This window comes from Indicator indicator, chromosome 20 (genome assembly GCF_027791375.1).
Source record: "Indicator indicator isolate 239-I01 chromosome 20, UM_Iind_1.1, whole genome shotgun sequence".
NCBI lineage: Eukaryota > Metazoa > Chordata > Aves > Piciformes > Indicatoridae > Indicator > Indicator indicator.
In genome coordinates, this window is record NC_072029.1 from 19,389,527 (window position 1) to 19,461,057 (window position 71,531).

The 71,531-nt window shown below is 46.6% G+C and overlaps 1 protein-coding gene across 1 annotated transcript; it reads left to right on the plus strand.

The window, feature by feature from the left end:
- Positions 1–31,716: 31,716 nt before the first annotated feature.
- On the plus strand, positions 31,717–52,056 carry HACD1 (3-hydroxyacyl-CoA dehydratase 1). Its single transcript, XM_054390065.1, has 7 exons — positions 31,717–31,844; positions 39,281–39,398; positions 42,102–42,120; positions 42,202–42,290; positions 44,056–44,177; positions 49,964–50,142; positions 51,949–52,056. The coding sequence occupies exons 1-7, from the start codon at positions 31,717–31,719 to the stop codon at positions 52,029–52,031; spliced, it is 738 nt and encodes a 245-aa protein (XP_054246040.1). The 3' UTR covers positions 52,032–52,056.
- Positions 52,057–71,531: the final 19,475 nt, after the last annotated feature.

Genomic DNA, 71,531 nt, shown 5'->3' on the forward strand with positions numbered 1-71,531 from the left:
GGCAGAAGGCAGGGCACCCCTAATGGTGGGGATTACCTCCACATGTACAGCTGGCACAACGTCCAGCACCAGAATTAGGATCACTGTTGGAGCTATCAGAGTTGTTCTAGGAAACTGAGGAAGTGACAGCTACCCTCCTGGTATTGCTACCTCGGGATCTGCCCCTCTGCAGCTCCCGTAACCTCTTGAAAAGATCAGAAGTTGGTTGACCATCCCATCTGTTCATGTTCTCACCAAACTGATCACGCAGAGTTATCCAGATACTGCCACGTGATTGCCTCTGCTGTCTGTTTTGGTTTGACCTGTTCTGGAATGGCCTTCTTGGAGCACGTCTGTTTCTAACAGCTGAAACTTGTATCCATCTGGAGGAAGAGGAATCAGAATCATCCCCCTTCATCAAGTTGGATATGGAGGTTTTAAGTTCCTCCTTCAGCTCTTTCATGCAATTCTTCATTTCTCCAGACAAAGTTTCAATGGCTGAAACCAAAGAAGTACGTGCACGACTATCCTTCAGTTGCCTCATTTGGTCAGTGAAATGGCCAACAGTAGGAGGTGCTCCACCATAATTTCTTGCCACAATCCTGCTTGCCAGAATAGTAGCATAATTAGGAGGAGCAAGCTTAATGAACTTTTTGGCAAGGCCTGTTCCAACAGGAATTTCATCAGGATTCAGAGTCTTATGACCTCCATACATTACTTCTCTGACAGCAAACTCTCTCAGACGCTTGATTCCCTCAGCTATTGTGGTCCAAGGCTTAGGGTTCCATGGTAAATCATCTCTGCTGGGGTACCTCAGCGAGACTGCCAGTAGGAGGCGTGCCCACAGAGAAACTTTACCAATGCACTTGCCTAGGTGCCTGTCTATGCCTGTATCCTTTGAGAGCATCCCCAACTGAGAGGCTGACTTGTCACCTACCACCAATGCTGGGGCTCCCATATCAAAACACCTGGCTAGCCAAGACAGGACTGGCTCATTATCTCCTCTGATGTAATCCTTCCTCACATGTCTAATTTCCTGTCTGGGTGCATTAGCTGACTGTATGTCATCCTCATCATCATCATCATCATCATCATCCTGAGGTTGCTGTCCCCATAATCCTGTTGTAATCCTCCATTGAATTTCCTTGAGTTCAGAGGCTCTGCCAGCAGTTGCTAATCTACCAGGGTCTACATCATGACCTACATCTCCATCATCCATGTGGGGTCTCAAGAGGTCTACCAGAGTTTTAAGGCTAACCCTCTCTTCCTCATCAGAAGGATCTTTCTTAACAGAGGGACCCTGAGTAGAAGGACCCTCATCTCCATCTGCACCATCTCCTGCAGCATCTGCATCTCCTTTACGCTTTCTGGTTACAGTGGCCACCAAATTTACTGGCTTGGTTTTCACATTCACAGCAGAGTTGGAAGAGCAAGTAGCCTTATGTCTTTCTTGACACAGTGCTATCAGTAGCCATATGATTATTCCAAGAAGCAACAAAATTAAGGCTAGTACAAGATATCTAGGGTACCACTGGTTCCAAAGACCCTCTGTAGTTGTAAGAGGAGTAACAAACTCAAATGTGTCTGCTAGCACATCCATAGTTGAGTTACCATAGCTTCTTAGCCCAATAAGACCACAACAGAATTCACCAACATTCAGTAGCTTATTCTTAACCCAAAGAAACGACTTATATGCCACATATCTCACAATCTTGTCTATCATGCAGGAAACAGCCCATCTGTAGACAATTGCACCGATAATAGATGAAATAAAATTACTCAAAATCCAAAACAGCTTCATTTTGCTTCCTAATCTGAGCAGAAATAAATCACAAGCAATCGAGCCCCACGTTGGGCGCAAAAAATAAAAAGTGTGTCGGTGTGAGCTGAAATTCCCCCCCCACCAACAATAACCAGGCTAGCTCAGTCTGGAAGCAAATGGAAAGCTGTATTTACAAGCAGAGTCTAAAATCTACAATGAAATGCAATGAATATGTACAAATATACAAAATTCACAACATTCACAAATATATACAATCAACAGAAAAAGCACAACCGATCTCCCTTTGCTTCCCCCCAAGGGGACCCTCCCAAAGGGGCCTCTCTCTCTCCCAAGAGCTTCCCCCCACACCCCCCTGGACAGAGAAGCAGAGTTAGTTAAGCAGAAAGTTGTTAACTTAGCTGCCAAGGTCAGTACGTGTTATCTTCAGCCAGAAGAGAAGAAGAAACAGCAACCAGACAGCCCAGCAACTGCCCCCACTGCCGAACACAGAATGTGCAGAGTGCCTACTTTGTTTTGGGTAATAGTTCTTAAACATTTCTATCTATCCAATGGAAGTGTTTAGAACAATCAGTATTTTGCTTTCTTACACCCAATAGTGACTTATTTACATTCTTTCACTTTCTCTGTTCTGAACTTTGCAAGGAAAAATTAAAAAGACAGTTTCAAACCACCACAGGAGCATACTCTGTTGGCTTCCATCTGCCCAGCTGAACTCAATCAGGTGAGGCATTTTCAGAAAGATACTGTAAAAGATTCCTTGTGGGCTGCTGTCAGAGTTGCCATTTTTCCATAAAAATATCCACCAAAGGTGTCTTTAGTGTGTGGCTCTTTTTTTCCACCTAGAAATAACTGCAAAGGAGGGTGGCTACAGTTCCTTTCCCATACATTTCCTACTCAGCCTCTCTGGTAGCTAACAGTCAATATCCTTCTCCCTAGAACGATGCTGAAAAAAGCAGTAGGTCAATTCAGGCAAACAAGTGGCAGCCTCATGACAAGCTGAACCAATGCTTGGAATTCATCTTCCTTTGCAGACAGAAGTCTGCAGTTTCCATAACTACCTGGGGTCAAGAATCTTTTCTGCAACAATTTTCATAGATTCTAGAATCATGGAATGGGTTGAAAGGGACCTTAAAGGCCATCCAGTTCCAACCCCCTGCCATGGGCAGGGACCCGTCTCAACTAGACTCAGCTGCTCAAGGCCTCATCCAACCTGGCCTTCAACACCTCCAGGGAGGGGTCATCCACAACCTCCCTGGGCAACCTGTTCCAGTGTCTCACTACCCTCACTGGAAAGAATTTCTTCTAATCTCCAATCTCCCCTCCTCAAGTTTCAACCTACTGTCCCTTGTCCTGTCACTCCCAGCCCTTGTCCAAAGTCCCTCCCCAGCTCTCCTGTAGCCCTATTCATGTTTTGGAAGGCTGCTCTAAGGTCTCCCTGGAGCCTTCTCTTCTCCAGGCTGAAGAGCCCCAACTCTCTCAGTCTGTCTCCACAGGGGAGGCTTTCCAGCCCTCTGATCATCTTTGTGGTCTCATCTGGACCAGCTCTAACAGTTCCATGTCCCTCTTATGCTGGGGACACCAGAACTCCACACAGTACTCCAGGTGGCATCTCATGAGAGCAGAGGAGGAAGATGGGAGAATCCCTTCCCTCGTCCTGATGGTCATTTTCCCTCCTTTTGGCAAACCTGGACTAAACAGAGAGAAGTCCATGTCAGAAAGACATGGAATTGGATGATTTTGAACATGTTGATTAACAAAGGGGTTAAATCTCAAGAATAATGACTTTAAACAGCAGGACTATTTTATCACAATAAATTGCACCATGGGAACTGCAGGCCAAGTATTTCTTCCATTCTAACAACATCCACAAGGATAAGTGCAGAGTCCTGCAGTTGGGAAGGAAGAATAAACTGCACCTCTAAAGGTTAGGAGATGATCTGCTGGAGAGCAGCCCCCTGGAGAAGGACCTGGGAGTCCTGCTGGACAGCAAGGTCTGCACAGGACAGCAATGTGCCTTGGGGGCCAAGAAGGCCAATGGGATCCTGGGGTGCATTCAGAGGAGTGTGTCCAGCAGATCCAGGGAGGTTCTTCTCCCCCTCTACTCTGCCCTAATGAGGCCTCACCTGGAATACTGCATCCAGTTCTGGGCACCCCAGTTCAAGAAGGAGAGGGATCTGCTGGAGAGAGTCCAAGGGAGGGCTACAAGCATGATGAAGGGACTGGAGCACTGCTTGATGAGGAGAGGCTGAGAGCACTGGGGCTGTTTAGTCTGGAGAGAAGACTGAGAGGGGATCTCATAAATGTTTATAAATATCTGAGGGCTGGGGGTCAGGAAAGAAGGGCCCCTCCCAGCTCATTGTGAAGAAAATTATCCTGTCCTAGGAGAAACCAGAGAACAGCTACACAGAGCACTAGGCCACATCCAAAGCCAACACAAGAAGTGCCTTCATTCAGCCCTCACTGTGCCTAAGGAAGATTTGTGCAAAACCACCTGTGGTTTGAAACATCTCCTCTTAATATCAGGCAATCTTCTGACAACTCCTACCAGAAACTGTATTTACAGAACCATAGAATTGCTTCATCTGGAAAAGAAAACTTCAGCAAGAATGAGTACAAAGTTTTTTCAGTTTGCCTCTTAGACACAGATGAAGCTTACGATGCCTGGCATCCTGTAGGACATAGCATGTGCTGTGCCAATTCAAGAGTCACAGATTTTATTCTTGAGATTCATAGAAAGGTTTAAGTGGAAGAGACCTTAAAGGTTATCCAGTTCCAACTCATCTGCCGTATGCAGGGACACTTCCTGGGGGGGACTGCAGCAGGTCTGCAGATTCCTTGCCTGGGAAAGAAGAACTTGACCTCGGGCAGATTACTATGTATCAGTAAAGATATGGGAGGCTCCAGAGATACAGGTGGTTTGCAAGAACAAAGAGTGTCTGGGAAAACCCTAAGAAAAGAGGTTTGAATCATCCCATGTGTAATTTAACAAGAATAGCTATTACCATAGTGAGATAGCAATAACCAATATGAGTATTAAAAACAACTTGTTAACCAATTAGAAGTAGCCACAGTAGCATAGAAAACACATAAATGTGTGTTGTTAATAACAATAAAGGCGCTCTATGCTTGATACTCTACTCGGTCTGTGTGTGCACATGTCACGCTAGCCCTCCACGAAAGCGACAACTTCCCACTAGACCAGATTGCTCAAGGCCTCATCCAACCTGGCCTTGAACACCTCCAGGGATCTCCCTGAGCAACCTGTTCCAGTGTCTCACCAACCTCATTGGAAAGAGAACACCTAAGCGACACTTTAGAACTACTTTAGCATTAAGTTCTTCATCGAACATAGCCTAACCACCACTACATTAATAATACTTTACTAATTAGCCCATCATGACAGATCAGCAGACAGTCTTCTGGCTCTTAAAGCACATTTCAGAAGTATTTTGTGGCATCAAATGTCTAGTCAAACCTGCACTTCTCAGAACAGTTTTCTGGGAGAAGTTTCACAATGAAGGTTATCATTGCTGTGTACCATGGCAGAAACAGACCTCCTGTCAAACTAAGGCCTTAAACATAATCACAGAATGTTAGGGACTGGAAGGGAGCTTTAGAGATCATCCAGTCCAACCCCCTGCCAGAGCAGGGTCATCCAGGGCAGGTCACACAGGAACACATCCAGGTGAGTTTGGAAAGCCCCCAAAGAAGGAGACTCCACAATCTCTCTGGGCAGCCTGCTCCAGGCCCCCAGCACCCCACAGGGACAAAGTTTTCCCTTCTGTTCTTGTGGTACCTCCTCTGCTCCAGCTTGCCCCCAATACCCTGTGGCCTGTCCTTGGACATCCCTGAGCAGAGCCTGGCTCCAGCCCTGCACATCTTTATCACCAGCATAGAGGACAAGCCTCAGGCTCCTCTGTTCCAAGCTCCAAGCCCCAGCTCCCTCAGCCTGGCCTCATAGGGAGATGTTCTATTGCCTGCAGCAGCTTTGTGGCTCTGTGCTGGACTCTCTCAAGCAGTTCCATGAGGTTCTTCTCGAACTGAGAGGCCCAGAACTGGACACAATATTCCAGATGTGGCCTCACCAGAGCAGGGTAAAGGGGGGGAGGAGAACCTCTCTGACCTACTAATTACCGCCCTTCTAATGCACCCCAGGATACCCTTGGGCTTCTTGGCCACAAGGGGACATTGCTAGCTCGTGGGCATCCTTCTGTCCACCAGGACCCCCAGGTCCCTCTCCTCTGGATTGTTCTCCAGAGAATTATTAACCTCAGCAGCTGTGATGGTTTACACTGATCAGGGTATCAGTGTATCACACTGATACAGCAGCCCAGTCCTTAAGGATTTTCTTTTGTTAAATTCCATAATTCTGTTCCTTCCTCCCACATACTGTCAAAGGTTCCGGAACTTAATCATGAAAATCCACACCACCCTGTGTTACCTGTGTCCCCTTCCTGTTGAAAAATCCCTAATACGGTAAAAAGAGGGTTTCAAAAATATAAATTATTTGGGCTTCATCCAGAGGTTTGGACTCTTTGCGGACGACAATGGCTTACCTCCACAGTGGCTTAGTTGGGCAGCTTAGAGCATTCTCTAGTATCTTAGTTTAACAGTGGTGATAAACATTCTTTTGCCAGCCACACCTAAAGCAGAGATGCACCCCTCAAATCTCTGCAAAGTCACTCCTAAATGGATGCCAAGGCTGCCCAGCAGAAGCACAGTCCAGGACTAGCCAAATGCTGATGACTGGCAGACAAACTGGAAGATACCTCCTTCTGAAGTCAGAGACATCGCTCTTTCTCCAAACAACTGAACACAATTCCGGCCCAGATGTGTTCTCTGCAATTCATCATCCTAAATGGTTCAAAAAAAATTTCCAACTACCTGAATAGCTGTCCAGCACATGAAAGCTCCCAGCTATCACAGCAGTGCTATCATACACATTTTTAAGAATTAAGAACAGCTTCTGACTGTCTTCCTGCTTCAGGAACACGGTTTTTCAAAGAAAACTTGCTTCTGGGCCAGAACAAAAGCAGAGCACTCAACTTTCATTCTGAGAAAAGAGCTGAAAACGAACACTACTGCTTGACAACTTTTGGAAGTTTCTCGAGAACAGGAGAGCTCCTTTACAGCTGACGGTATCTTACGAAGCCTGCCAAGAAGTTCATCCAGATAATAGCACATTCCCAAGGGGCCTCAGGGAAGAAGGGCCCAGGGACACTTTTCTGGAGACTTCACTCCCATCTTCCTGGCACAATCCAGTTAAGAGATGGATTAAGAAAGCAAGCAGCCTGCTGCTCCTTCAGGTCTCGCTCAGGACACCACAAAAGGGCTAACAGCAAGAGGCTGTTTCTGGTGAAAATTAGCCCAATGCATGCTACCAGCTTTCCCAAGAACAAATTAGGATTGAGTGGTTGTTTTCCTGTGCTCACCCTGAACAATACCTTCTGCTGCTGGTGCTAGGCAAGTGCAGTAAGGTGTTGGCACCCAAGTTAACAGTTGGGTGCATTATGAAACAGCACTGATGAGAACATCCATCAAATTTGGCTCAAGAGAAACCTACTCAAGCCATCAGACGTCCACTGTTAGAGAAAAGTAGCCTTAAGAAGTCAGAAAATGAATGCTTGTTAGAACCTCACCTATTGCTTTTTAATCTTACTAGTTCAAATCATTCTCTCAGATAATGGTACCAATATTTCCATCCTTTAGTGGTCCATGGAAAATTGGCAAGTAATACAAATTCCTCCTCATTTTCAACTACCAACTTACACTGGAAGACAACTGGGGGAAATAATTTAATGGTTTTCAAAACAAGTCACTGTCAACTTTGCCACCAAGAAAACTACAACTCGAAGATCAGTTTTCAGCAGTAAAAATACTCTCACCTGTTCAAAATGCTTTATTAAGATGTAACAGACTAAGAATTTCTGACAGCACAGATACACAATCTGCATAAATTCCTTACTTGAGGCATTAACCCTTCCCCCTGTTCAAACAGTCCAAGTGGGTTTTTGAAGAGTTGGAAGAATTAAACTGCAGTGCTGACTAGTTTTAAAGTTGGATAAATATCAGGAAACAAACAATGTATTTGGAGCTGAAAGCTACTGCAAGCATAAGGCTACTAAAGAAATTTGTTCCAAGAAACAAACACAGTACTCAACTGTTGTAAGAAAATGATGCAGAGATGGGGGGGGAGGGGGTTGTCTTATAAAAATATGAGAAAAAAGTCCCTTTTGTGTTACGCCACTCCCCAAAGTTTTTATTACTCACAGACATCAGCCGGTAGGTGACAAACCGCATTACACAATCACAAAACTAATTTGCAACTGCCGGTATGTTATTTTACCTTTAGTTTGCACACACCAACATTAAGCACAATTTCTCCATCTAGCTCTCCATCTAGCTTGTCTTGCATGGTGGGGATGAAACCTGGTCACAGGACATCACGTTTCCCTTGGATAGGATAAAGTAAGCTCCCCCAGGAATTCACTTTAAAGCACTGAACACAAAACGCTTTAACAATTTTCTCATGCCAGCCTGTGAAGCAATTGCAGACGGTGCTATTTCCATCCTTCCAGACCACACAAGCTCTGCCATGCTGCAGTTATTCCAAGCAGGCCAGACAGCCTCCCACAGCCCCGCTTTGCTAGTTAGGGCCTACAGCAGCCCCCGCCGCTCCGCGCTGTCACCGACCAGGCCGCAGCCATCGCCGCCAGCCCCCCGGAGGCGCCCCCGGCCCAGCCGCTCCCCGCCACACCACGGCCGCCAGCCTCACCTGCTCGCTGCGGCCGCCCCCGCCACACGCGAGGACGGCCGGGCGCCAGCGAGCCCCACAGCAGGAGGCTGTAAGCAGGAGGAGCGGGGTCGGAGAGAGGGCCGGCCGCGGGGTTACCCCAGGAAAAGGCAGGGGCGGAGGGCCAGGCCTGGCCGGACCGCTACGGGAGACACTCACCCACATCCTGGTCGAAGGGGTTGGTGGTGAAGAGCGGCATCGCGGGGCAGGGGGCGCGGCGCGGACAGCCCTCCCGGCAGCGCGGCGGCGGAGCCAGCAGACGACGGCGGGGGGCAGCAGTTCCTCCTCCCGCCCGGCCGGGTACCTCCGCCGCTTCCTCCCAGGCCGGCAGCCAGCCCCCCGCGCAGCATGCCGGGAGAGCGGGGCTGCGCCGCCGTGCCCCGCGCCCCGCCCGGCCGGCTCTGCCCGGGGCCGGCAGGTGGGCGCCCCGGGCTTGGCATCGCCGCGTCTCGCCTGTCCCAGCGCTCCAGGCCAGCCAGCCGAGCGCCGCAGGGCCGCTCCAAGCCGGGGTGGGTGTTACACTTGGTGCTGCTGAGCCCTGCCGTGCCCCCCTCGCTGGGAGGTGGGTGCTGCCCAGACGTGTGTGCTCCGTGTAGAAAACGCACAGAGCTTCCCTGCGCAGGGGGCTGCCCGAGGCCTGCCATCGCTGGCGCCACCATGCTGCTTCTGAAGCGGTGGCCTGGCAGGGTGCTGGTTACGGCAGTGGCTCACAGTGCGGGGTGGCTTCGGTCCTGCTGAGCTCAGTGGTTGTTGACAGGACGCTGAATGCTCCGTGACCTCTGGTTGCACAATCGCCTCTTGCTGCTTCCCTTTGTACAAGTGGTGGTGGTAGCGTCGATGGAGTGTATCCCACGATAACACTGACTCAGAGGACATGACACGTTCTGCTGTCACATACAAGTCGAGTAATTTTACTAAAGACTTCTAGTGCTGTGTTAGTCCTCTGAACCAGCTGGATCACAAGCAAAAAAAAACCCCAATGGGCACATGCACACGCATGAGAGAAGGTCGCAGAGACCTAAAGGAGCAATGTGGGCACCTCACAAGACCAAACAAGAAATGAAAAAGATTCTCCTGCTGTTTGCCATGCAGAGACAGCAGATGCAACTAATAGCACTAAGCAGGCTCAACAATGAATGTGATTGCATGCATCGGGCAGGCTTCTGAACCAGAGAACTGCACACCAAGCCTCTTCCCACAGGGATTTAGTCACAGAATCACAAAATGTTAGGGGTTGGTAGGGACGTCTGGGGATCAGAGTCCAACCCCCTTGCCAAAGTAGGATCACCTAGGTCACGCCACACAGGAACACATCCAGGCAGGTTTTGAAAGTCTCCAGAGATAGGAGACTCCACAAAGCACTTCCTTACTTTAATAAAACCGTGTACCAGAATCAGCTTGTGTTTTTTTTTCCCTTATCCACAACAACTGTTTTCAGGAGCTAACACAGACCAGCATTGATCAGCAACGCTGACTACTTCTAAGGAATTGCATGTTTTCTTTGGATTCTGCCTCAATTCAATGAGAGCTGTTAGATATTCTCAGAAGATGCTTTTACCTCCTCACCATTCATCCTCTCCCACTATGTTCACAAAAGACAAATGCTGGATGTTCTCAGAGCCTGTTTATCCCCTGCGTTTTCATCCCTCCCCTCCAGTGGGGTTCAAAATTAATTGTAATAATCCTTGCAAAACAGGCAGAGCTTTTATGCAATAGTCCTGCAGGAAGAGCAAACACACAGGATGAGGGGAGCTTGGGGTTTTAGACCACCTTCAGCCTGAAACTCCAACTCAACTGTACTTCCCAGGGAGCATTCTACTCAACACTTTGAATAAGTAGTCTGTAATCAGGGAGCATCTTGCTCTGTAGTCATGGCTCACATTGTTTTTCTGTAACAATTTTTTTCTGCTGAACACAGTATGAAGTACAAGAGTCCATTGAGTACCCTGTGTTATATCATTGCTCCTTCTTTTTCCCCATCACGTGGCTCCAGCATTCTTCCATGGCACAGCTACAGACAGTGGCTGTTCCACAGAGTGAGGTTTGCACTCTGACACCGATGGCTATAGAGCCAGCTTTTGCACTTGTGTGTAAGTAACTGTGGCAGTTTTAGGCTGAAGCCTAGGAAATTTTCCACAGATCTTGAGTAGAAGGTGGTAGAATGTAACTAAATTTCCCTTGGATGTAAAGGGAAAGTAATGGTGAGGTCTAACTAACCCCATTGGTCTGATAACTAACATAAAGTTAGTTGCACAAACTATTCTTTCTCTTGCTTTGCTCTGGCTCTAGCTGATACCAGCTGGTGGCTTTTGCTTGGCTGTTGCAGACCTTGGCTGTGTTCTTGTTGTGGCTAAGTAACTAACAGCTACTCTCTGCTCTTCTTTTTCCTCTTTTCCCTTGTACAGGGGGAAGGCAGAAGAAAGGGGGAAGCTGTTGGCAACCCCTGGATTTGTCCAGGGGGTCCTTGTGTTGTTTATAAATTGTAAATAGATGTAAATACTGTAGATTTTGTACATATTCATTGCATTTTCTATTTTTAGATTTTAGTTTGCTTGTAAAGACAGCTTCATTCTCTTCCATCCCAATCTGGGCTGGGCTGGCAATTGTATTTTGGGGAGTAGTTCTCCAAATTACTTGGGGGGGATAATTTCAACCCACCACAGTAGTGTAATGAATATGCTGCTAAAAAAAAAAGGTGTGTTAAGTTTCCTTTGTTGGATGTAGTTCAGAGTGTTTATATTATTTCTTGCAGCATTTGAAACATGACTTCTGCTGCCTAAGTTACCTATCTAAAATCAAGGGATTTAGTTCAAAGGTGCAGTCTCATATTGCATCTAATTTCAGGATGACTACAGCTGGCAGAGAGTGTAGCTGCAATGCACTCCCTGCGCACCCAGTAGCGTGCTGCCACCACATTTCTCACAGGTTTTGGTTTTGATCTAATTCAATTGAGGCTGCACAATCTGATCGAGAAATCTGAAGCAGGGGGAAATAGAAAGTGGAGGAGGGGCAGGAGGGTAGGCTCGTTCACATGTCTCTGCGGGAGAGTAACGCAGGATGGGCGTGCCAGGGAACCTGTGCGAGATTCAAACACAGACAAAGAGAAACCAGCACACAACAGTGACTTGCGGTGCAGCGAGGCCTTGGAGTGAGTGGCAGGGAGGCCTTGATGTGAGTGGCAGGGAGGCCTTCTCACAGGTGACATGCAAGCAGCACGCGAGGCTGCATGGCAGAGTGAACAAAACATAGACAGCAGTCTGGATTGAAGAGATCCAGCCATGGTTACAACTCTGCTGAAGGCTGTTAGAAAAACTGTGGGTACCCAAACTGAAGCTGCACACAAATATGCAGGTGTCCAAGCAACTGGATGCAGAGCCTGGTACTTGAATCGGAGGGTGGTGGAGACAACACCTCTCTTTGGTGTGAGCAGGTAAATTATCTGCTTAACCTGGTGGCTGAAAAGAAGGAAGAGCTGATAAGGCTGAGGACTGTAAGGGAATGTGAAAGGGATTTAGATTTGTGGTACCAGGCTCTGCAGACCCCCCTAGCAGAGGGAGGTGACCCAAGAAGCAGAGGGGAATGGGTACAGGTCCCTGTTAGGATAGGCAAAGGAAACCCCTCATGGGCCCCCTCATCTTCCCAGCTGCCCTTGCACAACAAGTATGGGGTCCTGGAAGTTGAAGGTGAGGCAAATTTAAAGCCAGAAGAGACACCATCTCATCTGATCTAGGGGGTTGAGTAAAGCAAATCAGTCCCCGCCTTGCATCACGTCTTAAAAAAAGAGGAGGGTAATTGTTATGGGTGATTCCCTTCTAATGGGAACCAAGGGTCCCATATGTAGGCCAGATCCTTCCCACAGGAAATCTGCTGCCTCCCTGGGTCAGAGATGTTACCGGAAGGCTGCCTAGCCTGGTACAGCCCCCTGATTACCATAAGCAGTGTGCAGATAACACCAAACTGTGTGGTGTTGTCAATACACCAATGGGACAGGATGACATCCAGAGGCACCTGAACAGGCTGGAAAGGTGAACCCAGGTGAAACTCATGAGCAGGTATTAGGGATCAGGAGAACAAGGGGAGCCTTGTGGCTGGAGTCTACTACAGGCCACCTGACAAGTGGAGCCTATCAATGAAGCGTTCTTACTGCCACTGGAGGAGACATGACCAGCACAGGCTCTCATCCTGCTGGGGGATTTTAACCACCCTCACAGCTGTTGAAAAAGCAGCACAGCTGACTGTAGGCAATCCAGGAGGCTCCTAGAGTGCCTGGATGACAGCTTCTTAAGACAAGAAATGAACAGCCCTACCCAAGGGGATTTGTTGTTGGACCTGTTGGTCACAAATGCAGGTGAAGCTATCAGGGATGTCAAAGTTGAAGGCAGCCTGGGCTGCAGCAACCATGTGCCAGGGCAGTTCACTGTCCTAAGGAGTATGAAGCCCATGAGAAGCACAGTTAAGATTCTAAATTTTAGGAAATCAAAATTCTGTCTCTTTAATGAGTTAGTAAATAGGACCCCATGGGAAATGGCCCTTAGGGACAAGATAGCAGAACAGAGTTGGCAGATCTTTAAGGATGCTCAGAAGATCTGAATCCCCACATGTAAGAAATTGGGCAAGGAGAGCAAGAGACCAGCATGGTTGATCTGTGACCTGCTGGCCAAACTAAAGGGCAAGTTGAGGCTACACAGGAAATGAAATAAGGGACAGGGATCCTGGGAAGAGCTGTGTAGGAATGAGGTCAGAAAGGCCAAGCTGGAATTGAACTCGGCGACAGATGTAAGGAAAACCGAGAAAAACAGGTACAGCAACCAGAAAAATAAGGTTAAAGAAAGCGTCCCCCTGAGGAGCAACAGTGGGGAACTTGTGTCAACAGACAAGGAGAAGGCTGAGATTCTCAACAACTTTTTTGCCTCAGTCTTCCTTGGCAAACCCTCTCCTCATTGCTCTCATGTTGATGGACCACAGGTTGGAGACCAGGGTGACATGGTTCCTCCCACTGTAAGTGAAGACAAGGTGCGTGATCAGCTGAGGAACCTGAAGATATACAAGTCCATTGGACCTGAGAAATGCATCCCAGAGTCCTGAGGGAATTGGCTGATGGGGTTGCCAAGCCACTCTCCATGACATTTGAATAGTCCTGGCAGTCAGGTGCAGTCCCTGGAGACTGGGAGAAAGGAAGCATCACAGCCCTTGTTGAAAAGGGTAGAAAGTAGGACCCTGGGAAATACCAACCTGTCAGACTCACCTTTGTGCCTGGGCAGATCATGGAAGAGATCCTCTCAGATGCCAAGCCGAGGTACATGTAGGACAGGGAGGTGATTCAAGACAGCCAGCATGGCTTTGCTAGGGGCAGGTCCTGCCTGACTAACCTTGTGTCTTTCTATGATGGAGTGACTATGTCAGTGGATAAGGAATGTGATCTACCTGGACTTCTGCAAGGTCTTTGATGCTGTCCCTCACAACATCCTGCTGGCCAAGTTGGAGAGATGTGGATTTGATGGGTGGACTGTTCAGCAGGTAAGGAATTGGCTGGATGGTCACATCCAGAGGGTGGAGCTCAATGGGTTGAAATCCAGCTGGAGAGCAGTGACAAGTGGTGTCCTTCAGGGGTCTGTACTGGGACATGTGCTGTTTAATATTTTTATCAATGATATAGACAGCAGGGTCAAGGGCACCATCAGCAGAGTGAAGATGTCACCAAACTGTGTGGTGGTGTCAATACAGAGGGACTTGGACAGGCTGGAGAGGTGAACCCAGGTGAACCTCATGAAGTTCAACAAGAGCAAGTGCAGGGTTCTGCACCTGGGCCAGAACAATCTTCACTATCAACACAGACCAGGGGAGGAGGTGATAGAAAGCACCCCTGTAGAAAATTACTTGGGGCATCTGATGGATGAGAAGCTGGACATGAGCAGGCAGTGTGAATTTCCAGCCCAGAAGGCCAATGGCAGCCTGGGCTGCATCAAAATATGCATTGCCAGCAGATCCAGAGAGGTGATTCTGCCACTTTGCTCTGGGGGGACCTCACCTGGAGTACTGTGCACAGGTGTGGAGCCTTCAACACAGGAAGGACATGGGCCTGATGGAGAAGGTCCAGAGGAGGCCATGCAAATGATCAGGGGGTTGGAGCACCTCTGCTATGAGGACAGACTGAGGGAGCTGGGGGTGTTCAACCTGGAGAAGAGAATGCTCCAGCGAGACCTAATAGCAACCTTCCAGTACCTTAAGGGGGCCTACATGAAGGATGGAGAGAGACTGCTTACAAAGGCCTGCAGTGACATGACGAGAGACAAAGGCTTCAAACTAGAGCAGAGCTGTGGTGGGTTGAAAATTCCCCCCAGCATTAAATTTTGCCAGACGAGCTCAGTTGGAAGCAAATGAAGCTATCTTTACAAGCAAAACTGCAATCTACAATGGAATGCAATGAATATGTACAAATATACAATATTTACAATATTTACAGTTTATAAAGAGCACAGGAACCCCCCTGGCCAAAGACCACGGGAGCTGCTACAGCTTCTCCCTCCCTGCCCCCTCCCTTACTCCACTGTACACAAAAAGGGACAAGAGACAGAGTAGAAAAGTTTGGTTTAATACCAGTCACAGCAAAGCAGTGCAGTCCTTTAGCCAACCCCACAAAACTCTGGCTACCATCCATGAGTCGGTGTAGAGATAAAGCTTTGGCCACTCACGTTCAGCTACATTGAGAGCTAGCTGGACAGCTTTTAACTCTGCAAATTGGCTGTATTCACCTTCTCCATCTTTTGCCTCTGCAACTCTGCGCGTTGGGCTCCACACTGCAGGCTTCCATCTCCGCTTGTTCCCAACAAGACGACAGGAACCGTCTGTGAACAAAGCATATCTCTTTTCATCATCAGACAGATCACTGTAAGGAGGAGCTTCCTCAGCACGAGTTACTCTCTCCTCTGGAGGTTTTGCACAGCTTGTGCCTTCTGGCCAGTTTGCGATCACCTCCACCAAACCAGGCCTTTCGAGATTTCCCATTCGAGCTCTCTGAGTCATTAGAGCCATCCACTAAGACCATGTGGCATCTGTTGCATGATGTGGTAAAGAACCTTTACCTTTGAACATCCAATTCAGAACTGGCAATCTAGGAGCTAGAAGAAGTTGTGACTCAGTTCCAATCACTTCAGAGGTAGCTTTTACTCCTTCATAAGCAGCTAGTATCTCTTTCTCTGTTGGAGTATAATTTGCCTCTGAGCCTTTGAGGCCACAACCCCAGAAACCAAGTAGACGTCCATGTGTCTCACCTGGAGCTCTTTGCCATAAGCACCAGGTCTCGCTTGATAGCCAAACCAGCTTGCAAGAGAACATCAATGATTTTGTTACCTTTCTCAAAGATGTTTTCAGCAGTCTCACCCCAGACGATGATATCTGATGAACTGAATGTGTTCTGGAGCTCCACCTTTCTCCAAAGCATCATGGATCACTGCATGACAGATGGTTGAACTGTGAATCCACCCTTGGTGAAAATGGTTGAATATGTACTGAATGCCTCCCCAGGTGAAGGCAAACTGAGGCCTGAATTCCTCTGCTATGGGAATAGAGAAGAAAGCACCAGCAATGTTTGTGGTAGCATACCATTTGGCCTCTTTGGATTCCAGCTCATACTGGAGTTCCATCATGTCTGGTACAGCTGCACTCATGGGTGGAGTTACTTCATTCAGGGCACAGAAGTCAACTGTCAGACGCCATTGGGTTTCTGTGCAGGCCAAATCGGACTGTTGAAAGGTGAACAACTTTTGCTGATGACTTTCTGACTCTCCAACTGACGAATCAGGTTGTGAATGGGCATCAAAGAGTCACGGTATTGTCTGTGATGTACAGTTTGAGAAGCAACTGGCAGTTTCACATCCTCTATCTCATTGTTGTCCCACAGCTGCAGATTCATCTGAAAGTTCAGATCGAACAGACAACTTCAATTTTCCTCCATCAATTTCTACAGTTGCTATTCCAAAAGCCCATTTGTAACCCTTAGGGTCTTTAAAACGCCCTTCTCTTAGAAAGTCAATTCCCAAAATACAAGGTGCACCTGGTCCCGTTACAACTGTTTCCCAGTTAAACTTATGTCAACCTGTGTCTTAGTCAACTCTTGAGATCCACCAGTGATTCCCAAAATAGTTATAGGCTCTGACCCTTGGTAATTTGATGGTATTATGGTGTACTAAGCTCCTGTGTCAACCAAGGCCCTGTACTTCTGAAATTTTGAAGTGCCAGGCCACTGAATGTATACATCCCAATAGATTCTGTTATCTCCATTACCTCTTTCCTCCTCCTGGTGGGAGGAAGGGCACCCCTAATTGTGGGCATTACATCCACATGTACAGTTGACGTAGCACTTAGTGTGTGTCAGAATCACTGTTGGAGCAATTAGAGTTGTTCTGGGAAGCTGATGAAGTGACAGCTACCCTTCTGGTATTGTTACCTCAGGCTCTGCCACTCTGCAGCTCCCATAATTTCTGAAAAGAGCAGAAGTAGGTTGACCATCCCATCTGTTCATGTCTTCACCAAACTGGTCACACAGGGTTATCCAAATACTCCCACGTGATTGCCTCTGTTGTCTATTTTGGTTTGGCCTAGTTTGGCCTTCTTGGAGGACATCTGTTTTTAACAGCTGAAACTTGTATCCATTTGGAAGAAGAGGAAGAAGCAAGATTAACCCTCTTCACCAATTTGGATAATAAGGTTTTAAATTCCTCCTTCAGCTCTTTCACGCAATTCTCCATCTTTCTAGTCAGAGTTTCAATGGCTGATACCAAAGAAGCATGTGTGAGACTATCCTCCAATTGTCTCATTTGGTCAGTGAAATGGCCAACAGTAGGAGGCGCTCCACCATAATTTCTTGCCACAATTCTGCTTGCCAGAATAGTAGCATAATTAGGAGAAGCAAGTTTAATGAGTTTCTTGGAAAGACCTGACCCCACAGGAACATCATCAGGATTCAGCATACCATGATTTCCATAAATTATTTTTCTCACAGCAAACTCTCTCAAACGCTCGATTCCCTCATCTATCATATCCCATTTCTGAGGGTTCCATGGAAGGCCTCCCTGGATGGTTACCTCATTAGCACAGCCAATAGAAGGCATGCCCACAGAGAAACTTTACCAAGGCAACTGCCTAAAGGCTTGTCGATTCTGGAATCTTTCATGAGGGTTCCCAGCTGAGCCACTGACTTGTCACCTACAATTAGAGCAGGAGTACTTGTGTCATAGCATCTTCCCAAACAGCTCATTATTGGCTCGGTGTCTCCTCTAATATAATCTTTTCTTACATGCCTAATTTCCTGCCTGGGTGCATTAGCTGACTGTATGTCATCATCATCATCTTCATCATCCTCATCCTGCTGTGCTCCCATTTGAAAGCCTCCGTAGGGTCTCCTTAAGTTCAGAAGCACCTCCTTTGGTTCCTGATCTACTAGGACTCATACCCTGTTCTGCATCTCCATCATCCATTGGTGGCTTCACCAAGTCAGCTAGGTCTTTAAGATAGACTTTCTCTTCCTCATCACTATCACCTTCAGCAATTTTCTTGGTTAGACTTCTGGTCTGCATTTGAAGAGAAGTCCCCTGCAAGGGGGACAGTTTGTTTTTCTTTCCCTTTGCTTTATGTGGAGAACTTGGACGTGGATCAGAAGGATCCTTGTCCTCAAGCACCTTGTCCAGAGCAGCAACCAGTTTTACTGCTGCTGCTTGGAAATTCACAGCAGGACCAGCAGAAGCAGAAGGGGCTGGCACAGAAAAAGTGTCACCAGGTGCTCTTTGGGACCCTGCTGCCACCATTGCTAGATGCAATTCTGGTCCAGCCACAGCAGGTGGATGTCTCTCTGCCTCCTTAGCCTCAGTAATGGCCGCTGCCTGTGGTGCCACCACCACCACCACTATGGCCGCTTGGGCAGGGACCATGGGCAAAACTCCCGCTGGTACCACTGCCTTTGCTTTTAGTATCAGGGAGTCTTCTGGCATGCTTTCATAGTATACCCTCTCCGAGTTGCAATTAACACAGGGGGGGGTGGACCTGATGATCTCTTGAGGTCCCTTCCAACCTCTGTGATACTGTGATAATGTAACACAGTGCAGTTCTTCCACCTCATTGTTACAAGCGATTTTTCCATAAGGGTCATTATTCACAGCAGCACTTGAAAACACCATTTACCACTGGGCAGGGCCTGATGGAGAAATTTGTGGGACCAATGCGTTTACCAGCGCAGCCGGGTTTGCCGCCACCACCGCCTTTATGGGTGCTGGCCTGGGGTATGCCGGCCGCCCCCAACACTGGATCATAGCCAGCACTGCTGTGGTGTCTGCTGTGGTTCAAAGAAGCTTTTCCATTAACTCCTGCCTGCCCGCTACTGCCTGTTGATGCAGCTTCTCCTGCCTCTGTGTCTTCTTCCCTACTAGAACTGTCTTCATTAGACCCAGATCTCTTACGTCTCCTTCTCTGCTTAGAGACAGAGCAATCAGTTGCATGCCCTTTATGGTAAAATGCTATTAACAGACCTATTATTACCACCACAAATAGCAAATTTAGGCATAACAAACAGACCATCTTAAGATTCAAACCACCAAGATAACTCTCAGTTACAGGATCACTAAGTTCAAAAACCTCAGGAGGAACACTCACAGCTGCATTGCTTCATCCCCCCCAAACCAACAAATCCGAGGCAGTAATCACCAAACCTCTTTAACTTGTATCTCAAACAATGGAATACTTTATACACTATGTACCTGCCAACTTGATAGTCAGCGCAGAAACAAACCATTTATAAAACATCACACTTAAGACAGAGTATACCAAATGCCACAAAACCCAAAACAACTTAATTTTGGCTTCCTTAATCTGAGCAGTAATTAATCAATCTATTGAGCAATACTCCATGTTGGATAGGCACCAATTAATTTGTAATGTGGTGGGTTGAAAATTCTCCCCAACATTAAATTTTGCCAGACCAGCTCAGCTGGAAGCAAATGAAGCTGTATTTACAAGCAAAACTACAATCTACAATGGAATGCAATGAATACGTACAAATATACAATACTTACAATATTTACAGTTTATGAACAGCACAGGAACCCCCTGGCCAAGGACCAGGGCAGCTGTTACAACTTCTCCCTCCCTGCTCTCTCCCTTATCCCGCTGTACACAAAAAGGGACAAGAGACAGAGCAGAGAAGTTGTTGTTAATACCAGTCACAGCAAAGCAGTGCAGTCAACGTTAGTAAAGCCAGGAGAAGCGTCAGCCAGAGACGAAGAAGTGAAAAAAGAGATTGTTTTTGTACAACTAGTTTAAGTCTCTTATCTCTCCAATGGATTGTTTAGAACTTATCATTATTTTCCTTTTTACACCTAATAATGATTTATTTACATTTTACCACTTTCTGTTCAAGATCTGTGGAAAATTTTAAAGGTACAGCCTAAAATTACCACAGATTTAGATTGGATGTTAGGAACAAGTTCTTTGCTATGAGGGTGGTGGAACACTGGAACAGGTTGCGCAGGGACGTGGTTGAGGCCCCATCCCTGGAGATATTCAAGGTGAAGCTGGACAGGGCTCTGGGCAACCTGATCTAGTTGAGGATGTCCCTGCTGAGTGAAGGAAGGTCAGACTAGATGACCTTTGGAGGTCCCTTCTGGCATAAACCATTCTATGATTCTGTGATTCTAAAAATACGTCGTGGCAGAAGTTCCCTGCTGGATCATGTCACTCATCTGACTCACCTCACAATTAGATCCCAGTCAAGGGAAGAGGGGAAGACACAGCTGGGGACTGTACTTCACCAGACTGGGTCACAACAAACAAGCATGTCCCAGGTGATTATTCATCTGTTCTAGTTCAGGCCTCCTTCTGACCTGATCTCTACAGCAGTCTGACTCTACTGATTTCAAAGAGGAGCTCATCTACCCAACAGCAGACTTAGAAGTTGAATACTCCTCTGACTTGGAACTTGTCTTCACTCAGCTTTAGAGCAAGCTTTAGGTAGGGTATATTTAAAAATGTGTGCTACTCTTCTCCAAAGTAAAGAGTCTGCAATGGTTCTTGCCTTGCAGACTGCTAAGAGATAAAGGCATGTGTTCGGCTGACTGCCAGGGAAACTCCTGTTCTGCATTTTAAAGACTGCCCAAGTAATTGTTTCATTTGTTTACTTGTTTATATGATTTATTACTTATTTTTTAAATTATGGCAAGGGTTTATCCATACCAAGGTCAGTTCCAGATTCTGATGATACACAGTGAATCATTTCCCTATAGTCTTCTGGTAGGAGAAGCTACTTAGGATCAGCAGCTTGTTATCCCACAAGCAGGGTCTTTTACCTGCTGTGGAACAGCCGATACACACCCAGAGCAGAGGGGGGTTATTTTTCCCAGTTCTGCACAGAAAAAGAGTTCTGAGGGTAGTTCCACAAAGCTAGCCCACCATTAGCTCAAACAACAGCACTTTATAACAAGTTCCCCATGAGCTGCCCATGTAACTTTGTGGCCATGAAGGCTTCCTGGAGTGTATTAAGAGTGTGGCCAGCAGGTCTAGGGAGGTTCTCCTCCCACTCTGCTTTGCCTTAGTGAGGCCACAACTGAAGTATTGTGTCCAGTTCTGGGCTCCCCAGTTCAAGAGAGGCAGGAAACTATTGGAGAGAATTTAGTGGAGGGCCACAAAGATGCTGAAGGAACTGGAGAATCTCTGTGAGGAGGAAGGGCTGAGAGACCTGGGCTCTTCAGCCTGGAGAAGAGCAGCCTGAGAGGGAATCTTCCCAGTGCTGACCAATAGCTAAAGGGTGGAAGCCAAGAGGATGGGGCCAGGCTTTTTTCAGTGGTACCCAGTGATAGGACAAGGATCAATGGGCATAAACTGGAACCCAGGAAGTTTCACCTAAACGTAAAGGAAAACTTCTTTGGTGTGAGGGTGCTGGAGCCCTGGAGCAGGCTGCCCAGAGAGATTGTTGAGTCTCCTTCTCTGGAGAGACTCCAAACCTTCCTGGACATTGTGATGCTGGGCAGCCTCCTCTGGGTGCCCCTGCTTTAGCAGGGGCATTGGACTGGATGATCTCCAGAGGTCCTTTCCACCCCTCACCATTCTGTGATTCTGTGATATACAGTACAAATAACAATAAGTTCTATATGATTAGTTACATGATTTTCCATCCCATCAATCTTTGAATACATGCTCTATTAATTACTTAATTCATTACTCCATTAGCTAATTCATCACACTAAGATGTCCCTACATTCAGATACTCCTCCTAGAGGTATGGGTTTGATTATTACAATCCCCAAAAGTTATTGAGGAGTCACCTTTGATGGTTTGATCTCTGTCCAAACCTGTTTCTGGTTTCTATCAAGAAGATGTAATGAGGCATTAGTAACAAAAGCTGACAGAATTTTACTGTCTTTAGATACTGATTTTAACTGCCGTGTCTTTTTGTCTGGTTACTTGAATCTTGAAAGTCTTCCTGTCCTTTAGTCTTAAAGGTTTTCCATTCTTGTTATCCTGGTTTCAGACTAGTTCATTATAAGCTTATTCAGCCTAAAAGTTTTTAACTGTATTCTTCCAACATCAAACTTGCAAATGACAACCTGCTAGAGAAGTTCTGATAGCTTTTGCAATCCCTCAGCTGACACATATCCACATTAGACAGGTGTATTTTCTAGAGGAAGACAAAAATATTATGGCCATAGAAGGGAAGTCCACAGCAGTTCCAGTTTCCTGGAGAAGAATTAGACTTGGCATCACTATTTATTTTAGAACATATTCTGCACTGTGAAGATAAGGTGTGTAACTCGAGGAAACAGTCAGGCCAGTACCCTTTTAGCAAGGACAGAGATAAGAGCCACCACAGTTTTCTCAGGGATCAGTCACACTGACCTCTGTTTTAACTCTTTTCATCAGAGTCTGTTATCTACATTGCTTACAGAACTGGAAACTGGGCTGAAAAGAAAATCAAAGGAAAAGAGGAAGATTCAGAACAGAGGAAGTGCGAGCAGGTCATTTAATCACAACTTTTGTCTTTGAGAGGGCAAGTATGAGAATGTTTTGGATGGCATACAAGATGTACTGCACAGCAATGCAATGATAGGGCAAAGGCAAAACTCATCCCAGTCTCCGGCCACAGGAGAGTGTTCTAAGTGCTGGACCACAGTGATTTACTTCCCATATGCAATCTTATTGTACATATCCTAATATTTTACAAGTGTCCCAAGTTGCTTATGGTATTCTCGTCTATTTTCTTCTATAAAAGACTATATGGCACATTAAGTCTGGTGTCTTATGTTATACAAAAAGTTGGCTAAAATTATTTAATTGTCCTTTTTGGCCTTAACACTTATGAAGTATTCAGGATTATATGAAACATAGAGCTGGACTTCCTCAAATCCAGGTTAGAACTAGATAAGTATTCAAATAACAAGCTTTATAAAGCAATTAATTTTGCCCTGACCACATTAACAACTGCAATGTACAATTTTCTACTTAATATTTGCACATATAGATGCCAGGATCAAGTGTTTGTATCTTCCTCAGTCTTTCTGTATTCAAAGAAGTACTTGCAAACCAAATCACTATGAGGTGGGGGTTGGTCTCTTCTCCCTATTAATAAGTGATAGGATGAGAGGAAATGGCCTCAGGTTGCACTAGGGAAGGTTTTGGTTGGGCATCAGAAAAAAATTCTTCTCTGAAGGGGTTCTCAAGCACTGGCACAGGCTGCCCAGGGAGGTGGTTGAATCCCCATCCCTGGAGATGTTTCAAAAAATGCAGAGATGTGGTGCTGAGGGGCATGATCTAGCTCCAGCCTTGGCAGAGAATGCTTGGGCTCAATGATCTTAATGGGCTTTTACAACTGGAAGGATTCTGTGATTCTGTGAAGAATTTTGTATGTTTACATGTTACATTATTGTGGATAATGAGTTCACCGAAGTCAAACACCAAAACATGCTTTAGTAAGCTTATAGTGCCTTGTGGTGTTCCTGTAAGAAGCAGATAATCTAGGAGCTGCTGGGACCTCTGAGTGCCTAGACTTTCCTGGGGATGCTGGCAGTAGCATCACTCTGCCAGTTTGCTGACACTGCCGTGGAGAACCGTTTGTTCTAATGCTTTCTTTGGCAGGAACAGCTGTTGTCAGTGTGGCCAAACTGACTACACCCAATATGGTCACTTTTCCTTGCTGATAACACAAACCACTTTTCAACCAATGGTGATATTAATTTTAATCTTTTTGTTCTCAACCATTCTTCTAAGAAGGAAAATAGAAATGCCTCCACTGGCTATAATGGGAGTTAGATTGGAACATTGCTCTCTTGATAAAGAGCCCTTCTTAAGTCAAGCCCTTGAAACAACACTAACAAGCAAAGATTGTTTTCACTCTGCAACTAGGAATGAAAGCAGTTTCCTCTGTAGAGACAGTAGTGCTCACACAAGCCAGCAGCCATTGAAATACACTGAAAATCTGAAGCGGTTTAAGTAATATTGACATCTGTTTTGTGAAACCTTCTGAAAAATCTGCCTGATATGTGCTGACAGAATAGCAAAGCTTCTTCATTTAAGAAAAAATTCACATTTACTATTGTAACATAAGGAAGGGAATTTAAGAATATCTTTCTTAGGCTAGCAGTTCAAGGTGTATTTTTGCTCACAAACAGTACCATTGGAGTTAATAGCACTAAGTTTAAGTTAGGAGCATTTTATATGTCTAACTGTGTAATCAGAACATCAGAGTGAAGTGAGTTTCTTGCTACAGCCAGTCTGTTGTAGTGTGCAATGGTGCCAGCTGCACAGATTACAGCCTGTGGGACTGGTGTAGACCGAAATCTATCCAAGCCTAGCAATGCAACAAAGTGTTGGGATGTGGAAACAGTTGTAGAGTCCAAAATAGCTCATAAAGAACATAAATATTGTGCAGAATCCACCCAGGCTATTAAGGCAAAAAGTACGCTGAGTAGCAAACTCATATGAGCAGGGTAATCATCTCACTTCAACACTGCAGTTTGTGTTGTAGTTTTGCTTCTGAAGAGGATTCACAGAATGACAGGATGTTAAGTGTTGGAAGGCACCTCCAGAAATCATCCAGTCCAACCCCTTGCCACAACAAGGTCACCCAGGGCAGGTCACACAGGAACACATCCAGGTGAGTTTGGAAAGCCTCCAGAGGAGACTCCACAACCTCTCTGGGCAGCCTGCTCCAGGCCCCCAGCACCCCCACAGGGACAGAGTTTTCCCTTCTGTTCTTGTGGTACCTCCTCTGCTCCAGCTTGAGCCTAGTGCCCCTTGTGCTGTCCTTGGACATCCCTGAGCAGAGCCTGGCTCCAGCCCTGCACATCTTTATCCCCCAGCCCTCAGGCTCCTCTGCTCCAAGCTCCAAGCCTCAGCTCCCTCAGCCTGGCCTCACAGGGAGATGTTCCACTGCCAGGTAGATGTTTGTGGCTCTGTGCTGGACTTTCTCAAGCAGTTCCCTGAGGTCCTTCTTGAACTGAGGGGCCCAGAACTGTACACAATATTTCACATGTGGCTTCCCCAGGGCAGAATAGAAGGGGAGGTGAACCTACTAACTACAGCTCTTCTAATCCACCTCAGCATGCCATTGGCAAATCTTTATATTATTTTCACAGAACTAAAACTTTACATTTGATACAAATATTCCCATACTGGATAAGTAAATTTTGTAACAAAAAAAAAACTGTTATAGAAGACTGCATGAGGAAATAAGTCTCATAAAATCTTCACCTTGTTTTTCTGGAAATAGATTTGAAATCAAAGCTATTAAGCTCTATATGGCACTTGAATATCCATTTGTGCAATAGGAACCTAGCAGGTGCACCCTGACAACAGCAGTTATGAACAAGGCCAGAAAAGCCACTCATTTGTTTAACAACAATACAGCAGTGTTGATGGTTTGGAACTAAAGTGAATAAAGAGAAGTGCCTGTGAAGGCTGAGAAAGAATAAGAAACTTCATGATCCACTCACCACAATACAAAAGACCTTGATGTTAATGTCTGAAAATTCATTGGGAAGGTTAATTTCAGACTGTACTTGAATAACAGCAAAATGAAGCTAAATTAATAATCAATTCATCATTGATTTTAAAAGCTGATTTAGATAATGCATATTGCATAAGCTTGTTCAGCTCCATTGATTACATCTGCGTATGTGGACAAAATGAATAATTTTGAGACATTTTTGGGTCAAAAGCTAAATTTGAAATATAAAGTTAAATCATTTTGCCACTCTAAAAGCACAGTATTCGTAATTAATCACAGATACTGTACTTAATGCTTTGGAAATGGCTGCCATTGTATCAAGTTTAAATAGGGGGTCTTAGAATCATAGAATCAAGCAGGTTGGAAGAGACCTCAAAGATCATCCAGTCCAACCTATCACCCAGCCCTATCCAATCAACCAGACCATGGCACCAAGTGCCTCATCCAGGCTTCACTTGAACATCTCCAGGGACAGTGACTCCACCACTTCTCTGGTCAGCACATTCCAATGACAAATCTCTCCCTCTGTGAAGAACTTCCTCCTAACACCCAGCCTAGACCTCCCCTGGCACAGCTTGAGACTGTGTCCCCTCCTTCTGCTGCTGATTGCCTGGGAGAAGAGATCAACCCCCACCTGGCTACAACCTCCCCTCAGGTAGTTGTAGACAGCAATGAGGTCTCCCCTGAGCCTCCTCTTCTCCAGGCTAAACACCCCCAGCTCCCTCAGCCTCTCCTCACAGGGCTGTGCTCCAGACCCCTCCCCAGCTCCGCTGCCTTTCTCTGGACACGTTCCAGTACCTCAACATCTCTCTTGAACTGAAGAGCCCAGAACTGGACACAGCACTCAAGGTGTTCCTGACCAGTGCTGAGTACAGGGGAAGAATAACCTCCCTTGTCCTGCTGGCTACACTATTCCTGATCCAGGCCAGGATGCCATTGGCTCTCCTGGCTCCTGGGCACACTGCTGGCTCCTGTTCAGCCTACTATCAACCAGCACCCCCAGGTCCCTCTCTGCCTGGCTGCTCTCAGCCACTCTGTCCCCAGCCTATAGCACTGCTTGGGGTTGTTGTGTCCAAAGTGTAGAAGCCTGCACTTAGCCATGTTCAATCTCATCCCATCAGCCTCTGCCCACCCATCCAGCCTGGAAAGGTCCCTCTGCAGGGCCCTTCTGCCCTCTAACAGATCGACTCCTGCCCCCAGCTTGGTATCATCTGCAAACTTACTGATGATGGACTCAATCCCCTCACTCAGATCATCAATAAAGATATTGAACAGGATGGGGCCCAGCATTGATGCCTGGGGTCACCACTAGTGCCTGGCTGCCAGCTGGCAGTGGCACCATTCACCATCACTCTCTGGGCTTGGCCCTCCAGCCAGTTCTTGACCCGTTTCAGAGTGAATCTGCCCAAGCCACGAGCTGCCAGCTTTGCCAGGAGCTTCTTGTGGCAGATGATGTCAAAGGCTTTGCTGAAGTCCAGGCAGACTACATCCACAGCCTGCCTCACACCCACCAGGCACTCACCTGAGCATAGAAGGAGATCAGGTTGGTCAGGCAGGACCTGCCCCTCCTAAATCCATGCTGGCTGGGCCTGATCCCTTGGCCATCCTGCAGGTGCAGTGTGATTGCACTCCAGATGACCTGTTCCATAACCTTGCCTGGCACTGAGGTCAGGCTGACAGGTCTGGAATTCCCTGGCTCCTCCTGTCCCTTTTTGTGGATGGGCATCACCTTGGCCAGCTTCCAGTCATCAGGACCTCTCCAGAGAGCCAGGATTGCTGATCAATGATGGAGAGGGGCTTGGTGAGCTCATCTGGCAGCTCTCTCAGCACCCTAGGATGGATCCCATCCCGTCCCATGGACTTGTGAGGATCCAAGTGGCTCAGCAGGTCCCTGACTGCTTCCTCCTGGATTACAGGGGGACTGTACTGGTCCCTGGCTCCATCTGCCAGTCCAGGAGGCCAGTTGTCCTGCAGACAACCTGCCCCACTATTGAAAATTGAGGCAAAGAAGGTGTTAAGTACCTCTGCCTTTCCTCATCTTTTGTTACTATAGTCCCCTCCACATCCAATAAGGAGTGGAGGTTGTCCTTGCCTCTTCTTTTGCCATTAATATATTTATAGAAATATTTTTATTCTCCTTCCCAGCAGTGGCCAGTCTAAGTTCTAAAGGGGCTTTTGCCCCTCTAATTTTTTTCCTACCTAGCAATGTCCTTAAACTCTTCCTGGCATACCTCCCCTTTTTTCCAAAGGTGATACCCCCTCTTTTTTCCCCTTAATTCCTTCAGAAGCTCCTTGTCCATCCAGGCTGTCTCCCTTGTCAGCTCCTCTTCTAGCACAAGGGCACAGCCTGTGCCTGCCCCTTCAAGAGTTCTTTCCTGAAGTAGGTACAGCCCTCCTGGACCCCTTGGCTTTTAAGGGCTGTTCCCAAGGAACTTTCTGAGTTAGTTCCTTCAATAAGCTGAAGTCTGCCCATTGGAGATGCAGGGTGGAGGTTTTGGTGCTGCCCCTCCTGGTTTCACCATATATTGAAAACTCTGTTATCTCATGGTCACTGGACCTCAGGCAGCCTCCCACCACCACATCTCCCACCAGCCCTTCTCTAGTTGTAAACAGCAAGTCGAGCAGGGTTGCACCCCTGGTAGGCTCACGTACCAGCTGGGATAAGAAGCTATCCTCCATACACTCCAGAAACCTTCTGGACTGCCTCTTCTCTGCAGTGTTCAGTTCCCAGCAGATGTCTGGCAGGTTAAAGTCACCCACAAGAATGAGGGCAAGTGATCTTGAGGCAGCCTCCAGCTGCTTGAAGAATAATAAATCAACCTCTTCTTCCTGGTTGGGTGGTCTATAACAGACTCCAACCAGGACATCAGCCTTGTTGGCCTTCCCCCTAATTCTTACCCATAGGGACTCCACCTGATTATCTTTAGTCTCTACTTCCATGATGTTCAGAGCCTCCCTAATATACAGGGCCACTCCTCCACCCCTTCTCCCTCTCCTGTCTCTCCTGAAGAGTCTGTAGCCATTGATTACAGCACTCCAGTTGTATGAGTCATCCCACCATGTTTCTGTGATGATGACAACATCATAGTTTTCCTCTTGTACCAAGGGTTCCAGCTCCTCTTGTTTGTTACCCATGCTGCATGCATTAGGGTACATACACTTCAGCTGGGCTGCTGGTTTTATCCCTGTCTGTGGCTTACCACCCTCAGCCTCCTTTGGTTCATCTCTAGTACTTCTATGTTTAACCCCCTCCCCCTTCAAGCCTAGTTTAAAACCCTTTCGACAAGCCCCACCAGCTCATGTGCCAGGATCTTTCCTCCCCTCTGAGACAGCTGTATCCCATCTCTCGCTAGCAGACCTGGGGCCATATAAAGTTCCCCAAGATCAAAGAACCCAAAATTTTGGCCTCTGAGCCACTTGTTAATCAGGCATGATTTCCTGTTTCTTTCAGCATTCATGCCTCCACCTAAGGGTATAGATGAAAAAATTACCTGTGTCCCTGATCCCTCGACTAGTTTTCCCAATGCCTTGAAGTCCCTTTTGATTGCCTTTAGACTTCTGGTATTGACCTCATCACTTCCCACCTGCATAACTAGCAAGGGATAGTAATCAGAGGGCTGTACTACATTAGGCAGCCTTCTGGTAACATCCCTGACCCGGGCCCCAGGGAGGCAGCAGATTACCCTGTGGGAGGGGTCTGGCCGACATATGGGGCCCTCTGTTCCTTTCAGAAGGGAATCACTGATAACAATGACCCTCCTCTTTTTTTTTATGCGTACAAGTTCTGATGCAAGGGGGGGACTGATTTGCTTTAGTCAAACCCCCAGATGGTTTTAATTTTGCTTCCAAAATCACCTCACCCTCGACCTCTAGTGTCCCATATCTGTTGTGCAAGGGCATCTGAGGAGGCGAGGGCTGGAAGGGGTTTCCCTTGCCCCTTCTGACAGACACCTGCATCCATTCCCCCTGTTTCTTGGGTCACTTCCCTCTGCTAAGGGGGTCTGCAGAGCCTGGTACCACAAATCTAACTCCCTCCCCGTTCCCTTATGGTCCTTAGTCTTTCTACTTTATCCTTCAGCTCAGCCACTAGGTTAAGCAGACCATTGATCTGCTCACACCTAACGCAGGGATTGTCTCCGCCACCCTCAACTTCAAGTGCCAGGCTCCAACACTCATTGCAGCCAGTTGCCTGAACACCTGCATGCTTATGTGTGGGCTTTGTTTGGGTACTCACAGTTTTACAAACAGACCAAGTTTTAACTACAGCTGGTTAATTTGTGTTTCTCATTTCAACAATGCATTGACAATGCCAAGAAGCCAGAAAGGTCTGAAGATAAAAGTGAAATTTGAGTGGAAATACCAAGAAATACCCAGAGTTAAAATAGTAAACAGCTACAGAGTTAACCCAACTTTTAACTGTTACATTGAGATGCAATTCAGATTATCTCATATTTGCCCACTACAGAGTTTTTTGCACTTTCCTCTGAAGTGCAAAGTTGGCAAAACGACTTCTGAATTAGCTTGTTCAATCTCGTGTATAAATTCTTTTGTCTAGGTTTATTGACTATACATGTTGCAAATTGGATTATATATATGACTACTTGAACATGCAAAAGGCATCTGTGTATATATGATATCATGACTTACTATGATCTTAGTGGCATGCACATGGTGCTGTTTTGCCAACCACTCATTTTGCTTGCACAGGTTAAACTCTTGCTGTTGCCAGTGGATGTGTATTTTGAGACTGAAAGCTGCACACCTGCTTGGGTGCGCTGGTGACGGGAGAGAGCGTACCCAGAGAAGAGTACCAAAGCTAGTGAGGGGTTTGGAGGGCATGAAAAAGAGTGGCTGAGGGAGCCGGGGTGGTTTAGTCTGGAGAAGAGAAGGCTGAGGGGAGACCTCGTTGCTCTCCACAGTTACCTAAAAGGAGGTTGGAGTGAAGCCAGCATTGATCTCTTCTCCCAGGTAATCAGCAAAGGGTTGAAAGGAAATGATTTTAAGTTGTGCCAGGAGAGGGTTCGGTTGGAGATTAGGAAAAATTTTTTTACTGAAAGACTGGTGAGGTGTTGGGACAGGCTGCCCAGGGAGGCGATGGAGTCACCATCCCTGCAGGTGTCCAAGAAGCTGTAGAAGTGGTGCTTCTGGATATAATTTAATGGTCATGGTAGCTGGGTTGTGGTTGGGCTTGATGATCTTAAAGGTCTTTTCCAACTTTAATGATTCTATGATTCTATCTGCTCATCTTTCACTGGAAGGTCCACACTGATGCACTTTGGGATTTCTCCTGTCTGTATGTTTGCATTTGAGGTGTTTGGGCTGAGTGACCATGGTCATCATGCTTATCTGTGGAAATGAGGAGCCTAAAGTTATGTGTAAGCTCCCTGCGATGGCTTTGCTTCCCTGTGGAAGCCCAGGAGCAGACTTAAAAGACAATATGCATAGTCAAACGTCACCATTCAGTCTGCCAAATGGGTTCTCTCTCTTCAGGCCCTAGGTAGAATTTTCTCCTTTCACAGGTGTGTGTCTTAGCTCTTCTTTTTGTGCTGAGGGTGGTGTTCATGAAGACACACCAGACTGGAGGATGTCCTTTCCTGAAGGTCACCCTGGCAGGTGGCTGCCGGTCCTCTGAGGTAGGGACTTGGGCATATTCCCACCAGCCGGTCTCTGAGCAGACTCCCTGATGTTCAGCCCCAGGCACACCTGTCTGTGTTTGCAAGAACTGTGGAGTTTGGAGTCACTTTTGTTGAGGTTGCCTGACAATCACCAGCAAGGCAGGAAACTCTGTGCCAACCCATAGGGAGCTTTCCGATGCTGGAGGGGAAAGCGGTATGATTACCGCGGGCCAACATCCGGGGTCGACGACCCGAGCCTGACCCGGGGACCAAAATGAGGGCTCACCCGGCCCCGCCCGGGGACCTCCCTGAGGGCTGGCGGCCAAGCTCCACCGCCCCGCCCCGCCCCGCCCCGCCCCGCCCCTGGAGGGCCGGGCGGGCCCGGGGAGGCCCCGCGAGGCGGAGGGAGGGGCGCGCAGCGGCGTGCGAGCAACGGGCGGCGGGGAAGGCGGATGGAGTGAGGGACAGCGGGCAGCGGCTGTCAGCGCGGCCTCAGCCGAGCCGCCGGGCGGGCGCCTCGTCCCCGCGGCGGAGCGACTCTTGCTGACTGGCCGGGGGAACCATGGCGTCCAGCGAGGAAGAAGGAGGCGGTAACGGAGCAGTGGAGGAGAAGGAGAATGGCAAGAGGAGGAGGCTGGGCGCCCTGGCCACGGCCTGGCTCATCTTTTACAACGTCGCCATGACCGCGGGGTAAGCGGGCGCGGGTGCGCCGTAGGCCGGCGCCTCAGCGGGACGCGGAGCTGCGACGCGGGGCGGGAGCGCGGAGCGGCGGAAGTCGGGTGCGGCGCGTTCCAGGCGAGGCAGGGTCCCGGGGCCCTGGCAGGCTGGCATTAGCCGTGGGACAGCAAGGGGCGAGAGCCGGGGTTGCAGAGGAGCCGCGGGGAACGGGGCTAGTCCTTGCCTGCCGTGCATTGCCTAATACGGTGCAGCGCTGCCGGCCGCCAGCGCGTCACCCCAAGCCCGCCGCAGAGGTTAAGTATAGCCGGGACAGGAATGCCGAGTGAGGGTGCCGCGGAGGCCGCGCTCTCGCACAACCGCCCCTCCCTCCACCGCCTCCGGGCCGGCCACCGCGGTCCCCGCTCCTTACGGGAGGGAGCAGCCGACCGGCCGCGGGCAAGAGAAAACGACCTCGGTGCCGCTAGGGGCTCGAGCACTGACGGAGCCCAGGGGCGTTGGGAAGAGCTGTTCCAGGCGGCTGGTCCCACTTGCGGCTGGCTCTGTGTGCTCACGACCCGAGTTACTCTGTGGGGCAGCAGGTTCGGGGCCCGGAGTCCCCCCTGGTCTAAGCGAGCAGAGCTTCCACCAGCGCCCTGAGCGGTAGAAAGTGCCACAGCCGAGAGCGCGGTCCCAGCGCCAGTGACGTGTGGTGAGGAGCGGGGACTGCGTGGAGCGGGACGGGGCTTGTTTGAGCTGCTGCTTCTCAATGCTTTGCTTTGAGGAAAGGGGGTGTTTATTTTGAGTAACGTATAATAAGAGCGGCCAGGTTTGCGTTGCTAGTGCTTAAAGCATGTATTTTCACTTCTTGAAAAATTGTCCTGTTCATTAACTCGGGAGAAGAAAATCTCCAACCCCAATTCATTCCCATATGCTTAAAATGAAGGAGTGCTTTTATAAAATCCTAGGCTGACATCTATCATGAGAACCATTTCACCGTGTTACCAGCGGGTGAACTCTGCCCTTTGAATCCCGTAGAGCAAAACTGCTTGGCTGTGCTTGAAGCAGGATCACAGGGAGCAGTGCAGGAAGCCAGGAATATGATCAGAGTGGCTTTTTTTCTCAGCAGCATCTCTCAGTCTTGAGCATGTATTCAGGGCTGTTCCCATACTGCAGCAACACCTTCTCAAAAGCACTTTTACTCAGTGAAATTTGTTTCTAGCTGGCAGAAATGTTACAGCCTCGTGCTCCACGTGTCAATTTGCTAATGAACACTGACTCCTGCCCCTGACTTTTTCGGGTTTGTAGCAGATTATCAAACCATATTAGTTTTGACCTTAGGCGCTGATTCAGTATCTCCCACTTCCTTTTCTCCCATCTTCCATTAGTACCAAAAGGGACCAAAACATGCAAAATAGCATATTTTATGTGGAAACAGAGAATAAGAGGTAAGAATAGATCCTTAACGTTTTTTATGGATACAGTTTAAAAGAAAAAATGAACATTTGAGATAAAGCAGTGCTTAACAGGGGCACCTCACAGGGTGTGTAACAAGAGCAGTGTATTGTCTGCAATACAGCAGAGTGTTTCAAGAGTTTTAATTAATACTTAATTGCATGTTAACCATTCTAATAAAAAATTGCTGCTTATTCTAACAAAGGTTTAGGAAACAGTTTTGATTGGGATTAAATTAACAAGGTGGGAATTATAAAAATATAGTTTTCTTTATCTTCCCAAAAACCCTGCCCCAAAATTATGTACAAAACTGATTAAATTTTATTTACAGGTTCTATTTGGTTGTGAATTCTGCAAGAATGCTTATGGGCAACTTTAGTACAATATAGAGAATTCAGAAAATGGAAAAGGCTAAGCCACAAAATAGCTTTACCCCACTTATAAAATCAGAGACAAGCCAGAACCCTAGGGAAAGCCAGTGAGTCGGGTTTTACTCATGAAGACGGAGTAGGAATTTGGAGATGGTCCCTGCATCTCTCCGTGGTAGCAGCCTTCAGAACCACAAGTTTACTAATCCAATTTGTAGATCACTTGGCATAAATCCAAAGGTAAAGGTACCCACCAAAGTTAAAGTGTCCTTAGACATGGCTCCCACAAGGTAAATCTCGTGGAGCAGCACTGTCTGAGCAGTGCAGGAAAAGCTGTACTGCTGGCGTGTTTTCAGCTAACAAGCATAGGTTTCGGTAGGCAGGGTCGTTCGAGCAGGGGCAGGGAGCAGGACCCCAGGGTAGGCAGGTCTGGGGAGACGCGAGGTCCAGGTGCTACCAGCTAATGTTGCCGCGAATCTAGTGAGTCCCAGCACGAATCCCCGGAAACCAAGTCCAGAGCAAGTCTAAGACGGCTTTCTGGTTACTCTATGTAAGATTTCACTAGACAATGTGTCCAGTACTGCTATGTACTGCGTGCGAAGAGCCCAGCCAATCCCAATTCCAAATCCCAGCACGGGTGAATCTTCGTGTGAATACACATGAGGGACTTCAGCCACCAGTGAAGGAAAGGAGCCTTTTTTACCTTTCCTGGGCTTGAGCCCAGGGGGAGGGGAAGGAAATTTCACGCCTTTGTCTTCCCCCAGTTCAAGGTTGGGGAAGGGGGTTTGGATCACCCTGCAACAGTTAGTACCCAATGTTATGGAAAGTAACCCAGTATTATGGAAAGTATTTTCCATTTCCGAGTGATTTTCATTGCTCAATACAAGAGCTTTCTTGAGATCCAAAATCAAAAGCCACTGACTACTAAATAATTCAGTCTACAGAAATGCATGCCCAAATAAAAATGTATTTGCAGTCTTTACTTCTGCATGCAGTCTAACATTACTTCTCTCTGCAACCCTTTTGTTACAGAATGAGGTGCAGAAAATGCCTTGTTGTGTTAGATGTGTTACAACTTCTCAGCTGAGGGCTAGGACAGAGTTGTTGCTGTCACCATTCCTCGTGCCAGCTGGATGTAAAGGCACTGTCACCTTCCTCTTGTCAAACACTTCACTATAAAACAGGACTGTGAAGTCCTAGCAGTGACACTCCAGTAATTCCATGCTTCCACAGTGGTGGGAGACAACTTCAAATTAACGCACTGAGATTTCAAACCCTATGCAAAATCTGAGTAACCCTTGTGGGGGCAGATTTTGGAGCTCTGGCAGATCGGATTCATGGGCTTAAAGTAGAAGGGATTAAGGGATCATCCCTACTGTGTGGGGAAGCCTGACTAACTGTATGTGAGTTTGAAATACCATCATGAAGTGCTGGAATGGGCCATGCCAAGTGGCTGGGTGTGAGAGTTGCTAAGGAGCTGACAGTGAAGCACATGCCACCCGAGGTGAGTAGAGAACTGTCACCATCCATAGACTCACATGCCCTTAAAGCATAACAAGTCTGACCTGCTTCAAGTGTTAGCCAGTACCTTCTGCTTAGGAAAGAGTGTAAGGACAGGAGATGTGCTAAATATTTATGCAAATGCTTATATAAATATATCTCCAAACGTTTAAACATCCTCTGAATCCACCTCTGAGCATTTCTCAGACCCTTCTGCCTTGTCACTTGGACCCTTCGTGAGCCAGAGCTTACTTTGTTGTACATGCTTGCTGTGGCTTTATGTGGAATGAAAGGACTTGAGTAATTGTTCCCAATACCATCAAACAAGCAGTTAAGCTGAAGTTATCATGATTTTTGTATTTTCAACTCAAAATAGCCATCCATAGCTCTGGTTCTGCCTCTAGGTCTATATTAAAGAATTTTTGTAATGTTTTAGTCTTTGTGGATTGAAACCTGAAGCTTCAAATCATCTTGCTAGCGTGATGTTCTTAAGCATGTGGTACTGCTCTTTCATTAAGGGTGGAATACGTGGCACAGGAGTTTGAAAATTCTAAATGAAAGGGGCTAATTTATAGCAAGAACTGTGCATACCTTGAGTTATTGTCTTGGTGCTGGGCTGGGTGCTGAGGATCACCACAATTTAGGAATTAATTTTATTTTGTCTAAATTTCCATCTGAGATATTAAGTTTTGTATCAAATTCCTCTTTGGTTAAAAGATGCTTTCCTTCACATTGGAAGGGTTAGCATTCAGTGTTATTGTTCAGTTTCCTTTAAAAAACCCCAAACGTTAGCTAGCATCCTGGACTTGTTTAGTCTGGAGAAGAGAAGGCTGAGGGGAAACCTCATTGCTCCCTACAGCTACCTGAAAGGAGACTGGAGTGAGGCTGGTGTTGGTCTCTTCTCCAAAGTAACCAGAGATAGCGTGAGAGAAAATGAGCTGAAGTTGTGCCAGGGGAGGGTTAGATTAAAGATTAGGAACAATTTCTTTACTGGAAGAGTGGTAAGGTGTTAGGACAGGCTGCCCAGGGGCGTGCTGGAATCACCGTCCCTGGAGGTGTTCAAGAAGTTGGAGACGTGGTATTGCAGAATATAGTTTAGTGGTCATGGTAGTTGGACATGATGATCTTAAAGGTCTTTTCCAATCTTATTGATTCTATGATCAGCAAAAGTGCTACGTAAATATACATGCATGAGCACAGAGCACCCATCCTTCAGCACTTTGGAGTCTGATTTTCAAAGGTGATTTCTCAACACTTTTGAGAGCTGAGTCATAATGGTAATTTCAGTTGGACAGTCACAAACAGAAGCATTCAGATGCAGGTGTAATGGTTTAGTGCAGAAGTCTAACTTGCCTATTCCCCCAACAAAAGTGAGAGGAAGAGTAACACAGACAAGGTTGAGGTAAAGAGATAAGAATTTAATATAACATATCATGAGCACAATGCGTAATTACCTTAGCTAATAATCCAATTAATCTAAAAATACAATACATGATTACCTTAGCTTAGCCTGGTTGCAGAAGTGCAGTGAAATACACATGGAAAAAAAATAAATCATAAAACATAAACCCAAGCCCATCAGCTACCTGACTGCTATCCATCATGCCTGCAGAAGAAAAGCCAACACCCAAGAAGCAGGAACCCCTGAGCAGCAAGTGGAACAGGAAGTCTTCCATGTTGCAATCTGAACTTCAAGCCCCATAATACTTTGCTCCAGTTAGCACTTTCATTTTTGAAGCTAGCATGGATGCAGCATGGTATGGATGACAGCAGCAGGTTCAACTCAGTCCATGAAATTCTCCACCCCTTATTCTATACCATCTGCATCATGCCCGGCAGCAATCAAGATCAAGCAACAGGCATCACTGTCCATTCTTACTCAAAGCGAGATCACTTTGCAGGACAAAGAAGACTGCTCACTGAAGATGCTCTGGAGCTCCACTATGTTCCTGTACAGTCTGTATCAGTCCATGACCAGTCTGAATGGTGGGGCTGTGTTTCCACCCTATGGCACTTGAGTCCAGTGACTGCTTCCCACTCCTCCAAGTGAAAGCTAACTGTGGTTTCATTCTGGTGCTCAGCTTCCAACACATACAGGAGTGGAGATCCCTCCATTGCACGAGTAATACAGACAGGTTCCACCTCTTCAACCTGCCAAGCCCTCCCCCAATCTGGCTGGAGGCAGGGCTCCTCTAATGCTGACTAGAATCACCTGCATCTTGTGAAGATTCTTTGGGAGCCCTTTCAGAAGGATCAGAAGCAGTATCATCTTGCTTGCTCTTCTTGAGTGATTTTTACACTGGACACTGAGGCGGCGTTCTTTGGGGGAGAATTTCCTGTAATTCAGGTACTCATGAAGCTAGGACTGCAGTGGGTTTTACATCCCACTGCCTCCTGTCGTCCTGTGGCCAAGCAAGTAAAAACCACAGGGTACGCTGGGGTGCATACCTCCCAGATTCTCTCCCAGACAGGGGAGCATCTGTTCCTCATGGCTGAAACACAGTCCTGGACAGAGGAGGAGAGATTTTCCTCATCTCCCTGAGGCCTTTGCTAGGTCCATCCATCTTGGCCATCTTCCAAAGCCTGATAAGCATAAGAGTTGAGCAATCAAACAGCTCGATCTTTCTCTTGTTCCCCAGTTCATCCTTATCTTTTGCATACTGCTTTGCACTTCTTCCTTGCACCACTGCAAGCATATACAGGACCCCAGAACATGGGCCCCCAGAAAGGAAATACAGCACATGACAGAAAAGGAAAAAAAAAAAAGAAAACTTACACAACTTTCTTAACAAGCTTCAAGCTTGTGTCTCCTGCCAAAATTGGCTACCTCATGTTGGAGTGCTAAACGTTTGAGAGCTGAGTCGTAATGGTAACTTCAGTTGGACAGTTACAAACAGAAGCATTCAGATGCAGGTGTAATGGTTTAGCGGAACACCTAACCTGCCTGCTTCCCCAACACAAAAGTGAGGGGAAGAGTTACACACAAAAACTCAGGGTTGAGATAGAGTTTAATGTAACATGAGATATCATGAGCACAATGCATCATTACCTTAGCAAATAATCTAATTCATCTAATAATCTATAATAGAATGCCTGTCTAATAATACAATGCATGATGACCTTAGCTTAGCCTGTTTGCAGAAGAAAAACAGTGAAATGCACAGGGAAAAAGACAGTATAAAACAGAAAACCAAACCCAGCAGCTACCTGACTGGCATGTGTTCCACCACCATGCCTGGGAAGAGACCACACCCAAGAAGCAGGAACCCAGAAGCAGCAACCAGAACAGGAAGTCTTGCATGTTGCAGTCTGAACTCCAAGCCCCAGTGCTGTGCTCCAGTTTCATTTTTGAAGCTGGTGCGGCTGCAGCATGGTATGGATAAAAGCAGCAGGTTCAACTCAATCCATGACAGATTGTCACAGATGAAAATTGTGAACTGAGGGCCCACAAAAAAATGTCAAAATGATGTGCACAGGTTCTGGTCCTTTACTTACCAAAAATGGTTACTTCAGTGCCATGTTCATCACATTGATAAAAGTAAAGGTGTGGGAACATTTCGTAGTGTAAATGCGTAGGCACTGCTAGGGAGAAGTCTGATGGAGCCATGATTTTGGGGGGATCTCTTCAGTTCAAGTCAGGTAATTAGTAATTGAGACAGTGTCAATTAATTCAGATTGTGTGTGTGTGTGTTTAGATCTGAATCACAGCTTTTCAGATAAGGTGTTGTTGATCACCACCATAGTGTTTACAAACACAGGAAGTTCCACCTGAACATGAGGAGAGATTTCTTTGGTGTGAGGGTGCTGGAGCCCTGGAGCAGACTGTCCAGAGAGGTTGTGGAGTCTCCTTGTCTGGAGAATTTCCAAACCCACCTGGATGCATTCCTGTGCGACCTGCCCTGGGTGATTCAGCTTTGCAGGGGCGTTGGACTCAATCTCCAGAGGCCCCTTCCAACCCCTAGCACTCTGTGATTCTGTGCAACATACCTTCATACATTATTTGTCTCTGAAGATATTTTTAATACTGTCCTAAAAATACTAAAGGGTGAAGAAGCAAAGATGGTCTTCAGCATTCTGCTGTATTCTTTCTGGTGGATGGATATCTTTGGAGTTCTGATTTGAACTGTATCCCTTCTCTTTCTTTTGTAGGTGGCTGGTGTTAGGTATTGCCATGGTGCGGTTTTATGTACAGAAAGGAACACATAGAGGCTTATTCAGAAGCGTTCAAAGGACGCTTAAATTTTTCCAGACTTTTGCTTTGCTTGAGGTAAATGTTAAAATGAGTGTGCTTTCCTGTATTGTGCATACCACAGGCAGAACATACTATTAACCTGAATTTAATATCAAAATACTATGTTAGTGCTGAAGGCCCTTTTAACTGTATGGTTTAATGAAAGTGTTTGGCAAAGCAAGGTGATCAGTTGAAACACATCAGCACATTTTTTTTCAAACGTGATTCTATCATTTTGTTAAATCAAATGCTGCCTGGGACTTGCTTTGATTTGAAAATCTTCAACTCAAAAGGGAAAATCTCTGGAGGCATTCTGCAGCAGACCAGCCCTCTGGTATAGCAGGTACTTCATCTCCATATCCAGAGGATGGTTTCCCTCTGTAACCTTATACTGGGCTCACTGTCTTTCTGTGCCATCACTGCTGCTGACTTCCAGCTAGATGTGTATGTCCCACTCAGTCTGGTGTGACAGAGGCTGTTGAAGCTGTGCAAAGTATTCATTACATAATAGGACTTTTGCCAAGCAGCGAGCTCAGTTTGTGGCACATCTCTGGAATGAAGCTGTTCGGTCTGTTGAGCATCTGAGAATTCTTTCCCAGGCACAGCAAAGAGTGTCTATCTACATTTTAATTTCTCAGTCTGCCTAAAACTGGAAGAAGCTGGGTTTGTATCAGACATTAGGAAGAAGTTCTTTAGCACAAGGGTGATGAGGCACCAATACAGGTTGCCCAGAGAAGTTGTGATGGCTTCAAGCCTTCACAATGTTGAAAGCCAGGCTGGATGGGGCCTTGAGCAACCTGGTCTAGTGGGAGGTGTTCCTGACCATGGCAGGGGGCTTGGAACTGGATGATCTTTAAGGTCTCTTCCAGCCCAAACTGTTCGATGATTTGTAGTTCAAACAATTATTAAAATCATGTGGCTGGCTGTAAATAGGCTTTTATGCTGTTAAACTTTCACAATAAGTAATTCTACTCAAATCTGCCAAAATAATATGTGGTGGTTTGAAGTTAGCCCCCAACATAAAATTGCCAGACCAGCTTAATTGAAAGCAAATGAAGCTGCATTTATAAGCAGAACTACAATCTAGAAATATGGAATGCAATGAATATATACATAACTTATGATATTTACATATATTTACAGTTTATAAACAGCACAAAACCAGGGGGTTACCAACAGTTTCCTCCTCTTCCCCTGCCTTCTTCCCTCTACATGGGACAAGAGAAAAATGGAGAAAAGCAGAGAGTAGGCTGTTTAGTACTTAGCCACAACAGTCAAGGTCAGCAAGGCAGCAGAAGCAACAGTTAGTGCCTGCTAGGGCAAAGAAACCAAAAAGGGAAAGAGTTAGTGTATACAACTAACTGTATGTTAGGTATCATAGAATCATAGAATTGTTAGGGTTGGAAGTGATCTCAGGGATCATCTAGTTCCAACCCCCCTGCCATGGGCAGAGACACCTCACACTAGGTCAGGTTGCCCAGAGCCACATCCATCCTGGCCTCAAAAACTTCTAGGGATGAGGCTTCCACCACCTCCCTGGGCAACCTGTTCCAGTGTCTCACCACCCTCATGGTGAAAAACCTCATCTTAACATCCAATTTGAATCTACCCATTTCTATTTTTTTTCCATTCCCTCCAGTCCTATCACTCTCTGACACCCTAAAAAGTCCCTCCTCAGCTTTCTTGTAGCCCCCTTCAGATACTTGAAAGCCACAATAAGGTCTCCTCAGATCCTTCTCCTCTCCAGACTGAGTAGCCCCAACTCTCTCAGTCTGTCCTCATAGGAGCTCCAGCCCTCTGCTCATCCTCGTGGTCCTTCTCTGGACATGTTCCAGCACCTCCAGATCTTTCCTGTAATATGGACTCCAGAACTGGATGCAGTACTCCAGGTGGGGTCTCACCAGAGCGGAGTACAGGGGAGAATCATTTCCCTTGCCCTGCTGGCCACACTTCTCCTGATGCAGCCCAGGATGTGATTTGGTTTCTGGGCTGCAAGTGCGCACTGGTAGCTCATGTTGAGCTTCTCATCCACCAGCACCCCCAAGCCATTTTCTTCAGGGCTGCTCTCAAGCCAGTCCCTGCCCAGCCTATATTGGTACTTGGGATTGCCCTGACCCAGAATCAGGACCTTAAATTTGGTCTTTTTGAACCTCATGAGGTTCAACCAATGGGATTATTTAGACCTTGTCATTATTTTCCTTTTCACATCCAATGGTAATTTATTTAAATTCTATCACTTTCTGTTCAAGATCTGTGGAAAATTTTCTAGGCATTGCCTAAAACTGCCACATAATGAAAAGGACTCAGTTGCTGAGCATTACTGAGCAGAAAATATAACAAATCTGATGCTTCATAGCTGTCATTGGCAAAAGTGTAACAGTGTTATTAATCTGCAATGAATACAGAGCATCCCTTATGTGGTTCCCTCCACACTGTCCTGCAAAATTCTTGTTTGAATCAAGTAATGGGAAAGGAAGCTTAGTAACTGAAAAAAATCAATGCTTTGCCTCTGCATGTGTAACATATACAGGTATTCAGGAAAAGAGAGCGCTTTTGTGTGTGGCGACCAGATGCTGAGCCCATCACCACAGTGGTGGGCAGGACTCTGATGTGTATTGCTTTTAAACACTGTTAGCTGGAGACAAAAAGCCTTCAGAATTAGGTTTGTATTGCTGTTGTTGATAGGGTAGGCAGTAACATGCTCCCCATCAGTAACCTCTAATTTATTTTCATTTACAGGTAGTCCACTGTGCAGTTGGTGAGTGATTTGTTTCAGTTTCTCTTGTAACTAATGAAAAGCTGACTGGTGGAACAAAGGTAACATGTTTCTCTTTTTAAGGAATAGTTCGCACATCTGTGCTTGTGACTGGGGTCCAAGTGAGTTCAAGAATCTTCATGGTGTGGTTCATTGCACATAGCATTAAACAGGTACGTGCCTAAGCAAGTGGTGCTTGAGTTTCTTTAGGAGAAGCTACTAATGCAGTTCTCATTTCACAGGGAAGACAAGTGAAAAATTACTGATGTTCTTACATCAGTATGCTGATGTACTTGAGTGGTTTCGGAAGCTGTGGTTGCAGGATGGAATTTGTGTACTTCTACCTAGGAGACTGAGTCTGGGTCTTAGCTGTGAACCAGCACTGTCTTCAGCATCATGCCAGCAGTGATCTGCCTAAGTGAGATCAATTGCTGCTGTTGAGCAGCAAATCTACCACAGTGTCACCTCTTCACTTTCAGAACCTTCAATTAGCATTTGCTGAATCAATCTAAATGAAAAAACATCTTACATTGTAGTTACCTGGATAAACATGGTTGTGAGTTTGCAATTTATTTTAGGAAGATTCCCAGGATTTTAATGTTATGGTGACGATGCCATTTGGTGGCATGCACGCTGTACCTTACATGGACACCAAGTCATCCAGCCTGCCACAGGGACACTTCAGGTCCTGTAGTGTATTTGCCTGGCCATGCATGATTATTGTAAGCCTGGTGATTTGTTAGCAAAATGAAACGAGCATCCTGCTTACAGCTAGTGGAGAGGATGTGCAGGTCAGTTGCTGAGGTTTCTTTCTGTGAAGGGCATGTAAGAATTTAGTGATGGATTTTGAGTCTGTGTTCCTGAATTTGTTGCACCAGAAGAAGCTGAGCCATTAAACTGTCTCACCAGCAGATGGCATTTGCCTTCCTGCTGCTGGGGACCCTGGCACCTGCTTCACTTGTCGCATCCCTGTGTTTCAGTCATGAATAGCTCGTTTTCTGCGCTTCATCTTTTCCTTTACTGTTGCTTTTCTTAACATGGAACAGGCTTTTCAGAGCTTTGATTTATTTTGTTTGTGTAAGGTAAGTGTAATCCTTTTTTCCTTAAGGGAAAGAAAATTACTTGCCTGTAATGCTCCTTCTCAGAAGGTAGACTTTGTAAGAGATCCCCACATGCTGCCTTTGTGTTTGGGGACTTCTGTTTATTTGTTCACTTAGAGTGAAAAAAGAAATGGCATTTTGAAACAGCAGAGAGATGTGCTACCTACTGATGAGACAGTTTAATGACTCAGATCTTACAGGTGATTGCTGAGTGAGTGTACCCAAAGCTCCTGACCTACCAGCTACTCTTCATGTAGTGATCCATCTGTGTTCCAGCTCCTTACCTACCTTTCAGCTGACTGAAAAGGCAAATTTCATCTTCTGCAATCAAGTTGCCATTAGTAGATTATACTAAGCAATTGCTTTTGTCCAAAGCTTGCTGGAGACATGCATTATATGGGGAGGAAGAAGCAAGATAAAGTGAAAGGGGGTCTAGGAGACAGAATAGTGAAATGCAAAGTCAGTCAAAACTAATTGTGAAAGGAACACATCTTCTGTAGCATGGTTTTCTTCTTGCTGTTTTGTGGAGTGAAAAAATAAGCAAGTAAATCAAGCACAGCTAAAAAGAGGGAAACAGGCAGCATAATGAAAACGCAGCTAGAGAACACAGAGGAGGAATAAGCTTGGTTGTAGGACTTTGAATTTTGAGATTTGAATAACAGGTAAAGATTGCTTAGGAAGTGTGCATGGGAATGGCTTCAGAATATTCCTTTTATGCCAGAATTCTCTTTACGAGACATTAGTTCTGTTCCATGTATCTTAAACAGATGTCTGTTGCAGTCTGCACATCAAAGGAGCTTTTGGCTGAAGAAAGTATTGGTTCTTTGTGCTTCTGCAGATCCAGAATGAGGAGAGCGTTGTTCTTTTTCTGGTTGTATGGACTGTGACAGAGATCACTCGATATTCCTTCTACACATTCAACCTGCTCAACCATTTGCCGTACTTCATTAAATGGGCCAGGTGGAGATGTCTTGCACTTCAGTTCCTCATGGTTATGTGCACGCTGGTTTCATGCATGTTGAGCTAACACACGGGACAGCCCATGCTTGAGCCTGGCTGATGTGTCAACAGACTGCAAGGTGTTGCTTTCTGTACCCTGAGATTGCTGCTTGGTTTACAATGTTAAACATATTTTAGCTGAGATTTTGGGGGGTGATGTGTTCTTTGCTTTGTATTTTACAGTTTGAATTCTGCTTTCTTTCAGTTTTTCAATCTTTGGAGTAGTCTTTTAACTTGCAGGATGACTCCTTAAGATGCTTTGGCCAGAATTAAGCACATCTGTGGATTTCAGATCTTTGGGACTGTAGCAGTTGTTGTCACTCAGTCTGTACACATAATGTTACTCGATGAGAAATTCTGCTTCTGTAAGCTCAGGTAGCAGCTTATACACATGTGAGTGTACTTATGGTTGGCCACTGGAGCATGTGTGTTAGAGACTGCATGTTTTATCACCAGATTTAACTGGAAGAGCAGTATCCTCTCTAGTCATCTGTAAAGTACTTGTAAGACAGACAGACTTTCACACTCTGAATGAATATAACCTTCCTTCTGCACAGGCAGCCCTCACTTTAAAGAGCTTTAAAGTGGGGTTTAATTTTCTTTTCTGTTTATTGTACAGGTAACGCAGCTGTGATGTTTTTAGTGCATGTCTCCACTATGTCTGATACTTGTGGCCATTCTTACACATTCTCTTTTGCTAATACCTAAGGTTTGGTTGTGTTTAAGTCCTAAATTACAAACTTAAAAATATTCAGGTCTGGTTTCATTATTTTTTACGTAGGCTTCAGAAAGAGAAATGCATTCAGAAAGTACTGCACTGACATATGCTTTGTGCCATTATGGCAGTGTGTCTTGAGTGACAGATTTTATGTTTCCTTATAATAGATAATAGGGGGGAAAACTGCCATTCTCACAGCAGAGAGATTTACTGATATAAACTGCAAAGTGCTGGCACTGGGGTTGGCAGGACTCATTGGGAGGGCTTTAAACTAGGTCTGAAGGGGGTGGGTGTGGAAACCAGTCTCCCTGGAAAGGAGGGAGGACCACACAAACTGGTGAAATCAGCAGCCCAGCTGAAGTGCATGTACACCAATGCACGCAGTATGGGCAACAAAAAAGAGGAACTGGAACTCTTGGTTCACCAGGAAGACTATGATGTAGTTGCCATTACAGAAACGTGGTGGGACGATTCTCACAATTGGAGTACTGCACTGGGGGGTTATAAGCTCTTTAGGAGAGACAGGCAAGGGAGAAGAGGAGGAGGGGTGGCTCTGTATATTAGGGAATCTTTTGATGCCTCAGAACTCGAGGTTGCAGATGAAAGGATTGAATGCTTATGGGTTAAAATCAGAGGGAGGCCACACAAAACTGACATCCTGGTTGGAGTCTGTTACAGACCACCCAACCAGGATGAGGAGGCCGATGAGATATTCTATAAGCAGCTGGAAGCTGTCTCAAGATCATCAGACCTTGTCCTTGTGGGGGACTTTAACCTACCAGACATCTGCTGGGAACTTAATTCAGCAGAGAGGAGACAGTCCAGAAGGTTCCTAGAGTGTATGGATGACAGCTTCCTGATGCAGCTCTTAGGTGAACCTACCAGGGGCAAGGCTCTGCTTGATCTGCTGTTCTCAAATAGAGAAGGGCTGGTGGGAGATGTGATGGTTGGAGGCTGTCTAGGGTGCAGCGACCATGAGATAGTGGAGTTTTCAATATGCAGGGAAATAGGGAGGAGCAGTAACAGAACCCTCACTTTGGACTTTCGGAGGGCAAACTTCAGGTTGTTCAGGCAACTTATTCAGAAAGTTCCCTGGGTAACAGCCCTTAAGAACAAAGGGGTCCAGGATGGTTGGACCTACTTCAAACAGGAGCTCCTAAAGGCACAGGAACTGGCAGTTCCCACATGCCGTAAGACGAGCCGGCGGGGAAGACGACCGGCCAGGATGAGCAAGGAGCTCCTGAAGGATTTAAGGGAAAAAAAGAGGGTTTATCGCCTTTGGAAAGGGGGGGAGGCAACTAGTGATATGTTTAAGGATGTTGTTAGATCATGTAGAAGAAAAATTAGAGAGGCAAAAGCACAGTTAGAAATTAAACTGGCCGCTTCTGTGAAAGACAACAAAAAGCATTTTTATAAATATATTAATGCTAAAAAGAGGGGCAGGAGGAGCCTCCACTCTTTATTGGACGTGGAGGGTAACATTGTGACTAAGGATGAGGAGAAGGCTGAGATTCTAAATACCTTCTTTGCCTCCATTTTCAACAGTAAGGCAGGAGGACTTCAGGATAACTGGCCTCCTGAGCTGGTTGATGGGGCCAAGGAGCAGTGCTGTACTCCTGAAATCCATGTGGAATTAGTTCGAGACTTGTTGAGTCACTTGGATATTCACAAGTCCATGGGACCTGATGGGATTCATCCTAGGGTGCTGAAAGAGCTGGCAGATGAGCTGGCCAAGCCTCTGTCCATCATTTTCCACCAGTCCTGGCTCACTGGAGAGGTCCCAGAAGACTGGAAACTGGCCAATGTGACAGCCATCCACAAGAAGGGACGAACAGAAGAACCTGGGAACTCCAGGCCTGTCAGCCTGACCTCAGTGCCAGGGAAAATCATGGAGCAGATTGTCTTGGGGGCAATCAATGAATGCCTGAAGGATAGCCAAGGAATCAGGCCCAGCCAACATGGATTTAGGAAGGGCAGGTCCTGCCTGACCAACCTGATCTCCTTCTATGATCAGGTGACCCGCCTGGTGGACGTGGGAAAGGCTGTGGATGTAGTCTACCTGGACTTCAGCAAGGCCTTTGACACTGTCCCCCACAGCAAACTCCTGGCCAAGCTGTCAGCCTGTGGCTTGGACAGCAGCACTCTGTGCTGGGTTAGGAACTGGCTGGAGGGCCGAGCCCAGAGAGTGGTGGTGAATGGTGCCACATCCAGCTGGCAGCCTGTCACTAGTGGTGTCCCCCAGGGATCAGTGCTGGGCCCCATCCTGTTCAATATCTTTATTGATGATCTGGATGAGGGGATTGAGTCCATCATCAGTAAATTTGCAGATGACACCAAGCTGGGAGCAGGTGTTGATCTGTTAGAAGGTAGAAGGGCTCTGCAGAGGGACCTTGACAGGCTGGACAGATGGGCAGAGTCCAACATGATGGCATTCAACAAATCCAAGTGCCAGGTGCTGCACTTTGGCCACAACAACCCCATGCAGAGCTACAGGCTGGGGTCAGAGTGGCTGGAGAGCAGCCAGGTGGAAAGGGACCTGGGGGTACTGGTTGACAGGCGCCTGAACATGAGCCAGCAGTGTGCCCAGGTGGCCAAGAGAGCCAATGGCATCCTGGCCTGCATCAGGCATAGTGTGGCCAGCAGGAGCAGGGAGGTCATTGTACCCCTGTACACAGCACTGGTTAGGCCACACCTTGAGTACTGTGTCCAGTTCTGGGCCCCTCAGTTTAGGAAAGATGTTGAATTGCTGGAGCATGTCTGGAGAAGGGCAACGAGGCTGGTGAGAGGCCTTGAGCACAAGTCCTATGAGGAGAGGCTGAGGGAGCTGGGACTGTTTAGCCTGGAGAAGAGAAGGCTCAGGGGTGACCTCATTGCTGTCTACAACTACCTGAAGGGAGGTTGTAGCCAGGAGGGGGTTGGTCTCTTCTCCCAGACAACCAGCACCAGAACAAGAGGACACAGTCTCAAGCTGCGCCAGGGGAGGTTTAGGCTGGAGGTGAGGAGAAAGTTCTTCACAGAGAGAGTGGTTGGCCATTGGAATGTGCTGCCCAGGGAGGTGGTGGAGTCACCATCCCTGGAGGTGTTCAAGAGGGGATTGGAAGTGGCACTTGGTGCCATGGTTTAGATAGGCATGAGGTGTAGGGTGACAGGTTGGACTCAATGATCCTTGAGGTCTCTTCCAACCTTCTTGATTCTATTCTATTCTATTCTATTCTATTCTATGCAAAGGAAATATTTGCAAATGTGTTATCTTTTCATAGGGGCTAAAATAGCCCAACAAGGTTTATGGATAATCATACAGCACAACTGGGCATAAATTCAGTACTCCCAAGGAGATGGAAATTTCTGCTCTTTAGCTGATATCTGTAAAAAGTTGGTCTGTCTGTGGGTAATGGAATAGGAGTGCTCTACATTTTTGTTCAGAATTTTTACTTTGGTCTTTTTCCCAATGCATAAAGACAAACTGCGGCTAGGTCACGGCATCAGTTCCTTCCAATACCTCCCGTAATCTGTTCTCTGACTTGTGAGTCCTCTAAGACCAGGAGGATTTCATGTTGAGATTGTTCGGCCTGGAGAGGAGAAAGCTGTAGGGAGACCTTCAAGCAGCCTTCCAGTATCTGAAAGGGGCTACAGAAGAGCTGACGAGGGACTTTTGGCAAAGGCCTATAGGGGCAGGATGGCTACTGGAAGAAGCTGGGTTTAGATTAGACATGAGGAGGAAATTCTTCCCCATGAGGGTGGTGAGGCCCTGGAAGAGATTGTCTGGAGAAGTTGTGGAGGCTTCAAGCCTGATAGTGTTCAGAACCAGGTTGGATGGGGCCTTGAACAAACTGTTCAGTAGGAGGTATCCTTGCCCATGGCAGGGTGTTGGAACTGGGTGATCTTTAAGGTCCCTTCCAGCCCAACCCATTCACCCAGCGCATTCTGTGATTCTGTGTTTAGTTGCTGCTGTTTTGGATTTCATCTCTTTTGGTCGTAGGGTGGTCATCTTTCCATGCAACAGTCAAATGCTGTTCCCTGCATGAACTCTAGAGCTGTTTCTTAGGAGAAGCTATACCTGCATGGTTCACTACATGTAAGGACAGCACAAATGTTTGTTGTTTCGTCGCCACCTTATGTGGTCTATAGCATTCAAATCCTGTTTTCTTTAAGCTAAATGCCTTCCTCTTTTACTTGAAAATCTCCTCCCCATTTAAAAATGGATCTGATAAGTCTTTGGTGCTCTCGTTTTATTTATTTCCATTACTGGTAAATCACAGAATCATGAAGGTTGGAAAAGACCTCCAAGATCATCAAGCCCAACCATAGCCCAACTACCATGACCACTAAACTATATCCTGAAGCACCACATCTATAGCTTCTTGAACACCTCCAGGGATGGTGACTCTACCACCTCCCTGGGCAGCCTGTTCTAGCCCCTCACCACTCTACCAGCAAAGAAAATTTTCCTAATCTCCAACTGAGCTCTCCCCTGGCACAGCGTAAGCTCATTTCCTCTCATCCTATCACTAGTTACCTGGGAGAAGAGACCAAGGTAGTATTAGTTGTGTTTCCTATGTGTCAATGAGTAAAACAGGCTTCTGATGTCTCTCTTCATTGTTTTCAAATACATTCTGATAGGTAGATCTGACCCAGTGTGCAAGTCCTATGACAAAGACAGCAGCAGCATCTGAATTTGGGATCTGGTCCTGGCCTGAATCCTGACAGTGCCAATAGGATTAGTAAATTTTTTTTAGAAGTCTTTACTGGAGACAACAAATGTGCAGATTTCCCTGCTCTTTGGAGCAGCTGCACCAGTGTCCTGAAAGCTCCCTGTTTCTGAGGAAAAGGACTGAGCAATGCATCCTCTGTAGAGCTAAGCACCGCTGTCCAGAGTAACTGTGTCCTCTGCCAGGTCAGGATGTGCTTCCATTTTGTTGCTGGAGCTACTGTCACACGTTGCTGTGCCACTAATAGCAAGAGGAAATATTAAATTCATGGAGTGTTTCTCACAAGGTTATTTTTCTGTTTTGTTTTGTTTTGAATGCAGGTACAACTTTTTTATCATTCTTTATCCTGCTGGAGTCGCAGGTGAACTGCTAACCATATATGCTGCTTTACCCTACGTGAAGAAAACAGGAATGTTTTCACTGAGACTTCCCAACAAATACAATGTCTCCTTTGACTACTATTATTTTCTCATTATTGTCATGTTCTCCTACGTGCCGTGTAAGTATTCCATAGCTCTAGTAATGCTAGCAACATTATAACCTGTTATCAGCAATGCTGGGAGCATTGCTTGCAGTACTGAAGGCTCCCTGCTCTAAAAGCCTGCTTTCCCTTGTTCCAAGCTTTGCTGTGCTTTAATTAGTTAGACTGTAGTTTTCCATCCTCAGAACAGAAGCCATATTAAAAACTTGAGGGAAAATGCTAACAAACGTTTGTAAGAGTGGGACAAAGTCAAGAACTATTTTGACTTACACACAGACATGTCGGTAACTGTTGCTGAGAATTTCTGGTGCCTCTGCTACTTGGAAGCAATGGCTTAAAAACTGTCCTGCAAATTGTGCCAGATTTGTGCCTTGTTTTTTGTGCTTTTAATATCCATTTACATGTCACCAATTGGTCATCACCATTGGAGCATGCTCTGGAGAAACTTGAAGCAATGCTTTCCAAGATTTCATTTTCACAGATACCCAACTCCTGAACCTCTCTTCACAGACTTCAGTCTCTGGTTTAATCAGATTGTCCTTGCACTGCTGGATACCAGGACCCACAGATCAACTGGCTAACCAGAGCTAAGATCAGAGGCACTGTCTGTCTTTCTCTTCCAGTGTTGTTTCCACTGGAGATTAAGTGGTGTACATAAGGAGAAAACAGCCTGATTTGGATACAGCACCATGAATGGGGCTGGACCAAACAAGGCAAATAGAACATTTTAGGTAACCTGGAGGCTGGAAGCAAGGCAAATGATAGGCAGAGGGATTGAGAAGCAGGGAAACAGGTTAAAAGGGAGCAGAAAATCTCGCTGAGGAGGATAGGCTGAGGGAGCTGGGTCTCTTTAGCTTGGAGAAGAGGAGTCTGAAGGGTGCCCTCATTCGTGTTGATAAAGATGTGCAGGGCAGTGTTGGCCTCTGCTCAGGGATGTCCAAGGACAGGACAAGGGGCACTGGGGGCAAGCTGGAGCAGAGGAAGTGCCACAGAAACAGAAGGGAAAACATTTTCATTATGAGGGTGCTGGAGGCCTGGAGCATGCTGCCCAGAGAGGTTGTGGAGTCTGGAGTCTCTGGAGATTTTCCAAACTCACCTGGATGTGTTCCTGTGTTCCTGCCCTGAGTGTTCTTGCTCAGGCAGGGGGGCTGGGCTGGATGATCTCTAGAGCTCCTTTCCAAGCCCTAACGTTCTATGATTTAGTCTACACCCATAAAAGGTATTTAAGAAGTTGACCTTGAACATGGATTTTCACAATATGCACACAGCCTGTGAAATTTTTTTAGTCACAAGAAATCATGAAAGCCAATGGGAGAGACTTGTGAATAAAAAAAGGCCTAAGCAATCATAACTTACTAACAGTCTTACAGTTGTTTATGTAACTTAATGCTGTGGGAATAAGTCTGATTTTCTGTCCATTAAATGTATCGGCAAGACAGTAATAGAATAGATCTTGGAGGACCAGGAGAGACTTGAACAAGTAGGGTAAATATTAATCCTCCTCAAAGGCTTAATTCAGACATGCTTATCTTAGACTTGGGCACTGCCAGGAAGTGGTTAAGTCCTGTTTATTACAAAGAAGGTGTTGGAGTGAAGTTCCTGGAGTAGAGGGTGTACATGCAGGGGGCTTTGTCTGCCTTTTGAGGAATCACTGCTTTGCAGTTCACTGCAGTGTTCATGACTTGCTGTTATTTACTTCAATCAGCTGCACCACTGTCTCCTGTATCTTTCTCTCAGTTCATTGCTCTGCATAATTGCATTTTTCTGTTACATGATCTGTTGACTTTTTACATCTAATTTGCTTTCTTCTGTGCTTTGCCCAAGTGTTTCCACAACTCTACTTCCACATGCTGCGACAGAGAAGAAGGGTGCTTCATGGAGAGGTGGTTGTGGAAAAGGACGACTGAGTCAAACTATGTAATGGTGCTTCTAATAGAAAAAGAGACAAGTAAAAATCCAAACCTTACTGTGATTTATATGAGTCCAAGTTTTAAAACATGGAACAAGAATAAACAACTGTGCATAAAATAGTATGGACTGTATTATTTTTACCATGAATATATCTTCAGACTTAACTCTTCATCTTTTGTTTCCCTTTGGTTTCGAACCGTTGATTTTTTCAAACAAATTATTTTCTTATTTTCATTAGGTTGACAAATAGCCTTAGGAATTGAAATAGTTGGTTGCTGTGCTTTCTGTTCTGAAAGTTCTGTTCTGACCTTTAGCCATCAGCAAGAACAGAAGCAGAGTTGCTAAGTTGTACTGAAAGTGAGTGTTCCAGAAAGCAGAGCATAAAGTAGCTAATGATGGTCTTTTATAGGCTAGGTGGCTCAAATGTTATCCAAGCTTTATATGATTAACTTTCCAGTTCTAAGTTAGCACCTTGTTTATGATTCTTTAAATTACAGGATCACACTGTAGAATTCCAGAAGGACTTTTGAAAGAAGATGAATTCTTGCTTGTCAGTGCAAGTTTAGATGGCTCTGTATTTTCATTTGTAATTTTAAAGCTGTGTAGAATAACAGATATAACATTAACTGGTTGAAAGTTTGTGCTGAGGAGTGGCCTTGATGTGCCTACCTTTCTCTGATCAGTGGCTGGAGTGGGGCTGGTTTGCAGGGGAAGGAGATTGGTTGTCAGTGTTTCCTGTTCTGCATTTCATCACCTGTGCAGAAAAATGATGGCACTGCATTTAGAAACTAGCTGTAGTGAGATACTTAACTTATAAATAGCTAAGTGGGATAAAATACATTTTAAAATAGTGTCTTAAAATACAAATTGTCATCCCATTGTGCAATTTTAATTGCTACCTCCCCATTAATTGTTTATACTGTGTTGACCTAATTCTATTTAATGTCTGCAATAATCTGCAAGAGGGATCTGCAGTGTATTAATAGAAGTGACAGATGATGTTAGACTATGTGGTACCTGAAGGGGAGTGGTCCAAGCCATTAGGCACAGCCTAAGAGATTCAGAGTAGAGGTAATGCGTTTGAGGAAACTTGCGTACATAGAGAGAACACTGAAATGTAATAATACAGTAAGAAGCCTTGATAATGCAGGCAACAAAGTTGATTCTGGTGTTGCTTCTGGAATTGCTCACTTCAAAAGAAGAATATCATAGGGTGTGTATGCAGGCGGCTGGACATCAGAATGCTCCTTCTAATTTCTGAGATCATTTCAGGAGTACAGGCTTCTGTTTTGGGTGCCTCAGAGATGAGGAGTTGAGTCAATTACTGAAAAATCAGAGAAAAGTAACAAAATTAGTAGAAGTAAGAAAGAAGTCTGATAGATCGAGTCCTTAAGAATGTATAACTCTTTGTTACATGAAAAGGAAAAAGTGGAGGAAGAGGTTTGCTGAATGTGGAGGCAAGAGTAGAACTGGTTAACATCCATGTGAAAGAAGGGAAATCTCTAATGAATGTCAGGAGACAGCTCCTGCCTCTGAGCTCCCTTAGGATATGGAAGGCCACAGCAGTGCTTACCCATGCACACAGCTTCTTGGAAGGTTTGAAGTGAGATGAATGTAGTGCTGGAAAAGAATCTTTCTCAGGCAAGTTTGAACTGCAGCCTTGGATAGTCCCCATGTTCAGCTTCAAGGACTCTGTTGAAGACTGTGGCTATGCCTTTGTCTGGTGTACCAAGCTATTTGGTGAAGCAGCAAGGACTTATTATGTCCTTCACTTCCAAATTCCATTTTGTGCCTTATTTGTGGTATTTATGCATGCCTTCATTACATGTACATTGGTTGCCTTTGCAATGCTGGGTCCATAGTGGGCTTGAGACAGAAGAGTTGCACTGCTCACTGTTTTCAAAGCTGTAATCTTTGTGGGTTTTAGAAGAAAAAAAAGAATCACACAAGGTGCTATAATTTATTATTTGGTTCACATGCAGCTAAAATAGTTAACATTTTAACACCCAAGCTACACTTACAACACTGAATTATAAAGCAGTTGTGTTTCACATGCAGCTAAAATTGTTAACATTTTAACATCCAAACTACACTTACAACACTGAATTATAGAGCAGTTGTATCTGTTCTTGGAGTGCTGTTTTATAAACTTCACTTGCTTTTTGATCCTTGAGGAACATCGTGGCAGTCTGTAGCAATACTCAGCAAGAAGAAGTTCTGTGTTGTCTTTACTGTCAGGGCAGCTCGCTGAAGACCACAGCAATCATTGAAAAAGCACTGGGTGCTTTAGGGATGAGAGTTTCTGTTTCTGTAACCAGAGCAGTACCTGTGCTATAATGCTGCATTCTCTTTGTTCCCACTGTGTCCTGGGGATATCGTCCTGTGTTACTCAAGGAGCTATTTCCACATCCTTTTGTATGTCTGGCATACAAAACATACAGCCCTGTTACTTACATGCTGGGGTTTGCACTTCCCCAGAGCAGCAGAGTACAAGGTAATAGTACAGTTTAAAAAGTGGTTTACAGCTACAGAAGATCCTTGCTAAATCGTAAAGGAATCAAAGCTAAGAATTAGAGTATTGCATTCGGTGTTTGGTAGCAGGGGGAGGTTGCCATGTAGATCAGTTTCCATAGCATGTATTACAGAAACAAGGAACGTTCTTGTCTCCCTCTTCTTTCTTCTGACTGAAGCCTTTCACTGAAGCCTCAATGTATATCTTTATGTATTAGCTTTAATATCTTCTCAAATGCAATGAGAATTGCAGGTAAAATCCTCTTGCATCAACTTATATGGGCCAGGATATTATCCAAGGCAGCTTACTTAATCTTCAGTGAAACATCTACTTAGCTTGGGAAATGAAGATAAAAAGTGAAGTATGATTTTCATATGGTGCTCTCTTTCCAACTTCTTTTTGACACCTGCTTTTATTGTCTTCCTCTCTGCAATATTCCTGGTTTTCTAAAGCATTGAAGTCCTCATGTTGATGCCAAGTTAGGAATGTATTCAACCATCAGCACTTTTACTGGATTTATGTGGACTTTAAATAATTGTTTGTATAAAAATGTTTTCTTGCTTGTGCTGTGTATGCCTTCTGGAATGGATTCATACAGGGTATGACCCTGGGAAGCATTTCGATGGAACAGGGATACATAGGAACAGGCATTTGGCAGGAGATTCCTCCTCATCAGGGGACTTTTCTACTGTTGGTAGGAACATGGACACATGGTCCTTCTTACAAACTACAGCTGAAGGCAACTAGATTTCTTGAGGTTTCCCCCAACACTCACATGTTCTTGCCACTGTGAAGGGCTGTTCCAGGACAGGTTGTTTCACAGTTCAGCCCAGAATGTCTAGAGGCCAGATCCTGGCATCAGGGTATGAGCAGTAAAAAGGGAAATGATGCTGAGAAATTACATCTTCCAGCATTAGCTGCCAAGAGGGTCATTGAGGCCATTGTGAGCAGTAGCAGATAGATGTCATTTCCCTCACCTCTCACTATGGAGCTTGTGAGAAGAAGGAAAGCTCAATATGTTGTCATCCCTTCTGCATAGGGAGCTCCTGAGATCAGTTGGAGGATCTCTGCACAAAAGGTATGTTTCAGTGAAGGGCTTTTCTGCTCTGCTCAGCTACCTTACCACTATAACCCTGCATTTTTTAAAAATACTGGCATGCCAAGAGAGCTCAGCCACAGTGCTCTGCACAGAGAGAGAACGTGGTTCAAAATTAATAGCCTTGGAGAAATGGTCTAGATTAGACACGAGGAGGAAATTCTTCCCCATGGGGGTGGCAGGGCACTGGAACAGGTTGCCCTGAGAAGTTGGAGGGTGCAACCCTGGCAGTGTTAAAACCTAAGGTTAGAAGGGGCCTTAAGCAACCTGGTCTAGTAGGAGGTGTCCTTGCCCATGGCAGGGGGTTGGAACTGGACAGTCTTTAATGTTCCTTCCAACTGGAATCATCCTTTGATTATCTGGTGCAGCGTGCTGCTTCTGATTCCCATTGAACACGTGTAGTCAGGTTCATGTTACTGAACAGATGGCAATGACTGGTTAATAGAGAGGTGTGTGGAGACCTTTTCTGTCATCAGAGGGAATCTGCCCTTTCTTCTCCAGAAAGAAAGAGGTGTAGGTCTAGCCACTGTTCTGGCTGTAGTACTTGCAGACTTCACAGTAGCTTGCTTCAGTGGCTGTTTGCATATTTATATTATTACTGAATAAACTACAATGAAAACAAATTGCAATCCTTAAAATACATTAGAATTTAAGGTAGTCACTACATTGCCAGTTTCTGTGAATTCAGCTCTTAATCTGCCTTAGGAAAAACAGAAGAGTGGATACAAATCAGTATTCTCCACCAGGCAGGAGAGCTTCATAAATCAAATCTTTCACTTAGGCCAGGTGGCTGCAGTTGCTTATAAAGGGTTGCTGAATGTGGTTTGAACAAAAAGTTTGAAAGCTTTGCTGAAAATCCGATTTTATTTCCTAATGTGTACTTTGCAGTGTGCTCAGAGATCCTGTGTTATTTATTATCAGCTTGCAGTTTCATTTCATGTGAACATCCACTTTTTGTAGCCCATTAAAATGCTGTATTCTATGTTTGTTTCAGTGACTGTTTAAGAAACGAGTCCCTCACGCTTCTGCAAAGCTCTGTGCTTTCTTGCTCAAGGGAATGGCAGTGTTGGCAGTGCCTACTGAGCTTTGCAGGGCAGTTAAAGTAGCAGATTACCACTGGCTAACAATAGCTCACTGTCCAGGGGTAGCTCATTCAGTTTGCACTTGTGACACCACACCTTAATAGTGGGGCGGTACTCCTGGGCTGGGGTCTGTTACCATATGCCACTGATACTGTGGTAGGGGTCCTGAGTGCTTCCAGTAGAGCAGAATGCTTTACAGGTGGCAGAAGATGCTTCATAACTGCAAAGAATGATTCATCCTGATGATCTGCTAGATTGAGAAGACCTGTCTTACTTCAGATCATAAAAGTAAGTCTGATGAGTGAACTTACGGCTATACCAAGGCAAAGTAGAGAACCTAGGTGTTGGTTCATGGCAACATGCTCTAAGTTCCAGGCCTGCGGCTGATACTGGCATTGGAGCTGTAAAATGTACAATGCTTCATGTTGCATCACCTGAAATGTGCCTTCTTGTTCACAGCTCTCTTGCATCTTGACTCTGTTTATTGTTCTCTCAGCTGATGGCTTTGTAAAGTGTGAGTACAGAAATACCTATTGAGTGTATCATGTAAGGAATTGCGCTGAAAGGTTTTCTATGCTCTAAGAGCAGCACAGCTGCTCAGCGTTGCTCTGTTTTCTGAAACACCTTCTCAGCAGCAGTTTACACAACCAGGAAAACACCACAATATGATCCCTTTACTGACTTACTTATTTGCAAAGCTGGTAAGATTTGATGAGCTCTCAAGTCAGATATTTGTTTGAGATTGTTAATATAACTGTAGCAATTCTTACTCAATTAAAAGACATGTTCTAAACTCTGTTGGATTTGACTGGGTTTTTTTGTGGCATGTAAAAGTGGGTTCATGCAAAAGCTCAGCACGTTGCACCAGCTGTGTCTGTTTACAAATAATCTTTTTATTGGGAATGATTTCACAAATGAATCATGAAGTCTTTGTATCATAGGCACTATCATCCAGTCTTCCTTTTTGTATTTCTTAAACTATATTGCATTAAAAAGCAGCAGGTTTGAACAGCAATAATGGGTTATCAGACAAGAGGGAAAAACACAGGGCACTAAAGAGAGTGTCTAAGAGCTCTCAGCATGTGTGAAGACAATTACAGTGGTCCTGAAAGTGGATTACAGCAGTGGATACTTCAGTGTTTTGGAACAGGGTGTTGTGGTATCCACCTTTGAAGGATGTGGAGGCAGAGAACATCCTCTGGCTGTCCTTTACTCCATGACTAAAAATGTCATGGCAGCTCTGAGGATTTGATTGCCATGACAGTAGGGCAGAGTGGTCTGTGAGTGTTCATACCTACTTCTTTTGAACTAGGAACCAAGTGGTTATAACCTCAAGGAGCTGAACTGCGTTCAAAGGCTAAATCCTGTTAGTCAGAAGTAATAGAATGGAGATGTAGATCCTTGGGATGGAGTGCTGCTGTCACTGAGCAACTGTGATTTTCATACATAGTGTCTTGGTGGACTGTGCTCATACCAGGCCCATAAAATGGCACTTTGTCTGCCCTTAAGTGGCTATTCCAGGTTCAGTAGAGTAAGTTGCAAATAATGAGTAAGAGAAGATAAGATGGGTGTACAGGATCATGTACTGAGCACTCCTGTGGGTGCAATCCAAAGTTTGTGCCTCTTGTTGCATACAAAAGTTGTGTTGTGCAATAGAATAACCTTCAGCTCTTGAAGAGGCAACTTCAAGTATGGAAGGTAGCAGTTTACAATTGGGGAAGACCATTAAGACTAGGATTCACATGGTGACAAAGCAGAGGCAGAACTGTGCAGCTTGCAGCCAGCATGTGCAGGATATTGAAAGCTGGAACAACCCTCACTATCAGTGCAGGCTGGGGGATGAGGGGAAAGCAGCCCTGTGGAAAAGGACTTGGGGGTTGTCTCAGTCTGGAGGGAGAGACTCGATTCTTTTTTAAACATTCCCATATTGTGAAATTAAAGGCACAAATAAATATCAAAACAGGTTATTTATTAACAGAATAAAGTGGATGGAACAGAAGAAGGAAGGGAGAGAGAGGAAAAACAGAGAAAGAGAGAAAGATCACCAAGACAACTTAGGTCCAAGGAAGGGTGCTGTCACTTTGTCTTGGAGGAGATGTCATCCTTGCTGGCTTGTGCTGTCCACCCTGGAGGAGGGGAGGAGGGAGAGATCCCAAAGTCCAAGTCCTTCTCTGAGCAGCCTCCAACATGTAATGTCTTCAGTAAAGATGTCTTTTCTCCATGAGTTCTTCTTTTTTTCTTACAGCAGGCAAAACTTAGGGCATGGAGAGAGGGTTCCTGGTCTGCTACTTCTAGGCCTCACATGGTGATGTCTTTTTCTCTCTCTGTTTTTCTTTCTGTCCATTTATCTCTGAGCTGCTAAGGCTCAATGTATTTTAATCAGTTAATGGCAGATCCCCTAGCCCACACCCCAGTCACATTAATGCCTATGCGACTGCCAGGTATGCTATGGGTAGGCAGAGCTGACCCAGCAGGCAAGTTGTACACAATGATCTTGTCTTTTTGTTGGACATTGCAGAGGATCTTTTCACCGTCCCCTTCCTGGGCAGCTGTTGTCTGGGCGAGGAGCAAAGGTGATTTTATCTTTGTTGACTCACATCAAGAGAGACAAGATTTAGTCTCTTACAGAGGTGCTGGTGGGTGAGAAGCTGGACAGGAGCAGACAGTGTGAGCTTGCAGCACAGAAGGCCAGTGGCAACTTGGGCTGCATCCAAAGCAGCATTTCCAGAGATGGAGAGAGGGGATCCTGCCCCTGAAGCTGACCTTAATGATTCTCTGCTCTGGGGAGACTTCACCTGCAGTGCCATGTCGAGCTATGGGGTATTCAACACAAGAGAGACATGGACCTGATGGAACAGGTCCAGAGGAAGGCCAACAAAACTGATCAGGGGTTGGAGCAGTTCTGCTATGAGGACAGGCTGAGAGAGCTGGGGGTGTTCAGCCTGGAGAAGAGAAGGCTCCAGGGAGACCTAATAGCAGCCTTCCGGAACCTGAAGGGGCTACCAGAAGGCTGCAGAGAGGCTGTTTGCAATGGACGAAGTTCTGCACCATGAGGGTGGTGGAACACTGGAACAGATTGTCCAGTTTGTGTTAGTGTTGTATACCCCCAAAGGGGTGCTTGGTTTGCTCTGTGCGGCAGGAGGTTAACCCTGCTGCACCTCAGCCCTGTCATGAGGCAGTTCTCTGGGCTCTGTCTGAAGAGCCTGCACAGCCACTGCTCTGAAGCCTGTGGAAATTCCAGATGTTACCACAGTTTTGCGAGCAATCCAGTGGTTTGAGATCTACCTCTGCTGAGGGGATGCATTCAGCAGGGCAGAGGAGCCAAGAGGATGTGGCTTCAGACTTGGGGAGCCTCCAGCCCCCTTCTAGTACAGGTTGTCAGAGGAAAGCCAGCCACTGCTCTCAGCCTGAGCTCTGGTAGTGGCTCATTGCTTTCAGGCTGAGCATGTAGGCGCTCCCGGTGATCCCTGCTGTAACACTGCACCCATCTCCTGTTCTACCACTGTGACTGTCTGAAAGAACCATATTTTGTTCTCAAAAGCTTAGAAAGGAGCCTGATGTCATGACAGACAAGAAACTTGCTGAGAAAATAGAGGAAGAACTGTTTAGAGAGATAGGAACATGGAATTTAATAACAGTGCACAATAACCCCAAGCTGGTTCCAAAGTAGAAATGCTTGTTTTGCATATCTGAGGTAAACTGAGAAGGTTTCCATGTTTACCAGATTTTTCTGACACCTGAAGTGGACCAGATGGTCATTTGGTAGTAGTGCCATGAGAGGTAAGCTGCTGGTGGCCCTTCCTGTGAATAATCTGTTTCTCTTCCCTATATTGCTCCATGTTTTCTAAAGTACACCTCTCTAGGTCATTCCTTGGAAAGCTGAAAGCAATTTCATTGCATATCACAGAAACAGTCAGGTTGGAAAAGACCCTAGGGATCACCAAGTCCAACCACTGACCCTACTCTGAAAGGTTCACCCCTAAACCATATCCCCAAGCTCCAAATCTAAACCCTTAAACACATCCAGGGTTGGTGACTCCACCACCTCCCTGGGCAGCTTGTGCCCATATTCATGACCTGCCTGGATGTGTTCCTGTGTGACCTGGTGTAGGTGATCCTGCTCTGGCAGAGTGGTTGGACTGGATGATCTCTCAAGGTCCTTTCCAGCCCCTGACATTCTGTAATTCTGTGATTTGCTACCCTCCAATCCATTGGGACTTCCCCAGTTAGCCAGGACTTCATGTAAATAAGGGAAAGTGGCTTGGGGAGCACATCTGCCAACTCCCTCAGCACCCTTGGGTGTAGTCCATGTGGCCCAATAGACCTCTTTGTGTCTAAGCAGTTTAGCAGATCCCTGACCTCATTTATTGTGATGACCTCATTCTGGTTCCCCTCCCTGACTCCTAGTTCATGAGGCTGGGTGTCCAGGGAACTGCTGGATCCACTGCTAAAGTCTGAGGCAAAGTAGATATTGAGCACCTCAGTCTTCTCATCCTTAGTCACTAAGTTTCCCTTTGCATCCAACAAAGGATGATGATTTCCCCCAGTCTTCCTTTTGTTGTTAATGAATTTATAGAAACTTTTTTTTATTATCCTTAATGGCTGTAGCTAGGTTGAGCTCCACCTGTGCTTTGGCTCTTCTAATTTTCTTCTTGCATAGCTTTACTACATCTTTATAGTCCTGATGAGAGACCTGTTCCCTGTTTCAAAGGCCATAGACTGTCCTTTTGTTCTTGAGGTCCAACCAAAGGTCCCTACTCAACCAGGCCAGATGCCTTCCCTGCTGACTTGTTTTTCGGCACACAGGGACAGCTGCTCCTGTGCCTTTAAGACTTCCCTCTCTGCTCCCATGGGAGATGTCCTCTCTTATTGGGTAATGCCGGGGGGGGTATCTCAGGTCTCTTAGGCCTGACTAGGCCTAATGCCAGGAGGAGAATGGAGGGGGGGGGGGCCAGTCTCAGGCCTGGCCAGCCTGAGACTTGCCTAGCAGTGGGAGGCGGGGGGAAGGAAGAGCCCTGAGGGATTGGGTAGACCCTCAGGTGGGAGGAAGGGAGGATTGGGAAGCTTTTGGGAATTCTGTGAGGAGGTTCTGTATGCTTTAGGATGTTCTTTTCCACTATGCTTTGTGGTTTGTAGTTTTCTGTAGCTTCACCAATTTGCTTTTCCATTTAAACTTTTCCATCACTCTCCAATCCGTTTGCGTGTGTCATTCTTTTGTCCCTTTCGGGGCAAGAGATGTTCTGGCTGGCCTCAAACCAGCACAGATTTTTGGTAGCAGAGGATGGTTCCTGAGGGGCTCTGCAGGTTGGTTTGGAGAGGTGCAGGGGTGGAAAAGTTGAAATGGATATCTGGGCGTTGTTGGTTTTGGTGGCTGGGCTCAAGGCTTTGTGCTGGCGCGATCGTGTGAGCGTGTTATGGGTTCTGAGGGGACGCCCTGGTGCGTAGCGGTGGCGTAGAATCCCGTCTGCCCTTCCAAGCGGCAGCGGTGATTTTGTAGCCATTTGCTTCGGGGGGAAAGCTTAAGAATGCGGTGCCTGTCTCTTTCCTTTCTGTTCCCCGCGGAGCCAGCAGCGAGCAGAGCGGCGCAGAGCTGAGGAAGGGGGAGGGACAGTCGGAAGCAGACCAGGGTCGGCTTGTCCCGCGGCGGTGGGGGCTAGCCGCAGCGGGGCGGTGAGCGATGGCTCCCGTAATCAAGAAGGCGAGCGGTAGCTCCAGTTCAAAGGCTGCTTCCGAGGGCCCACGGAGCGACGGTAGCTTTGGCTGGAAAAGCCGCTCGTGTGGCCCGAGGGGTGGCGGCGGTTTGGATCTGTACCGCGGCTGCAGAGGTGACGGCGGCTCTCGCTGTTATCCCTCCCCTGACTTTCGGACACGTTCCGAAAATGGCGCCTAAGCACCTGGCTCCGCCTCTCTTCTCGGCTGGCTGCAGTGCAGCCACTCCCTCTCCGGGGGAGGGCTGTGTAGCCGGATGCCTCCATGCCTCGGCATGCGTATGCTCAGGGGGAGTGGTGTGCCTGTGCGCGGTGTGCATCCATATTAGCTTTGGGCCGCGGCTGGAAGCGGTCAGCACTGGGCTTGGGAAAGGTCCGTGCAGCTTGGGAAAAAAAAAAAAAAAAATCTCAGCGTGCTGTTGCCTGCAAGGGGTGGAAGGAGTCGAGTCGAGGAGCCTGATTGTTCTGACTCGATTGCCCCAAGGGGTGGAGACATGCCGCTTGAGTGGATGGAGATTGATATTTGATTGAGAAGTTGTGAGGTTATTTCCAGGTGGCCAGGATGTCCATCGGATCCATGAAGAGCTCACCGTGCAGAGGAATGAACTCTGCGTTGCTGGGAGGTTCCACAGGATGAGGGAGAAGAGCTGGAATGAACTGTGACCTGAGCCCGAGGGACAGACTCTTCGGAAGGACGCCCAGATGAGGACCTGGACTTTGCAAGACATGTCATCTAAGAACTGTCTCTGATCTGATGATATGTTTTGGGTGCAGGAATTATGAGTATGAAATAAGGGGTGGTATGTGGCAGTTTGGGCTGGGTGCCCCCTGCCACTGCTGCATGAGACACACCTCAGGTGTGTCCCAGGTACCCGTCCACTGGGGGTGGACACAGGTATTTCTACCCATAAATCCTGTGCCCTATAAAGCCATCTGCAGAGTCATCCTCTTCCTCTTTCTTCCCTCTCTGCTCCCATGGGAGATGTCCTCTCTTATCAGGTAATGCCTGGGGGGTATCTCAGGCCTCTAAGGCCTGACTAGGCCTAATGCCAGGAGGAGAATGGAGGGGGGGGGCAGTCTCAGACCTGGCCAGCCTGAGACTTGCCTAGCAGTGGGAGGCGGGGGGAAGGAAGAGCCCTGAGGGATTGGGTAGACCCTCAGGTGGGAGGAAGGGAGGATTGGGAAGCTTTTGGGAATTCTGTGAGGGGTTCTGTATGCTTTAGGATGTTTTTTTCCACTATGCTTTGTGGTTTGTAGTTTTCTGTAGCTTCACCAATTTGTTTTTCCATTTAAACTTTTCCATCACTCTCCAATCCGTTTGTGTGTGTCATTCTTTTGTCCCTTTCAGGGCAAGAGATGTTCTGGCTGGCGTCAAACCAGCACAAAAGTTAACCACCACACACTCCAGGAACCTCCAGGACTGTTCTCTCCCTGCTGTATTTCCAGCAGACATTCAGAAAGCTGAAGTCTCCCAGGAGAACAAGGGGGAGTGATTGCAAAACCTCTCTCAACTGCTTATAAAATATTTCATCTCCCTCTTCATCCTGGTTGGGTGGTCTATAGCAGATTCCCACCACAATATCACTATCCTGATTCTTACCCGTAAGGACTCAAGCCTATCATCACCTTCATTAATCTGCACGTTTTCAAATGTCTCCCTAACACAGAGGCCACTCCACCACCTCTTCTTCCTTGCCTGCCCCTTCTGAAAAGTTACTACTTATTGATTGCGGCACTCCAGCTGTGGGAGTCATCCCACCAGGTTTCTGTGATGGCTGCTAGATCACAGTTTCCCTGTAGCACAGTGGCTTCCAACTCCTCCTGTTTATTGCCCATGCCACATGTGTTGCTGCATAAACATTTCAGGGAGGGAGTTGGGCACATAGTTTTCATCCTTGAGGTGGGGGTAGACCTTCTAGTTATCTAAGATGCCAACACTCTGCTCCACAAGTGTTGGGCTACTACACCCAGAGTTCTTGGTGGCAAGGCCCCACTGGTCAGTGAAGACTGGGTTAAGGATCAGTTGCACCAGTTGAATATTCACAAGATCATAGGCCCTGATGAGATGCACCCAAGAGTGCTGAGGGAACTGCCTGATGTTGTTGCTCTCCCACTCTCCATCACTTTAGCAAAATCCTGGCAGACAGGAGAGGTGCCTGAGGACTGTAGGAAAGCCAGTGTCACTCCAGACTTCAAAAAGGGCAAGAAAGAGGTTCCAGGGAACGATCAACCAGTCAGCCTCACCTCCATCCCTGGAAAAATGATGGAGCAGCTCCTTCTGGGGAGCATCTCAAGGCACTTGGAAGAGACGAAGGCTATCAGGAGTAGTCAGCATGGATTTACCAAAGGGAAATCATGCTTGACTAATCTGATAGCATTCTATGATGCCATAACTGAAGGGGTAGATTCAGGGAGACCACTGGATGTAGTTTACCTTTACCTGAGCAAGGCCTTTGACACTGTCGCCCATGATATCCTAGTGAACAAGCTCTGGAAGTGTGGGATGGAAGAGCAGACAGTGAGGTGGAACTGGTTACAAGATAGTCCAAAGAGTGGTGGCCAATGGTGCTAAGTCCAGCTGGAGAGCTGTGACCAGTGGTGTCCCCCAGGGATCAGTGCTGGGTCCAGTCCTGTTCAACATCTTCATCAATGATACTGATGAGGGGACAGACGGACAGAGAGACAGAGTCTGCTCAGCAAGTTTGCTGATGACACCAAACTGAGAGGCTTGGCTGAGACACCTGAAGGCTGTGAGGCCATTCAGAGACTTGGACAGACTGAGAGCTGGGCAGAGAGGAATCCAGTGAGGTTCAACAAGGACAAGTGCAGAGTCCTGCATCTGGGGAGGGATAATAAACTGCAGCAGTACAAGTTGGGAGGTGATCTGCAATGTGCCCTGGTGGCCAAGAAGGCCAATGGGATCCTGGGGTGCATTCAGAGGAGTGTGTCCAGAAAGGCCAGAGAGGTTCTCCTCCCCCTCTACTCTGCCCTGTTGAGACCTCATCTTGAGTACTGCGTTCAGTTTTGGGCTCCCCAAGTTTAGGAGGGACAGAGACCTGCTGGAGAGGTGTGGTGGTAAGGCCATGACACATGGCCCAGTACAAATCCAGACACGTCTCAAGATGTCTAGACAGGTCCTTTCCCTCCCTTCCTTCCCACCACAACAACAGGGCAAGGCGGGAAAAGGAACAAAGGGGACAGGCTCTTGCCTGTCTGGTAAACAAGATGCCTGCTGGGGTCAGAGCACGAAAGCTTCCCCAGATACGAGGTGCTGGCCTATGCCTTTTATGGTCATAGCCTGGCAGAAGGCTTCCCATTGGGCAGCTCCATGTTAGCTTTAGTGCCCCATTGGACCTCTGGCATTTTGTATATATACAAGTGGCTAGGTAGCCTAGGGCCTTGCTCAGATCTGCCCTTGCTGTTGCTTGCTCAAGCCCTGCTCACACCTGCTCACGCCTCTCCTCACTTCAAGCCTTGTCATCTTGAGTGTCCTGCCTTGCTTCGAGTGCCTGGTCCAGAGCCCTGGGATAAAGCCTGAGCCTGGAACTGGATTACAAACCGACAGTTTCTGGAGCCTGTCAGCAGAGAGAGCGAGTTAGGGTCCATCTCGAATTTCTGCTCTAATTCTCATGAGTAAATCCTGGCCTGCTCATATCTTCCTAAGAGTTATTGGTTGGCCTTTGGTTTATAAGTTGGTGAAGCTATTTGTGTCATAGCTTTTTCCAGTCTCTGAACTCTCTAAATTGTGTCAAAATTGCCATAAGCATCCTGGAAGAATTCACGACCCAATAGAACCTGTAAATAATTCTATCAGTTTTGTACAGAGTTTTGGGGTGGGGTTTTGGGAAAATAAAAATAACTATATTTTGTAATTCCCACCTCATTAATTTAACCCAAACTAATACAAGAAGGTCCAGTGGAGGGCTACAAGGATGGTTAGGGGACTGGAGTACTGCCTGGTGAGGAGAGGCTGAGGGACCTGGGGCTGTTTATTCTGGAGTGGACAAGACTGAGGGGGGATTTAATAAATGTTTATAAATATCTGAGGGCTGGGGGTCAGAAGGGAGGGGACAGGCTCTGCTCACTTGCTCCCTGTGATAGGACAAGGGGCAAAGGAGGTAAGCTGCAACACAGGAGGTTCCACCTCAACATGAGGAAGAACTTCTTTACTGTAAGGGTCGCAGAGCACAGGAACAGGCTCCCCAGAGAGGTTGTGGAGTCTCCTTCTTGAGACTTTCAAGGCCTGTCTAGATGTGTTCCTCTGTGACCTGAGCTAGATTGTATGTTCCTGCTCTGGCAGGGGGATTGAACTCGATGATCTCTTTGGGTCCCTTACAATCCCTGGCATCCTGTGATCCTGTGAAGGCTAGCTAGGTCCCTGTTTCATTTTACAACTAGTTTAAAGCCTTGTCAGTGAGCACAGCCAACTCATGTGCAAGGATTGTTGTCCCCTATGAGACAGTGTAGTGAAGGCACCAAATGCCCAGAATTATGCCCCCAGATACCAGCTAACTTGTCCCAACATGTTTTGGTAAGTCCACCTTCCACTCTCCTTTCTGGAGAGGACAAAGGCCCAGGCTGTCTCCTAAGGGGTAAGCAACTGCATGCACCCATTGCGTGGCATGCTCATGCTCTTTCCATCTTAGGGCATAATTCTAGCTTCACCCTTTCTATAGGTCAAAGCAGGTTGTTGACAAGTGTGCCCATTGGCCAGATCCAGCCTGGAGAATCTATAAGTACTACTCCGTTTGTTTGCTACTTTGCTCTCTCCTTTTGCTTTCTCTCACTTTGGCCGAGCCACAGAAGCTCGCAACCCCTAAGTCTTCTCACTCCCAAATGCATGTGTACTAGAGGCCTTTGCATACGGACAGAAGCCAGCTCACTGAGCTGCTCGAGGAACCAGCAAACAGGATGATCCCTTTGCCAAACCAGCGTCGTAAGCCCAGTCAAATGGACTGAGGAAGCCCCGAGAGAAGGGTAAGCTCTACCACAGAAGGGGAAGGACTAAGCCCCAGCCTGGCAGTTCAGACCTGCTGCAGCCATAAGCAGCCAAATAAGCAGAAACGCATCTTGTGTAGCCCCTGCCGTTTGCGGGAGAGAAAAGGAGCCGCCTACTGTGACCGCTCCACGGCCCTGTGCCAAGGTAATGCAACCCGGGATTTCCCGAGGGAAAGAGGGAGAGAAACATCCCCTCCTTTGAAGTCAAAGCCCAAGACTGCGTTGTAACCTAAATGTAAAGCAGTCGCCGATATTTTGGCAGAGTCAGCTCACTTCAAGCCGAGCCAAGGGGGCACGCATCGCTTACTCCGAAACCCACCTACCGGGAACCGCCACTTCGATCGCGAGGCCTGACCCCCAAAAGAACCCAGCCCTGCCGCACGCAGAACCGCTTCTCCGGACCAGCCCTGCTGGGCCGATCCTCCGTTCAGGGAGCCGCTCCAACCCCGCTAAGGGAAACTGCTGATCAGCGGAAAGCAAGCCGCCCCTCCCCGCAGCCGTGGGAGGAGAAAGGAAGCCTTGCCCCCACCCGCGGAGGCGGTGGGATGAGAGAATGAAGGGCACCGCCCGGATGGGACCAGACCTGGGCAGACAAGCAGCGAGCCAGCGTAACCTAGCAACTTGCCTCGCTACAAAGAAAGAAAGAATGTATCTTTCCATGTGTACAACATTCAGTAACATTCTATTCAAAGCACCCGCGCGTAGCCACGTGATATTTCTAGCTTAACTTGCCTCGTGATAACATTATAACTATCTCTGTACATAGCCTCAGCTGCAAAGCGTCTTGTCGAGTCTCCATCTAGTGGACAAGCGGCAGAACTGCACCTTTCATTCCCTTAATTAGAACTTGATTCTGTAAATATTATTATTGGGTATAATTGTATATGCTGAACCAGTTATGGACTATATTTTTACAACAGTGCATTCAAATCAATATATATGGGGTGATTAATAATTATTAATAATTTGAATAATTAATAAATAATAATTTTAATGATTCATAATTAATAATTCATAATTAATAACCATCATCCTTCATCCCTAATCCTCCCTTCCACGACAGACAGATGAACTCCATCTGTGCAAACAAAACTTCCCCGTGGTCAAAAAACCCAAGTTCTGTTGGTGGCACCAACCTCTAAGGCATGTGTTGCTCTCATTTTGTTCTTTCATTCCATATCTCTTCCTGTCACTAGAGGGATTGAGGAGAACCCCACTTGTGCTCCTGAGCCCTCAAATAATCTCCTTAAAGCCCTGAAGTCTTTTGTAAGTGCTTTCGTACTCCTCTCCATTGCCAGATCACTCCCAATCTGCATAACCAGCAGTGGGTAATAGTCTGATGGCCACACCAGACTGGGGAGTCTCTTAGAAACGTCCACAACCCGTGCCTTGTAGGATGGATCTGGCCTGCAAATCAGGTCCTCAGTTCCCCTGGGAAGGGAATCCCCTGCTACTCCCACCTTTCTTTTTTTCTTGTTTGCACTAGTCCTAAGTTGTGGAAGTGTCTGACAAGTCCTGGGTGGCTGCGTGCATGGTCATTCATCTCTGTCCTTGTTCATCCAGCCCTCTATTTCAAGGGCCCCATCCCTGTTGTGTGTGGGCAACTGGGAAGGCTGGGGGGATTGGGAGGGGGCTGACCTGCCTCATCTGCCTCGATGGAGAGGGACATGCCTCCATTCGTCCCCATCTCTTAGGTCTCTGACACCGGGAACATGACATTGTCCTCACAAAGGATTAATGCTGTTTATTGGGCATAAAACCAAAGGGGGCACTGAAAACAACGATGATAATCCAGTGTCTGCAGACAAGTGGCTCTTCTGGCATACAACACCAGGCTGAGTTACTGCTCTAAGTGTCAGTGCTTTGAAATGGCTTTAATTGCACAATATTTCAGAATGCTGAAATGCAGAGGTAATTTGGGATACAATAAGATATGATTCATGGTCAAGATATAAGCTATGACTTGACAAAGGGTTTAATAGATGCCTCGGGTGGATCAGGATGCACTGGGTTGGAAGGAATCCTCAAAGGTCATCTTGTCCAGCAACCTTGCAGTCAGCAGGGACACCTCCAACTAGAACAGGATGCCCAGAGCCACAGAAAGTCTGACCTTGAATATCTCCAGGGATGGAGCCTCAATCACATCCCTGAGCAACCTCCCTCACCACTCTGATTGTGCAGAACTTCCTCCTGATGTCCAGCCTAAATCTCCCCTGCTCCAGTATCAAACCTATCACTACAAGCCCTTCAGAAGAGTCCCTTCTCACCTATCCTGTAGGTCTCCTTCAGACACTGCAATGTAGCAACTCTCCTTCTGTCAGGCAGAGGCAGGAGTGGTCATTCCTGACAGTGGTGGCTGCTGCAAGAGTGGCCCTAGTTCCCGAGCAGTGATTTTGAAGGAAATACCTTAATTTCCATGTAGCCATACTCATTTCTGTGTACAGATATCCATAGATAAGCATCAGATCTCTTCTTGTGGAGCACAGATCAGTGAAATCAGTTCAGCCTGACAGAAGCAGGCTCATGCTAAAGCCTTCACCAGTTTGATATGCTCCATTGTCTGCTCATGTTCCCTGCCACGTCACTTCTGGGAAGCTGTAAAAAGAAAAAGATTTGCTGTCTTACGGTTGGGCCTGACTGCTCCTTCGTGGCTCCTGTGCCCTGCTCCTCGGGGGATCAGGTTACCTTGGCTTAACTGCAGAGCCAGCTCGTGGTGCAGGCAGCAGCTGTGCTTAGAAATGGGTTTGATGAAGTGCAGTTCTCTGTCTCCACTAGAACTTCAACATTCACAGGATGAAGGAGAGCATCCTGTCCAGATAACGGTGATGGCTTTGTCACCAGGAGGACAGGTGTTTATTTGGTACCCATGCATTGTAGACACAGATGGTGCCTTAAAGAAAAGTGCCTGGCCCTGTTTGTCATGGAGAGGGGGAATAGGGATGGAGGATAGTGATTATTAATTATGAATTATGAAAATATGAATTATGAAAATTAATTTTTATTATTATTATGAATATTCTATTAATAACTTTATATATTTTGATTCGGATGCACGGTTGTAATAATATAGACTATAACTGATTTAGTATTTACAATTATACCCAATTATAATATTTACAGTCAATTTCTAATTAAGGGAACGAAAGGGTGCAGTTCCACTGCTTGTCCACTAGATGGAGACTCGACAGGACGCTTGCGGCTGCTAGCTATGTATAGAGATATTTATAATATTGTCATGAGGCAGGTTAAGCTGGAAATATCATGCAGCTACGCGCGGGTGCTTTGAATAGAATGTTACTAAATGTTATACACTTGAAAGATACATTCTGTCTTTCTGTGCAGTGAGACAAGTTGCTAGGTCACGCTGGCTCGCTGCTTATCTGCCCGGGTGCTCATATCCGGGCGGTGACTTTCTTTCTCCCTCCTGGCTCTGTGGGAAGGGGCAAGGTTTGCTTTCTCCTCCCGCAGTCTGCGGGAAGGGGCTGGCTCCCTGACTGGAGGATTGGCTCAGCAGGGCCGGGTCCTTTCGGTGGTCGGCCTCCGCGATCGAGGGCGATTCCCGTAGGCGGACTTTAGTGGGGGGATGCAGTGAAGCAATGCTTCCCACCTTCGGCTTGGCTCGAGGTGAGCTGACACTGCCGAATATCAGCGACTGCTTTCCATTTAAATTACAATGCGGCAGTCATTGCCTTTGACTTCAATGGAGAGGCTAATCTTTTGTTCTCTCTTTCTCGGAAATCCCGGGTGCGTCGCCCTGGTGCGGGCTGCGGAACGGCTGCAGTGGGCAGCTCCCTTTCTCTCCTGTGGACAGCGGGGGCTATGCAAGATGCGTTTCTGCTTACTTGGCCACTTATTGCTTCAGCAGATTTTGAACCGCCTGTTTCGGGCTAGGTCCTTCCCCTTCTGGGTTTACACTTACCCTCGGGCGTATGACGCTGATGTCCTATTTGCTGGTTCCTCGGGCAGGCTTGGTGGGCTGGCTTCCATGTTCGCAGAGGCTTCCAGTATGCTTGTGTGTGAGGAGACTTAGAGCTGACGCATCACGAGTCACAAAACGAGTGAAAGCAAAAGGAGAGAGCAACGTAGTAACAAATGGAGCA

What these genes read in the sequence shown, in the direction of transcription:
- HACD1 (XM_054390065.1), top strand. Translation starts at nt 31,717, where the DNA reads ATGGCGTCCAGCGAGGAAGAAGGAGGCGGTAACGGAGCAGTGGAGGAG. An exon ending in AACGTCGCCATGACCGCGGG is followed by an intron (nt 31,845 to 39,280) that starts GTAAGCGGGCGC and finishes TTTCTTTTGTAG; the next exon opens with GTGGCTGGTGTTAGGTATTG. An exon ending in TTGCACATAGCATTAAACAG is followed by an intron (nt 42,291 to 44,055) that starts GTACGTGCCTAA and finishes GTGCTTCTGCAG; the next exon opens with ATCCAGAATGAGGAGAGCGT.